This window comes from Dendropsophus ebraccatus, chromosome 4 (genome assembly GCF_027789765.1).
Source record: "Dendropsophus ebraccatus isolate aDenEbr1 chromosome 4, aDenEbr1.pat, whole genome shotgun sequence".
Lineage (NCBI taxonomy): Eukaryota > Metazoa > Chordata > Amphibia > Anura > Hylidae > Dendropsophus > Dendropsophus ebraccatus.
The window spans coordinates 20,339,650-20,411,738 of NC_091457.1; the positions used below are offsets into that span (position 1 = coordinate 20,339,650).

General features: G+C 43.8%; 2 protein-coding genes across 3 annotated transcripts; both read left to right on the forward strand.

Moving 5' to 3' along the window:
• Nucleotides 1-10,286: 10,286 nt before the first annotated feature.
• LOC138789493 (uncharacterized) lies at nucleotides 10,287-15,089 on the forward strand. Of its 2 annotated transcripts, none has more exons than XM_069968165.1 (7): nucleotides 10,287-10,357; nucleotides 11,738-11,816; nucleotides 12,544-12,564; nucleotides 12,681-12,740; nucleotides 12,839-13,015; nucleotides 13,370-13,524; nucleotides 14,369-15,089. In XM_069968165.1, the coding sequence occupies exons 2-7, from the start codon at nucleotides 11,771-11,773 to the stop codon at nucleotides 14,795-14,797; spliced, it is 888 nt and encodes a 295-aa protein (XP_069824266.1). In that variant the 5' UTR covers nucleotides 10,287-10,357; nucleotides 11,738-11,770; the 3' UTR covers nucleotides 14,798-15,089. The 2 variants fall into 2 exon arrangements, with proteins under 2 accessions (XP_069824266.1, XP_069824267.1); XM_069968166.1 differs by lacking the exon at nucleotides 10,287-10,357 and adding an exon at nucleotides 10,358-10,446.
• A 19,795-nt stretch (nucleotides 15,090-34,884) lies between these two features.
• Nucleotides 34,885-49,633, forward strand: LOC138789494 (transmembrane protein 272-like). The gene is made up of 5 exons (XM_069968167.1): nucleotides 34,885-34,936; nucleotides 35,173-35,206; nucleotides 38,856-38,915; nucleotides 47,062-47,244; nucleotides 48,401-49,633. Exons 1-5 carry the CDS (start codon nucleotides 34,928-34,930, stop codon nucleotides 48,583-48,585), a joined length of 471 nt encoding a protein of 156 aa, XP_069824268.1. The 5' UTR covers nucleotides 34,885-34,927; the 3' UTR covers nucleotides 48,586-49,633.
• Nucleotides 49,634-72,089: the final 22,456 nt, after the last annotated feature.

A 72,089-nucleotide genomic window follows, 5' to 3' on the forward strand; every position in this document is an offset into this window, starting at 1 on the left:
TTTAACTAACTTTATATTTAAAGGGAACCTGTCACCCCCCGTGCCGGGGTGACAGGCTCCCGACCCCCCGTTAGAGCCCCATATACTTACCTAATCCTGCCGGGTCCCGCTTCTGGAGGTGGTCGGGTGACGGAGATCTCAGCCGCTGCAGCCCGGCGCGCGCGCTGAGAGATGAGTCCAACGCTCATAGAGAATGACAGGAGAGTCCAGCGCTCCGTCACTCTCTATGAGCGTTGGACTCATCTCTCAGCGCGCGCGCCGGGCTGCAGCGGCTGAGATCTCCGTCACCCGACCACCTCCAGAAGCGGGACGCGGCGGGAATAGGTAAGTATATGGGGCTCTAACGGGGGGTCGGGAGCCTGTCACCCCGGGACGGGGGGTGACAGGTTCCCTTTAATACAATGGAAACTACAGATAGCATAACATCCTATGATAACACAATGGGGGGAGATTTACCAAACTGGTGTAAAGTAGAATTCTCTTAGTTGCCCCTAGCAACCAATCAGATTCCATTTTTCATTCCTCACAGACTCTTTGGAAAATAAAAGGTGGAATCTGATTGGTTGCTAGGGGCAACTAAGAATTCTACCTTATACCAGTTGGTAACAGACTAAGCTTCGCCACAACCTGTAGCCGTACAAACACTGATTTAGCTTCACGGGACATATAATATTACATCGTAGGACGTCAATCGCTGATTAAAAAAAAAAAAAAAAATGACATAATTATGGGGGGGGGGGGGGGGAAGACAAAATTATCTTGGACGTGACAAAGCAAGCAAGAGGATGAGCTGGGAACAAGAGGCAACCCTCTATATTATTCATGCCATGCAGGACTGGATCCTATGCTAATAGCTAATAGGAATGTTACAAAACCTGCAAAAGATGACGCGTGTGTTAGTCAGGGAAAGGTGTAGGGTAAAACTTTATAACACTGCTAACTGAATTATCAAGGTTTGTAATGGAACTAGTGTATGGGTTGTGTAGCGAGATCACTCAAACAGGGCTTTAAGTAGTTCTATGACCATATTATAATAAAGCAACATGGATTACGCGCTACATATCCTCTTCTTTATCAGAGAGATTTACTTCTATAGTAGTCACATTTCATGAAGGGGTTATGCAGGTAGTATATGGCGAATGTACCACTAGGTACCTCGCTTTGTGTTTTTTTTATATGAATAGACTGGCACAGGGATGCTGGTGCTGTGGCCCGGTTCGGAAGCACGGTGCTCTAGCGGGGGGTCAGGCGGCCTTCACCCCAGCACGGGGGTGACAGGTTCCCTTTAATTCAGGTTTCGGGCAATTAGTTTTGGAACTATTGTCCAGTCTGCCAGTTTTATCTTTATCAAAACTTTATGTCATAGAAACCCAATGGAAACTAAGAGAAATGGCATGTATGCATAGATCTAATGGTATCTGTTATGTTGGAGAAATGTTTAGGAAGTCACCATCAAACTGATACCTAAGCCCCATTTATCAGGAAAAAAAATGCCCAAAAATTCTAAATGTTTGATTAGCACATAGAAAAGTAGTAAAAAATATTCTTCTTATTAAAGGGTACCTATCATATTAACAAACTTCTGACATGTCACAGTGGTCGGAGTCCGAGGGCCCTATGGAACTTGCGACAATCACGTCTACCGGAAGTTCCATAGGGCTCCATTATAAATTCCGTCCACCGCTGCTTTAGCAGTGAGACAGAAATGAAGAGGCAGAGCCCCTTTGTTCTACATATCAGCGGGGTTCTCAGCACCCACACCCTGACCGATAAAAACCTATTACTTGTCGCTATGACGTGTCAGACGTTTGTTAAAATCATAGTTACCCTTTAAAGTCTAAAATTGAAGATTTTATCACACTTTAATTTTTGAACCCACACTAGGGAAAAACTTAAAGGGGTAATCTGAATTAAAATTACTTATACCCTATTGACCGTACCATGGGGGATCTACAGAATATGTACCCCTATCATATTCACAAGATACAGAAACATGTCAAATCCCGAGGAGGGGGGTCCATCCACTGAGCCCCCAGAACTCTGCCCGCCACAACTCCATTCATAGTCTAAGGAGTAACTAAAGATAGTCGAGTACAACGGCTTCCATAGAGAATGATGAGAGGGGCAACCATCTGCAACTGGCTATTGTATTTATAACAAAGACTCAGAGCGCCTTTCTGGACATCCAGAGTTCTGGGGGGTCTACTGGCCAGACCCCCTGCAGTCTAACACCTATCTCCTATCTTAAGGGATGGCAATACCCCTATAATACTAAATGGTAAGTACTCTTCTAAATCCATTGGTATCTAAGACATTAGTAAGTTATGTAGCATTTTTGTCAGGAATGTTAAGCAAGTTAAGATCGGACCGATACCTAAGCTTCATGGACAATGGAATTCAAATGTAAAAGTTGGTATTAGTTCACACCCATTTTTTCAGTCTTACTAACTCATATGCATGACAGAGGAAAAATGTAGTTGAGCTATATACAGCCTGGAGTTATTCTGAGGGTGGAGTTATGGTGATCCTTAGGAGGAGTCAATATGGGTCACTAGACGTATAAATGCAACTCTGGTAGAGTACTGGGTAATGGCTGTGTATTCACATATAAGATACATAGAAGAAAGATGTTAGCTATATCCCATGACCCTAGAAAGGAGTTAAAGGGATTATCCAGGTTTAGAAAAACATGGCTACTTTCTTTCATTGTTCTCAGTTTGTGTGTAGAACTCCCGTTTAGCTCCATTAAAGTGAATGGAGGTAAATTGTAATACCGCACACATCCTAAGGACAGGAGTGGAGCTGTTTTCGCAAGAAAGTAGCTGTGTTTTTTCTAATCCTAGATAATCCCTTTAAAACAGGATTTTATTGAGCACAAAACTACCTGTCTGCAGGGTGTGGAATGTTTAACTCTTTCATTTCCAGAATACGAATATACCAATATTAATGCATAGTGCCTAATAATACTGCCATACCATAGACTGCCCCCCCTTATACAATGCCAACTAGAGGGGGCCCCTATAAACACACTAGTATTTTCTTAGAGGAAATAACAAAGAACCTTTGGGCGCTGCTAAAACACATGATGACACATACAAGAAGTGAAGCTATCTTTATTGAGGCGACACGTTTTCACACTGTACTAGCGCCTTCGACAGATCGCAATAAAATGATGATTACAGACACATATAAATACACACATGAAGAGAAGGGAACAATGACATCACCGGGTCAAAAGGTGAGGAGTCAAAACCCAATGTAAAATATAATAAAGACAGGATAAATAAATAAGCAGCACAAAGTGATTGCAGCTATTACATAAAGGGTAAATAAATGTATAGGTAATAAATGGTAATATAAAGGTCAGAGGTGATGGGGTGGGAATGGGTTGATCTATTGTGAATGTAGATGAATGAGGGTCCTATTAGACGGGCTGATGACGGCCCGATCAATAATGTAAACGAGCATCAATCTAGCAGATCGGCGCTCGTTTACTGAGCCTATTACACGGCTCGATGATTGTTCGGACATCTTTACCTCATACATTACCTCTCCCCGCTTCTGCTCTTCTCCTGCTCTCTGCATGCTTCCTAGAGCCGCAGCTGCAGCTTCAGAGCATTCTCTAAGCTGACAGGCCGCTCAGCCAATTACTGTCCGGGACAGCTGCGGGCAGTGATTGGCTGAGCGGCCTGTCAGCTCAGAGGTAATGTATTAACAGTTTATTCAATCGCTAGCCGCCAGCCACGCTTCGCTATTACACGTAGAGATGCTTGGTCGGCGGCCGATGATTTTGGTGTCAGACCATTTGACAACATCAGCCAATGATCGTTGTCATCAGCTGATCGTTATCTCTATTACACAGAACGATAATCAAGTGAATTGGCCTGATTCGGCCGATTATTGCTCTCCGTGTAATAGAGACAACGATCAGCTGATGACAACGATCATTGGCTGATGTTGTCATATGGTCTGACACCAAAATTATCAGCCGCCGACCACGCATCTCTACGTGTAATAGGGCCCTAATCCTAACACAAAAAAAAAAAAAGATCAGCAAACAATAGTAAATTCCCCCATTATCTGCACAGAGCCTTTATGTTATCCTTGTGTATAGAGATGAGCAAATTTATAGTAGTAGCGAATAGAGATGAGCGAACCTCGAGCATGCTTGAGTCAATCCGAACCCGAACTTTCGGCATTCGATTAGCGGTGGCTGCTGAACTTGGATAAAGCCCTAAGGCTATGTGGAAAACATGGATATAGTCATTGGCTGTATCCATGTTTTCCAGACAACCTTAGAGCTTTATCCAAGTTCAGCAGCCCCCGCTAATCAAATACCGAACGCTCAGGTTCGGATCGACTCAAACCCGGTTCGCTCATCTCTAGTAGCGAAGCTCTGCGCTAGGCTTGGCGGTCGGCTTGTGAGCCAGCTGCCTTTGAACTTTGTGTCGCTCTGCTTTGGGTGCCTGGAAAAGCTGGAGACAGACCTGGTAAATTCCTTCCAGTTTCCCAGGATTGGATACAGCTTTTTCAGGCACCAGGAGCGGACCGGCATGGAGTTCACAGACAGCTGGCTGACAAGTCGTCTGCCGAGCTTAGCAAAGTGCTTTTGTTCTCTAGTACTGTATATTCGCTCATTTCTTCTTGTGTCCTGTCTCGTTCATTTAAAGAAGCAGTTCACTTTTTATTTTTTTCGCCCCCCCGGTTAGCCGCTGTCAAGTATACTTACAAAAGATGATCGGTGTCCCGTTCCCATTGGTCAGTTCCGTCCCGCGGTGCCGTTCACATCGGGCGCGCGCTCACTTCCGCCGGCGCTGTGACTCCTCTTCTCTCCCTTGTCATTTGAACGCCGGAAGTCACGCGCTTCCATAGAGAATGCATGGAAGCGAGTGACTTCCGGCGTATAATCACTGGGCAGAGAAGAGGACTCGCAGCAGCCGGCGGAAGTGAGAGCGCCCGATGTGAACGGCACCGCGGGACGGAACTGACCGACGGGAACGGGACACCGATCATCTTCTGTAAGTATACTTGACAGCGGCTAACCGGGGGGGGGCGAAAAAATTCTTTGAACCAGAGTGAAGACCCCCCCAATGTATCATAGTGTGTGGCAGTGTGTTCCACTCCCCTTCTGACTTGTTTGCTCCATAGACTATATGGAAGCAAACAAGTCCGATTTTATTGACAGCCGGAGAGAGATGCGCACTTCTCAGATGATGGAAGGTCTCACGAGTGAGACCTGGTGATATCAGTAACTTCCCACATGTCTGATTACCTGTGAAATGTTACTGCAGGAACACTTTAAGCCTCTAATTCTAAACAATTATTCGACTTCCACTTCTGCTCGCAATCCAGCGGCAATGGATCCATAGAATGAATTCAAAGAAAATGACTTGCTGGGCATCAGGAGGGCTGGCATGGAAAACTATCTCTTGGACTGGAAGGAGGAAGATTCTGGGAATGTAAAGAAATATCTATACTCTGGCCCTCCGCAAAAGGTTTCTGCCTCGTTTTTGGCCCAAGAAGAAAACTTAGAGGGTGCTTAGACTCTGCCCCCAGGCGTGGCCCAAAGTCAAATCAGTTTGTTAGCACAGCGGGTCCATGTCCGTTTCTCCTTACATTATAGTATATTACTGGCAGGCAGTGAGAACAAAAATGTCCAGACTGCTGCTTTACAACTGTTGGAATAACACATTACATCATGGGAACAATCCTTCCCGATATATTATGGAGCCAAAGAAAACAGTGAGCACTGATATAGTCCTGGTAACTATAGAAAATCCCTTTTTTTCACGTTTTTGTGTAAATAGAACCTTTAGATAAATTATGGTGATTTGTTATGGCTACAATATTATTAGGGCCATTGTAGGGCCATTGGGGTGAAAAAGGATAGAAGTCAGATTTTGGTCAGACATTAACCATAATAGGACTAACATAGTCTCTAATCACAATAAACTGAGTTTATCTTACAATAATTTCAGTACTCAATAAAAAAAATTTCCATTAGCCAATTGGGCATAAGTCCTACGCCAGACAGATCTTTGCTGGCCTCATGTATTTGCAGCTATGGGAACATAAATACACCTGGAGTGAGAGAGAGCATCCTCTAAGCAAAGTGTGCAAGCAGGTTTAACCAGTATAGGAAGCATAGGAGGGAGAGGAAAAGGAGATATACTCCAAGAATAGAATAACAATGTTACGTGGGACCAGTTGTTGGGTGGCAGCCTGGATAGGAGCAAGTACCTGGAGGTGGCGGAGCAGCTGTGTCTAGGAATTCTGTATAGGCTAAAGGCCCTATTACGCGTATTTGGCCGATTATCAGCCATTACGGGCGATAATGGCTTTGGGTAATAAAAGGCAACAATCAGCCGAAATGAACGATGTTAGCTAATCGTTGTCTTTCATCATGTTGAAAGACTAACAACGTGAAGAGAGCAACGATCTGCTGCCATTGCTCTGTGCAAGATAAGGGCGGCAGCAGACCGCCGCTATTTCCTATAGGGTTTCTTTAAATCATTCGAGGGAGCTACGCCCCCCCCCCCCCTTCCCGCACTTACCCAATTGCTGTTGCCACATGTAATAGCGCTGGAAGCAAGCGGGAAGCAAGGGAGCCCTGATGTAACAGGTTGGCGGTCGCTTGCTCCCGAAGATCGCCCCGTGTAATAGGGGTTCAAGACTTTTTAAGAGTTTTCAGACATGGGGATGATAATGTTCGGCCCCTTTGAAACCATCAAACAGAGTGACACAGATCTGGGACAATGACCGCTGAGAGACGAGATAATTAGACGGGTTTAGGGAATCAGAAAATCAGCAATGTCTCTGTTGCAGAACAATAGGACTAAGGTTTATAGAATCAGTAGTGGAGGAGAAAGGTGACAATCCTAATCGGCAAACTGACTGATGTGCCTGGACGCATCAAGTCCAGGTGAATCTTTTTTATATTTTCCCATGTAAAATAATATGAACCCTAAACCACCATGTTACACTGATGAGACACAGCTGTAGCCTATATTACTATTACATCCAGTATATCACCTCTTGTAAAGGAAGATTGGAGATGGTGTCTTCTCTTTTCTTCTGTATCGGAACCCACAAAAAAATGGCAACTTCTCCTGACACATGCGGACTTTCCCCAGACATCTTTGGCACCATCCCCATCTTCTATCATATCTTCCATCCTTTATTGCTGCCATCCTGCTGCTACCACCGATACTGTGCTTGAAGCTGTCCCATGTACCCCCACTTACCGAATCTACAGCACTGCCTATATCCTCCACATACTGAATGGGGATAAAGATCACAGCCAGGGCAATGTCCAATGACCCTATTATACGAAGAAATAATCGGCGAATTGGCCTAATTTGGACGATTATCGCTCCGCGTAATAGAGGCAACGATTAGCCGATGAAAAGATCATCGGCCGATTGTTCTTTTAGGCCTTAACCTTAAATCATCAGCCGCCGGGCATGCAGCGCTACGTATAATAGTTATGAGTGGATGACTATTCATCAAACAGTTTACATTACCTGTCCACGTTCCCAGTCTTTTCCTGCACTCTGCATACGTCCCGGCACCGCATCTCTGTCTGCTGGGGTCCGGGTCAGTGATTGGCTGAGCAGCCTGCCAGCTCAGATGGGACTCTCTGAAGCTGCAGTGCGCAGTGCCAGGGCGCATGCATTGCACAGGAGAAGACCGGGAACGTGGACAGGTAAAGTAAGCTGTTTGGGCAAGGGCTGCACAGACATCACTTACGATGTTTGTGCAGCCCTTGCTAAACTATTATTGGGTCGTTTAATAGGCCAAGTAAACAAGTGCCGATCTAGCAGATCGGTGCTTGTTTACAGTATTGATCGGCCCTTCATCGGCCTGTGTAATAGTACCTTTAGACCAAACAGCACTTAATTCAAACTTCAAATCAGACCAAAAGAACAGATTTCCCACCGTGAGCCTCCTATCTAACATATGCCATGGACTGTGCCCCCTTATTCCCCATATATAGACTGCTGCTCAAGTCCCCTCTCCATATGGATTGCTGCACATGATTTCCTTAAAGGTCCCATCTCTCCCATACATGTTACTGCTCAGACCTCCTCCCCTACATAGACTCCTGCTAAGACCCCATCCACATATACTGTAGATGACTGCTCAGGCCTCTTTTCTCTATATACACTTCTTTTCAGGCCCAACCCCCATATGTATACTGGCCTTCAGGACCCACTCTCGCACAAGTTTGCCTATGTGGCCCTCTATAAGCATAGATCCCATGCTGCCACCATTATCTCTGTAGTAGCTAGAGTTCCAGGACCTGATGACATCACCAGGCGTAAATCACAGCATCTAGGGGCTTGTGGCCTGTTCTATGGATATGTATCCTTTTGCTCATGATAAGACAGGAGGTAAGGTGGAATCAGTACGTAGCTAAGTGCGGCCCCTATAGACTTATGTCCCTGTGAAGTCCAGGAGCTGCAGGTTCAGTAGATGAATTGCTAACCTCGTCCTGGCCGTAACTTTAATTCATAAAACCAATCCATATATTGAAGAGGTTTTTAACCCTTGTTAGTGACCAGCATAGAGAGAGAAGCAGATAACAAAGCCTTTTGTTTTATTTCTTTACTCCTCTGACTTCTAACCTGTGTGACACCTATGCTCCTGTCAGTGCTAACGCACAGACCTCCATGTACTAGTGTGTATTGGAGCTGAGAGTTTTAGCAATTTAGTGAACCTTAAAAAGTTAAAGGGGTAGTCCAGCCTGGGGGTATTTTTAGTGGAGTCCCGCCTCGGCCGCTGAATGGCCGAGCTGCCTTGAGACATGACGTCTCATGCCGCAGCTCACACCAGGAAGCAGCCGTGGGACGGGTGTACGGGGTGGCGCGATCCGGGACCCGGCCATAGCTTAAAAATACCCCTGGGCCAGAGTACCCCTTTAAAGGGGTAGTGCGGCATTTAACTTTTATTCACTAAATAACACACATTACAAAGTTATACAACTTTGTAATGTGTGTTATTTAAGTGAATTGCCCCCTTCCCCGTGTTCCTCCCACCCCAGAAGTGTGGTGCATTATAGTTACGTGTTCGCTGTCGACCCCCGCCGCCATCTTGGGTCGATGACCTCATCTTCGGGAGGCTGGCCGGACCGCTCCAGCTGGCCAATCGCGGCTGAGCAACTGATGACGCGGCAGAGTGGGGGCCGGCATGAGGACTATGCTCAGCCAATAGCGGCTGAGCAACTGATGACGCGGCAGAGGGGGGCCGGCATGAGGGACGGCTGGAGCGGTCCAGGCGGCCTCCCGATGATGGCGTCGTCGACCCAAGATGGCGGCCGGGGTTGACAGCGAACACGTAAGTATAATACACCACACTTCCGGGGTTGGGGGAACATGGGGAAGGGGGCTATTCACTTAAATAACACACATTACAAAGTTGTATAATTTTGTAATGTGTGTTATTTAGTGAATAAAAGTTAAACGTCGCACTACCCCTTTAAAAGGGCCTCTGCCCTCCCCCCCCCTTATTTATGGACCCAGTCACAGCTGCCCCATAGCTATGCCAACATAAACACATAAGGCGGGGGGATTTAGCAAGATCGTCATACTCGTGCATCTGGCTTAAATTAGACCCCGCCCCTTATTCTCTGGCTGAATAAACTAAGGGGCGCACGCCTCTCTCTTAGTGAATTCAGCTGTGCACCTGACCCTGTAATATAAATGAGACGTGGGGGGAATGCCCCGCCCCCCCACCCGAGCCCCCCTGCCCGACCATCGGGCGAGTGGGGGATACAGCAGGTGTACGCCAGGGAGAAGGGGAGAATCTGCAAGTTTTATAAATGTCCCCTATAGAGGTTACAGGATATAGCTATGTTCCCACAATGTCTTTTTTAGGTGAAAAAACATATTTTCAATAATGACGGCCATTAATAATGATCATGTTTACCGTCCGTCATTATAAAAAATGGCCGTTTGTTTCTAGAAAAGATGCTGTGGGACATAACTGCTTATAGCCTTTTAATTATGGGAAAACCAGACTTACTAGTAAACTCACTATTGTTTCTGCTTCTCACATGCTCCGCGGCCCTAAACACACTTGAAATCCGTCTACGTCCATGTGCCGACGAGATCTCCTGGGTGACTTCGCACTGAAGTATTTGTTTTGTTTGAATATGGAATTCATTGGATCATCCGCTGAAAATGAGGTGAACAAGAATTAAGCGAATGAATTAATTGCTGATGGTTGTCATGCCAGAGAAATTAACACACCTCTGTAAATTGGAGGAGTTATAATTGACGGATTAATATAAATAGAGACGTCTCCATAGGAGTCACTGGTACACTCGCAGTTTGGACTTACACTGAGGATCTGAAAGGTACTGACTGAGCTTACAATCGTCTTTACTAGTGGATGAAGAAGAAGAAAAAGAAGAGGCCCTTTTGTATTACAATTGCATCTAACCTAGTATGGAACTCTTTGTGGATTGGTCTTAGAGCACTCGCCAAGGCTGGGCACCACTTGTATGATGTTCTCCGGATCATCTACCAGAACTAGTGGCATAGATTAGCTGTTTGTATACGGATCTAAAACCAGACTGCAATATAGGTGGTTGTATCCTGCTACTTATTGTTACTTTATTTCATATTTAGTATGGTGGATATTATGTTTATGTCTACCTTGGTATAGTGCTTGTTTGTCTGTATTATGTCTACCTTGGTATAGTGCTTGTTTGTCTGTATTATGTCTACCTTGGTATAGTGCTTGTTTGTCTGTATTATGTCTCCATTGGTATAGTGCTTGTTTGTCTGTATTATGTCTACCTTGGTATAGTTCTTGTTTGTCTGTATTATGTCTACCTTGGTATAGTGCTTGTTTGTCTGTATTATGTCTACCTCGGTATATTGCTTGTTTGTCGGCATTATGTCTACCTCGGTATATTGCTTGTTTGTCTGCATTATGTCTACCTTGGTATACTGCTTGGCAGAAGGCAGTAAACTTGTATGGTACTTGTTCTGCTTATATTTGGTTCTTTTCTTTGGAACCTTCATAGAATTCATAGAGTAACACTAGTTGGGGGTCTACTATATGAATGTTGCTTTATGGAGACATAGGATATTACAAAGGAAATATTCTTGTTCAAAAAGTTTCAAGAACAGCAATTAGAAAAAGTTTTTATTTACGGTTTACATTAGAATTTTGACATGTTCCATTGTTAAATATATTTATTTGTTTGTTGTCTATGGAATCATCTCGCCATAGCAGAACTTATATATTGTTATGTGTTTTACTCCGATTTGCGTTTTTATGGCTTTTATCGCTAGAAGAAGGTTTCATGGATGGAATGGAAAGTAGGCAAGATTAGCAGAGGAAATATGATCAGAATATTTGTCAGAATTAATTATAAGGATATAAGGCAATTTTAGGATGTGTTTATTACCATTTGGCATAAGCGTCCCGTAAAGACTTTATATGAGGCAGTGCCATATTGTGGTATGTAGAATCTTACACCAAGCTATATACATTGCTGGACTTAAAGTGTGTTTGTGAAGGTGGCCATAAAGGTGATGTTACTTTGGGTAAAAACATTGTAATCCTTAAAATGGCTTCAGCCTTGTAACTGCTTCTGGAAAAAGATATGCCAATGAGTAGGATTGTTTTAGGTGTATATTTGGCCTATAAAGTCCAGTTTTATAAACCAACAATGAAATGTTCTGTATTGTTCTAATATGTGACGCTTATTATCCATCTCATTTAGGAAAGGAAAAGCAAGTGAAACACAGCAGGTACCATGGCAGGAGGAGAAGAACTACCACCGTCAAGCCGGTGTAGATCATGTAAGTATTCCACCATAAAGATGGTTGCTTTCTATGGGCAATAAACCTGGAAATACAGGAGAGAGACTGCTGAATTATTTAATACATAGAGACCTTTTAAAAGTTATAATCAGTTGGGGTCTGGGTGTTCACACCTCCTGTATCGGACTGGGATGTGTGGGGCCCACCAGAGGAAATGATCCTGGAGGCCCACCAGTGAACAACCATTGAGAAACAACATGTCAGTCAGTGTTTGTACAGGTTTTAAAGCTGGGGGCCCACCGGAGGATTCTCCGATCCTCTGTTGGGCCAGTCCGACACTGCACACCTCCACCAATCGGGGTAAGCACTTCCTTCCCTCTATGGTAAATTCCATAGACTTCTATAGAATCTGTTTCCTGTAGCATGGAAAGACATGGAGGGAGCCAGACCCCGATCAGTGGAAACTTTTTTGAAATCATAGTAACCCTTTAATTCTGCCCTGTTTACACTACATATCAGCACGAATGTCATTGCAGCCTTGTAATCTATGTCAGGAATCTTATCAAGCACATCTGCATAGTTATGAAGTGATCCGGTAGTACCGATAATGCTTCACTAGGTTGATTTGCATAATTATTTATTCATTATTTGCATTACAATGAGGCATTTAGATACAGGTTCAGCATAGGTAAATGCAAATGTGGGCTTAGCCAGAAGAATGCAATGCGGACACTGATTTAATAGGATTTTTTTTATAATATTGCAGGTTGCTGCAATCTCAGAATGCGTAAGTATAATCCCCTCTCAACTTTCTAAAGAAACATACATATATATATTTATATATATATATATATATATATATATATATGGGCAACTTTTTAACATGTTCTTTTTGAATTGCAGTCATTCAGCTGGCCTTCTTTGGGATATGGAGTGCGATTAGCGTTGCGTTGATTGTTGTAGGTGAGTAGTTCAAGTCATTCGCATTCTGTTTACTGGTTTTATAGATATTTTGTGCTTTTTTTTTTTCTTTTCTTATGTTTCATTTCTGTTTTATTTAGGTGCAAAATACAGAGATCAGTGTTCGGAAGAACCATATATCCCAGTGTATATGATTGTCGCCGGGGCGTTCAGCTTTGCCTATTGGGTGTTATTACCTTTCGAATGCTGCCTTCCCACCATCAGAAGAATCACCAGCATTCTGGTGGCTATGTTCGTCTTTGCCTGGTTTATTTCAGGTAAGGACTTGACTAGTTCAGGATTGGGTAGCCATGAGGCATGTCGGGGCTTATATACTGGATTCATCTAACATCCAAGACTGTCTTTATTAATGAAACAGGAGTTTTAAATATGATGTACTCCACCCGTATCAGATCTGATCTGTTCCAACAAGATCATGGGTGCTTCATGTTGACTTAGCTTCCAATAATGTCTTGATGCCACATATAATAGGTCACCTACAGAGACCATGCTCTGATGAAACAGAACTGTCATGGCGGCCTACACACTAATAGACATCGGTATAGTTGTAGCGTTGGAGGTTTCCATCATTCAAATTTCGTGCGATTGCTAAACTATCTTTCCCTTTTTAGGCAGCGTCTGGGTCTTCAGAATTTATCACATCACAAACAGATCTTGCCACAACGGCATGTACCTCTTCATCTTCTCCATCCTGATTATTCAGTACATCTTTATTGGACTGGGAGTCATTGCTGCCCTGCTCGCCTGCCTCTGCTGTCAGAATTCTGTAAGTGATTGCTTTGCTCTTATTATTATTATTATTATTATTATTATTATTATTATTTATTCATTACATTATTTGGTTTTAGGATTACAGTATAGTATATATAGTAAGAACATAGTTTTAATTGAGCGAGCATTATATGATGCATTGATTCTGAATAGGATGCTCAATTAAAGGGATTATCCACCTAAGAGTGAAAAAATGGAAAAATGCTAGCTGGTCGTACTCAACAAGTCCCCCTGAGTATTTTGAGCCGTCTCCTGTCTTTCTAGCTGCTGCCATTCCTAAGTTACAAGTTTTTCTAAAAGCTGATCTATATCCAAGATGGCGCCAGCCAGGAAACTACATTTCCCATCATACATTTCCCTAATTGGTCCATTTGCGTACTCGCCCCCTTAGCTTTCTTTGCTGCCCACTGTTGTCATTACTATTGCCCAGTAAACACATATTACAGAAACAGGGACACATGTAAGTCTATGGAAGCAGCTTAATCACTTAAACTAACAGTGAACAGGTGCATGGAGATGATGATGGTTACCAAGTCAATAGACAGCTAACCCAGCCCCCAGAGAGGAGATCACATGTCCTGGGACTACAAAGGGAGGGGGAAGAGGGAGCTGAGTGTAGTCAGAGTGGACCCACGGTAAAGGATTTTAGACATCCAGAGTGGATATGAATGATTAAAAAACAGGGAAAGGGTGCAAGATAGGTTATACATGTATATTAGACATAGGGTGGTATTGGGAAGGGGGATTGTTTAGAATATTGTTTTTGTAACCTAGATAACCCCTTTAACACAAGATCATGCAAAGCTTCTAACATTTCTATTTTCTCTTCCCCCCCACAGTGCGTCGCCAGAATCTGCAAATACTTCGAGGCCCTCTTAGAATGCTGCCCCTGCTTGGAGTTCTTGAGATGCATACAGAACTGCAAATGTTTTGAGTGCTGCAAATGTTTTGAGTGCTGTAAATTACTCCAGTGCTGCAAATGCTGCAGCTGTTGTGAAAGATTGCTAGAGTGCTGCAAATGCCTCCAGTGTAAATGCTGCCAATGTTTAACGAACTGCAGCTGCCTGGACTCCTGTTGCAGCTGCCTAGATAACTGCAATTGCCTAGATTGCTTAAAATGCGGAGACTGTTGCAAGTGTTTGCAGTGCTGCGACTGTTTCAAGTCCCTGTGCTGCTGCTGTAAGAGCATCCAGTGCAGCAGCTGCTTGAACTGCAGCCTATGCGCTTCCTGTTGCAGGTGCTTAGAGTGTTGCGCTGCTAAAGTCTGAGGAACGATGGCACAGATCACCTTAAATTATTGCTCTATCGTTACTGTAACCCTCGGGACACTGAGGGTTTCCACGGCCTTATGATTATAATGTGGATTAGCTAAAGGTTTGTTTTTACAGCCAATGTGACAACTATATAATATTTATTAATAACATTAATGTATTCACTGGTATATTATCTGTGCAGGTACTTAGTCGGGGTGATACCAGCCTCCTGCCCTGTGCACTGGTATCAGTTCATAAGTGGTTTGGGTGGAGTATATACATAATAAATTAAGATGATTCAAAGCGTTTACAATTTGAATTTGAACCTGATTTGAAATTTGGTTGCGACTGTCCGTAAAAAAAAAAAAAAGTCCGAAATGTGAAGTGACAAAGCTGGAACCAGATGGGTAGCAACTTGTATCTAGATCTGTCATACAGAGTGAGTTACAAGTCAAAGGCAATAAAATATTTTATGTCCATTATAATATCCACCTAAACACCTGGTAGAAATTCCAGGGATCCCGACTTCTAACTCACACTGTATTATAATGTATACGTTCTAGGCTTATATTACTGGGTAGTACCCTGCACCAGTGTCGGACTGGGGTATCTGGGGCCCACCAGAGGAAATGATCCTGGGGGCCCACCAATGAAGAACCAGAGAAAAACAACATGTCAGTCAGTGTTTTTGCTCGTGGCCCACCGGAGGATTCTCCGGTCCTCCGGTGGGCCAGGCCGGCACTGCCCTGCACTATTCCTAAATAATATGATCAGTATTTGACACGTGAAGGGGGGGGGGAGGGCGGGGGGCTTTATGAACCTTTGTTGTTAAGCCCTTATTTTGGTTTTGACTCATGTATATATATATATATGTTTGTTTTGTCACTTGTACCTTTGGTAATTGTTCTTTGCCGTTTTCATGTATTTAAATAATAAACACATAAATGAATAAAATGATATGAAGAATTCATAGTTTTTTTTGGCTTTATTTTTTTGCTTATAAAGTGCAGAATAGGGTGTGTTCTAGCTAATGGGGCATGCACAGGTTGTCTGCCATCTTGATTCCCATTCCTCTCTGATATGATTTCCTACTGCTGCCTACATTTCCCATGATGCCTCTGGGTTTGCAGATGGTGAGGGTGGAGTCTCATCACTGCACTTGCTGAGTTACGTCTGAGTGACATAGATCTCCTTGGCCTTTATTTACACTATAGAGTATTGTATCTTATGTGGTGCAAAAGCATCTGTAGTACACCTAGTAGTGTCAGGCTCCATCTCACACTAATCACTCTGCACACACCTGGCTGACACAGTCAGTGGGATTACTTATATAACTGCAGTTGAACAGTCTATGAACACTGATCTCCTTATCTGTACCCATAGAAGGACATAGAGATGAAGGGGAGGGATCTGAGCAGCAAGGGGTGGTCTTGTAATGTCACTTCCTGTGACACGTTGAGTACTGTAATTTCTGGTTGTTAGATTGGTGGTCACATGACCCTGCTCCCGTGATAAAATATATGGATGCAGCAGAGCTGGGAGGATTAAGATGGCCCTACAGCCATATGGGGGATGAGTGCATTTTATGGGCCAAAAACCGAAGGCTTCTTTAGCTGCTCTTTTTCTAAGGTTGATGTATTCTATTGCTCCTCTAATGTCTTACCTGGATTCTTGTGGTAAAGAGACTGTTTACTATGATGCCCACATGTCATTTCATTCTTATGACTAATAGTTAGTAAAACGTGTACTTACTGTCCCCCTATTTGAAACTTTTAGCAAACAGAAGTATAGGCCTAGAATTTAGCCATGTGCATAAAGCATTAACCCCTTAAGGTCAAAGCCAATTTTCGTTTTTGCACTTTTGCTTTTTCCATTTTATGTTTAAAAGTCCATAGCGCTTGCATTTTTTCACCTAGAGACTTATTTGAGTGCTTATTTTTTGCGAAACCAATTTTACTTTGCAGTGACAGGCATTATTTTTCCATAAAATATGCTGCGAAACCGGAAAAAAATCATTTGCGCTGTCAAACAGATTGCAGCCGGGATCGGTGCCGTACAGAGCGGGGTCCCGGCGGGACCCTGCTCTGAACACCCCCCGCAGCACCATGACGTACCAGGTACGTCATGGGTCGCTAAGGGGTTAAAGGAGAAGTATGCCGAAAATTTTTTTGTATTGTATTTCCCCAAAAAAGTTATACAAATCACCAATATACACTTATTACGGGAAATGCTTATAAAGGGCTTTTTTCCCTGCACTTACTACTGCATCAAGGCTTCACTTCCTGGATAACATGATGTCGTCACTTCCTGGATAACATGGTGATGTCATTTCCTGTATAACATGGTGATGTCACTTCCTGTATAACATGGTGATTTCACGACCCGACTCCCAGAGCTGTGCGGGCTGTGGCTACTGGAGAGGATGATGCCATCATCCTCTCCAGCAGCCACAGCCCGCACAGCTTTGGGAGTCGGGTCGTGACATCACCATGTTATCCAGGAAGTGACATCACCATGTTATCCAGGAAGTGAAGCCTTGATGCAGTAGTAAGTGCAGGAAAAAAGCACTTTATGTGTATTTCCCATAATAAATGTATATTGGTGATTTGTATAACTTTTGGGGGGGCAATACAATACTTTAATTAAAAAACTTTTTTTTAAATAAAAATAGAAATCTACCTACTAAGGTCATCTACCTAATGGGAAGAAACTATCTACCTTATGGAGGCATCTAGCCAATGGAGGGAAATTACCTACCTATTGGGGGATTCAAGGGGGAAATTAGTAACGTACTGGGAGCATCTACCTAGTGGGGAGAAATTACTTACTTAATAGAGGTATCTAGCTAATAGAGGGAAATTACCTCGCTATTTGGGGGCATCAACCAAGTGGAGGCAAAATGACCTTACCTACTAGGGGAATTCAAAAGGGAAATTAGTTACCTACAAGGGGCATCTACCTACTGGGGAGAAAATACTTACCTAATAGAGGTATCTAGCTAAAGGAGGGGAAATTATCTACCTAGTGGTTAAAAAATTACATATGTACTGGGGTATCCAAGCGGGGAAATTACTTACCTTTTGGGGACACCTACCTAGTGTAGAGAAAATTACCCTACATACAAGGGGCATCTACTTAATGGGGAGAAATACCTACCTAATGGAGGCATCTAGCTAATGGAGGAAAGATGGTCATCTACCTAATGGGGTGAGATTACCAGTCAGTGATTGGGGTGGGACGCTGCTCCAGTCCTTGATTGGCTGTAGGGCCAGTCCATTAGCCGGAACATGCCTTTTCCCCTGGGTCGTGACATCATCACAACTGGGAGGAAAATGCCTTCAAACTACGTTTAGGGACTTGTTAGGAATTAACGTGTATATGATGGAAATTGTTTCTACTACCTTCATGTTGCTCTATCCAGAGTGGAGCCTCCTGGGAACTGTTGGGAAACTTGTTTATGCCACCATAGCATATCAGTCATCATCTCCTGATAGATTGCACTCCACACCTAGTAAGCCTGTGAACAGATAAGAATTTATGGGTCAGCTACTATTCTAGGGCCATCCACAGGAATATCGAGCACCTGACATGACCTGCTATATAATATATGCAGAAGTTGGGCAGAGGAGCTCTAGTTTTATGTATGGGGCTTAGCAAGGTGATCATTGGCAGTTTTAGCACTTTTAAAGGGGTACTCCGACGGAAAAAAAATTCTTTCAAATCAACTGGTTTCAGAAAGTTCTATAGATTTGTAATTTGGTAAAATGTAAAAATCTCCAGTCTTCCAGTACTTATCAGCTACTGTATGTCCTGCAGGAAGTTGTGTATTATTTCCAGTCTGACAGTGCTCTCTGCTGCCACCTCTGTCCATGTCAGGAGAGATTTTCTATGGGGATTTACTACTGCTCTGGACAGTTCCTGATATGGACAGAGATGGCAGCAGAGAGCACAGTGTCAGACTGGAGAGAATACACCACTTCCTGCAGGACATACAGCAGCTGATCCTGGAAGACTGGAGATTTTTAAGTAGAAGTAAATGACAAAGCTATATAACTTTCTGACACAAGTTGATTTAAAAGGAAAAAAAAAAACATGTCGCTGGAGTACCCCTTTAAAATCCTACTCTTAAATTTATTAAAATTTTTGGACATGGAAGTTATGTAGTGTTCTGCTGTGTGCAACACAACCATTTCCATTAAACTGATAGTAGAATGGAACCCTGGATTTAGTAGGTGTATATATGTCTCTAAGACCCGGGTGTATATGGACTGCCACACCCCACAAGGATTGCCACCATTACGTGGCATCATCGTTGGTTTAATAAATATATGGGTCACCTCCTGATGAGTCCACACTCACCTTATCTCTCTAATTTGGTTAATGACTCCAAGGTCTTATGAAACAAATTCAGCACAGTCTTACAACATACTATCAGACAGAACACCCAAAAGGCCTCACACATACGGGTCCACACATACACATTTCATGACAAAGTGACACTGAATCCTATTGCTGTGAAAAGCTAGTGATCTCACATCATAGACCTTAGGATATGTTACATTTAGAGATTTGTTTAAGGGACTCTGTCAGTAGGGTTATGGTGTCCTATCTCAGGGTAGCATAAACTAGTGACAGAGAAGCTGAACAGAATGATGTATCACTTACATTGTTCTGTGCAGCTTAAATCAGAGATATCCTACTGAATAACATGGACAATAAGTAGACCTCTCCATTATGTGCATGTGCTCAGTAGTCCTGGATATTCATGAGAAGCAGAAAACTCCACTCACCAGCTGCTGATTGGCAGTTATTTATCCATGTTGTGTATAGGCAGTCACCTGTCAATCAGCAGCTAGTGGGCGGGGGAGGGCAAGAATCCTATTCTGTTACCTATGAATGATAATACTATCCTATAATAACAAATAATGACATGGCATTGGCTATTATTTAGTGGTAACAGGTGTTTTACCATTTCTAGCACCATTGGTTGTAAATAATCGAGCCTGTGGGCCCAGTGGAATGTATTATTATAACTATTTATACACTAATTTAGGGGGAGAGTTATCAAACATGGTGTAAAGTGAAACTGGCTCAGTTGCCCCTAGCAACCAATCAGATTCCACCTTTCATTTTCCAAAGAGTCTGTGAGGAGTGAAAGGTGGAATCTGATTGGTTGCTAGGGGAAACTGAGCCAGTTTCACTTTACATCATGTTTGATAAATCTCCCCCTATGTGGGTAGAAAGTTTTGGGATACCTACACATGAATGAGCTATATCGAATATCTGATTCTGATAAAGCCGCGTCATAGATGGAGTTTCTTCCCTTTGGAATGGGCTGGCCCGTGCAGGCGCCATTTTATCTATGTGCAAAACTTAAAGCAAACGTACTGCTGTTACATTTGCTTCAATTCTTCTAGTACTTATCAGTTGCTGTATGTCCTGCAGGACGTGGTGTATTCTTTCCAGTCTGGAGAGCCGTAGAGGTTTTCTATGGGGATTTGCTGTTGCTCTGGACAGTTCCTGACATGGACAGAGATGGCAGCAGAGAGCACTGTGTCAGACTGGAGAAAATACACCACTTCCTGCAGAGCATACAGCAGCTGATAAGTACTGGAAGAATGGAGATTTACAAATAAATTACAAATATCTAGCTGGGGCCATACATACATATATATATATATATATATATATATATATATATATATATATATATATATTATTTTTTTATGAACTTCCCCTTTAAACTGCTAATAGCACAGAAACAGTGTGGAGGATAAAGCACCCTGTGCACTACAGGGAGACATCAGCAGGTTAGATTCTTCTACTGATAGTTTCCCTTTAAGCCCTTTAAGTGAGTGAGTCATGTCCCAACACTGGGTGTGTTCTGCAACCAAAAGAAGGTGGGAGTCCAGACCATTCTCTGGGGGAGAGGGCAATAGGTGTATTGGTAATTGTATTGTGATAGGTGTATTGTAATAGGTGGGAATTAACTATTTGTGGGGCATTACTGGGGGAATTAACTATTTGTGGGGCACTACTGGGGGAATTAACTCTTTGCGGGGCACTACTTGGGGAAATAATGTTTTGTGGGGTATTATTCATCTATAAGGGGAATAAACTAATATATGGAACACTATTGGTGGGGGCTGACAACTATATGGGGCACTTTTGGAGGGCTAACTAGCATATGGGGCACTGTTGGGGGGCTTACTACTATATAGGGCACTATTATGGGATTACCTATTGCGTGGGGGAAATAATGGGGTAACTACTGTGTGGGGCAACTACTTTATGGGGCAGCATTAGGGGGTGCTATTAGGGGAACTAATATCACATGGGCTACAGAAGGGGGCATTATGACTATTTTGGGCACTATGAATGGGGAGCCTGTATATAGGTGAGTAAGGGGAAAAGCAGAGCCCACAATCTCCATTCTAGCTCATCCCATAGGTGGTGGGTGGGGGTTGAGGTCAGAGTTCTGTGCAGTCCCCAGACTCCTCCTCCATGTCTTCATGGACCTCGCTGTGGGCACTGGGACACAGTCATGCTGGAGGAATGGAAGAATTATTCCTACACGTTGGAAGCAGCAATTGTCCAAGATTTGTTTAAGCATTAAGATTTCCTACCACTGGGACTACAGGGCCTAAGTTGACCACAGAAAACACCCCTATAGCATGTCCCCTCCTCCACCGAACTTTACATCTGGTACAATGCAGTCAGGCAGGTAACTTTGTCCTGGCACTCACCAAACCCAGACTCATCCATTAGCTGCCAAACAGAGAAGTATGATCACAGTCACTCCACCGAACATGCTTTTCCTGCTCCAGTGTCGGCAGCTTTACATTACTCAATCCGATGCTTGGTAATGTGAGGCTTGCATACAGCTGCTCAGCCAAGGAGACCAATGTTAATAAGCTTCTGGTCATGTAATAAAAGTTGCTTCATTGTTTTATAGCTTTGTGGGCTGTCAAAACATATGACTTGGGGCTTGTGTCTCTGATCTTTATAGATCCTAGCAATGCCTCAGGGTATCAACTGAGGACATGGGTGGCGCTGTTTCTGGGGGAAAAAAGCAGCTATATTTTTCCCATCTTGGAAAATAACGCCTTTAAATGAGTGCTGAACTACAAGATCAGCCTGCAATTACAGCATGTTGGCCTACACATTTGGGCTCTTACCTGTCTGACCAATCACAGCATAGCACCGACTCCTCTCTGCTATGCTATGACACACACTCATGAGAAAAAGAAATTACACAAATTCTATGGTTTTATGTATAAGGACATAACTAACATAGCAGTTCAGAAGTATAAGTTAAAGGCATGACTTCTAATTTATATTTTTCAAGTGTCCAGGAGGCGGGGCATGGCCAAGATCCATAAAGGGGTACTCTGGCAAAAAAAACCCTCTTTCAAATAAACTAATGTCAGAAAGTTATACAGATTTGTAATTTACGTCCATAACCTCCAGTCTTCTCATACTTATCAGCTGCTGTATGTCCAGCAGGAAGTGGTGTATTCTTTCCAGTCTGACACAGTGCTCTCTGCTGCCACCTCTGTCCATGTCAGGAACTGTTCAGAGCAATAGCAAATCCTCATAGAAAACCTCTCCTGCTCTGGACAGTTTCGGTCACATATAAGTAGTGGCAGCAGAGAGCACTGTGTCAGACTGGAAAGAATACACCACTTCCTGCAGGACATACAGCAGTTGATAAGTACTGGAAGACTGGAGAGGTTTACATAGAAGTGTTTTCCAAATCTGTATGGTTTTCTAAAGCCAGTTGATTTGAAATATTTTTTTTCTATATTCTATAAGAGCCCAGATAAAGAGATCTGTGCACGTTTGCCATTAATACTGCATCATATGCACTGTGTCAGACTGAAAAGAAAACAACACTTCCTGCAGGACATACAGCAGCTGATAAGTATGGGAAGACTTGAGAATTTTAAATAGAAGTAAATTTCAAATCCTTTTAACTTTCTGACACCAGCTGATTTGAAAGAAAAAGATTTTCACCGGAGTACCCCTTTAATGTAGATATATTTATCATACCTGACTCCATAGAATGAATCTGGGAGAGATAAACTTTCATGTGCTCTGAAATAACTAGTGACTGTTTATTTACTAGGAACGACTTTTCTGTGACACGTTTATATTGTACCATATTGAGGCAGATTTCTGGCATCATTAAATCCACAATTATAGTGCTCGGGACGAGATCCGTATTGATGAGGCTCTTGTGTCACATGTTCCCACACATATGGACCTTTTGGGAAATTGCCACTTCTCTGCTTAGGCCCAAACTGGCATCATTCTCAGTCTATGACAGATTCGTCAATAGGTTGCGCACCCTGTTCATGAATCTGGTACACAATGCATTTGGGTAGAGTTTGGCCTACTATTAATACAGTGCTCCGGCACTAATAAAGCCGCCACAATGATTCCTAATGGCTGTGATATATACTGCTGGAAAACATTTAAATTTTTTGGGATATTGTAATCACTTACATTATGCAGTGTCCTACAGCGCTGTTGTCTGGCTGGGCATAAAATGGTTGTTGTCCACTTTCATATTTCATGTATTTCTCTGTACCAGTCTACCTGACAGGCAGAGAATGAGTTACCAGTTACCACACTTCCCCGCCCGTGTCTGTCACGAGCTGGGGGAATGAAAGTAATTTATCCCCGGTATAAAGCTCCTGCAGCAGCCGCGGCCGGTACATGCCGCAGCTGCTGCAGGAGCTTTATACATTGCTCCACGGAATCATATCAGCCCAATTGGGCTGATTGGTTCCCTTTAAAACCTAGTCCCATACCTGAGAAGAAGGCTTAAAGGAGAAGTCCGGCAAAAAAAGTTTATTAAAGTATTGCCACCCAAAAGTTATACAAATCAGCAATACAAATCACCCACTATACAAATCACCCACTTCCTGGATAACATGGTGATGTCACTTTCTGGACAAAATGGTGATGTCACTTCCTGGATAAAATGGGGATGTCACTTCCTGGATAAAATGGGGATGTCGCTGTGTGGGCTGTGGCTGCTGGAGAGGATGATGGCAGATGCTCAGTGTCCCTCCAGTGCCCTGTGTCCCTCAGTGTACCCTGCCATTATCTTCTCTAGCAGCCACAGCCCGCACAGCTCTGGGAGTCGGGTCGTGACATCACCATTTTATCCAGGAAGTGACATCACCATGTTATCCAGGAAGTGACATCACCATTTTTATCCAGGAAGTGACATCACCATGTTATCCAGGAAGTGACATCACCATTTTATCCAGGAAGTGACATCACCATTTTATCCAGGAAGTGAAGTCTTCATGCAGTAGTAAGTGCAGGGAAGAAAAGCTCTTTATAAGCATTTCCCGTAATAAGTGTAAATTTGGGATTTGTATAACTGTATAACTTTTGGGGGGCAAAACAATACTTTAATAAAAAATTTCGCCGGACTTCTCCTTTAAGTTGTTCTTTTCTAACAGACAAAATAATTTTGCCTCATTGCTGAGCTTTTGTTCATGTCTAAGGAGATATTTGCTGCCAGTGCTCCCTAGCATTATTCCGGGACTGTGTAGGCTTCTGGCCAGGCCTATAGACATTCAGCTCCCCCAGTTGACATTTAGAGATTGACCCAAAAGATGAGTGAGAAAGAATAATTGAGGACAATCCACCAGGCAGAGGTGTACTGTACCACCACAGGTGGTTCCCTAAGTCTTTATACCACCCATGTAAAGTAACTTTCTCAGGTGTCACATCAAGGGCTGGTAGCTGCTGATTTCCACAGCAGCCCCTAGGTGTCTCACTCCACCGTTCACAGCTACAAAAGGTTTAGCCTAACTGTGTTTACACTCTGTACACGACACTCTCTCTCACCTTCACTTCCTGTCACACCGCCCTATATAAGATAGGCGTTTCCTGTCAGGAGGGAGTTAGTTCGAGTCAGGAGTTGGAGAGTTAGTTCTAGTTCAAATGAGATTCTAACAGCCAGTATGCCGTGCTGAACCCTAGAGGTGGAGTAACCAGACACTAGGACCAACCCTTGTCTACTCTGAGGATTCTTCAGTCAGGACAGTCACCCCCAAAGGAAAGGAAGAGTGACTGATCCCAAATAGAGCAAAGGTGCACTAAGCCAAAGTAATTTACTGACACTAGTTGGAGTAATCTTCACTTGTCAGCTCCACCCAGAGACAGAGACCTGGGATTCGTACTACCTCACTTGGTGGTCTCCGATCTAGTGTAGAAGGCAGTCAGATGTTCTACTGTTCTAAGCCTACCTCAAGTATACCTGCAAAAGTCTTTTATTATTGTATTGGTGCACTAGCCCCTGTGAGCAGTGTTTTTGTTATATTGTGTATTGCACTAAAGCTTTCTCAAGTAAAGTTAAACCACTGTTTAAGTTGGGACTCACTTGCGTCGGACCTTGCTCCTCAACTTACACCAGTTCTACCAAGGTCCAGTGCCTGTGTTTCCGGGGGTCGATATTACCACTCCTGGCCACTGTGACAAGTTGCCCCTAAAACACCAGAGCCCACCAGCTGCAGATAACACCTGTAACCAGCACCCCGGCCCGTGGCACAGGTAGCAACAGGACGTGGCCCGGAGGAAACGTCCACACCAGTTGCATAGTTGCATAGAGAGTCAATGATTCCTAACACAGCTCTGCCTGAACCAACATCTTATTATCAGAGAAAACTACACCTGTATAAGCCACCTGTCAGCTTGTCTCCTGTCACCTGTCACCTGTCTCCTTTACATATAACAACATAAATAGGATAAGCCTCTGAGTCTTAAAGAGTTAAACACTTAAAGGAAAATGACAGTGAATTTTTTATTAGCCAAATGGAGAGAATGGGTACATGGCAGGAGAAGATAGCTGGGAGCGAGAGTATATATGTGGTTAAGTGGATTGACCATTTGCCGTCAGTTCCGAGGGAGGAACAGATCTCTGTCTAGTATGTGAGAAATAGACTTGTTGCTCCTGGCTGCTTCATTGTGTGTCTGAGAGGCTGCTGGGAGGTGTGAGAGCGAGATGTATAGGTCCCTCCCGCCGGTGTGTGTGACTCATACTATAGCAGTAGCTTGGCACTTGTAAATTCATCCCCAGTGTGATTGTGCCACCATACGTGTGGGCAGGCTTTGTCTAAGGAAATTTTCTGTAGTATGTAAGTTGCTCCTGACGCCTTTTTTTTTCTCTCCCCCCCGACACATGCTGCAATATTTTCTTTGCCATCTGCGCTTGTTTGTGTCTTGCACTGCCTCAGATTATAGAATATAGAGGGATTTTTTTTGCAAGGAAACATGAATTTTTTTTTTTGCAGCAAAACTACAGAGGTTGATGTAAGAGACCAAAAATGTGTGAATGATTATTTCCTCGAAGAGTGAGTCACTGCTGCGTCACCACAGCTCCAGCGCCTTCCCGAGTGGGCCAAAGCTTATTATTATGGAAGCGGATAGACGTTATTGTCTGGGGGCTACAGACAATATAGGCTGAGGGATCTATTGTATATATAAGAGAAAGATAGGATTAGTGCTACAGTATGTACTAACAGGGTAATAACAGTGAATAGGGAAAAAGAACAAAAAACAATGGTTTAGATCATTCATTTTGGGCACAAAAAGCAGTCCCCCTCTGTGCTTCCCCATATAGTATATGGGCCCCCTCTGTGCATCCCCCATATAGGATATGGGCCCCCTCTGAGCATCCCAAATATAGTGTAGGGGCCCTCTCTGTGCATCTCACATATAGAAGATGCCCAAATATGCATCCCAAATATAGTAAATCAGGACCATCTAAATATTGAACCTTTTTCATGGCCCGAGTACTGATCTCCTGATCTTCTGAGGCTATTACATGGCTATTACACTGGGGGTGCTTGGGGGGTTGCACTTGGGGGTTGCACTATAGGTGATGGTCTTGATTCCCCTATGACGACTGATGGAAGTTGGGATGTACAATCACATCGGACACTGAGTATTAACAAAAGGAGGCAGCCGCTCTCTTTCAGTTTAGTAAAGGACATCTCACAGTTTAATTGGAAAAGAGCCACAAATATGGCAGTAAATGATAAGTGCAAAGGGAGAGATGTGAGATAGGAGTCTCTGTCGTCGTTCTTCTCCGTTCTTTGGCAAGGCTAAGTAATTTAGAGAGGTTGCTTCACACCGGTTGGCTCCCAGCAGGATTTCTTACCTCCGGAGGGTCTCCTTAATTCTCTGCAATGCCCAATCCAGCAGGGTGCAGGCAACGGAATTATGGCTGTATTTACTAGGCCCGGCCTGAGATGTGGCTTGGGGCATTAGGAATCCTCTGCGAGAGGGGGTTTTCTGACTGGGAGTGTTTGTGATGTGTTAGGACTGTTCTCAGGATTGTATTGAGGCCCCCATTAGTACAGTACATATTTTCTAATTTTTGTTAAGTGGGATGAAATAGAGGTATTCAATGTACTGGGTAAATAATATGTTAGTTTTGTAGTTACCTAGTTTTTATGTTTTTCCTTTTTTTTTTTTTGCCTCCTATCTGCAATGGTAAATCTGTCAGCCCTCTGCAATCACATTGCATTCACCCGATGTGATGACAGAGGGGTCCCTACCTGACCACTTTGACTCCAGCACGGGGGAAGATTAAATCTACCCTGGGCACAGGCTGTCAACCCAACCTCCTCTTCCTCCACAGCGGGACCTTAGAGCGACAAACTTGCTTGCATCAGTGTGCCTGTGCTGCCTCACTAGCAATAGCGCATGTGCAAGATTCGTACAGCGAAAGGGGACAGAATCCAGCCCTGGGGTGTTACTGAAATGCAAAGAGTCAGGGAGGAAGCACAGAGAGGTAATACTATATGGTATATGGACCCCCTCTGTGCATCTCACATATAGAAGATAACCACCTATGTGCATCTCGCATTTAAAAGCAGTCCCCCTCTGTGCATCCTTCATATAGTAAATGGGACCTCTCTGTGCAAACCCCATATAGTAAATGCCCCCCCCCTTGTGCATCCTGCATACAGTAGATGCCACCTCTGTGCTTCCCCTGTATAGTAAATCTCCCCCTTTGTGCAGTCGGCATATAGTGGATGGGCCCCTGTGCAGCCCCCTATAGTAGATGTCCCCCTGTGCTGCTGCCCCCTATAGTAGATGGCCCCCTGTGCTGCTGCCCCCTATAGTAGATGGCCCCCTTTGCGGCTGCCCCCTGTGTGTTGCCCCCATATAGTAGTGACCGGCCCCTATAATGACTAGTAGAGATGAGCGAATACGATTCGATTGAGATGGTATTCGATCGAATATTGCGATATTCTAAAGATTCGAATTCAATCGAATAGTGTGACGAATATGCGGGAAACATTCGAAAGCCCTCCCATCGCACTTGGCGCTTTTTTTTAATCCAATCACCATGCAGGGAGGCCGTGAGGGACCCTGGGAGTATGCACGCAGGGCGTCTACACTCATTGGATGGCTGAACCACATGACCTCGAATATTTAATAATTGACTTCCGCCTCTCGACCGCAGATGCGCTTTTAACCTAGCCAGGGAGAGATCTTCGAGCAGGAAGAGATAGGTTTTATTAGCATTTTGGCTAGGCAGGATTACTACAGAACCCAAAAGTCCTTTTCAGGGCTAAGATCCAGCGAAAAAGTCATCTCTGGAGTCTGCATCCAAAGCACTTCTCAGTGCTAAGAAATAGATGATATAACAGCAGCAGCAGCAGCAGCAGCTGTATTCATTCCAGTACCCTGTGTGTACAAGTGACTTATAGTGTCCCTGGTTTAGCCCACTAAGGGCGCGTAAACGTTATACATATTGTGCCAGTTGCCCAGTAAAAGGCACGTGATACCTTATTGTGCCAGTTGCCCAGTAAAAGGCAAGTGATACCTATTGTGCCAGTTGCCCAGTAAAAGGCACGTGATACCTTATTGTGCCAGTTGCCCAGTAAAAGGCAAGTGATACCTATTGTGCCAGTTGCCCAGTAAAAGGCACGTGATACCTATTGTGCCAGTTGCCCAGTAAAAGGCACGTAATACCTATAGTGCCAGTTGCCCAGTAAAAGGCAAGTGATACCTATTGTGCCAGTTGCCCAGTAAAAGGCACGTAATACCTATAGTGCCAGTTGCCCAGTAAAAGGCAAGTGATACCTATTGTGCCAGTTGCCCAGTAAAAGGCACGTGATACCTATTGTGCCAGTTGCCCAGTAAAAGGCACGTAATACCTATAGTGCCAGTTGCCTAATCTCTGCTCTGCTGCGGCCTAGTGTTCGTACAGCGTAATGCATGATACGGGCGAATAACGTGACGCTCTACGGACGCACATTGGAATCATGTATGTAACGCTGCGCAAAATACGAAGGCAATGTGTGAACATTGCCGTAAACATTCGGAAAGCGTTCGCAAATATTTTTCCTTAGCAACTGCGGAGAGTGGCATTATACTGCGATTTTGGGGTGTTGGGTGCACCCAGGCATGCTCCCCCAGATGTCACAGTGTCATTCCGGAGGTGTTGGCATCAATTAGGGAGGTTTTATGGGGAACTTGGTGACCTCCAAGTGGTCGAATTTGAATTTCCAAATGCCGAGAATTTTTTTCCTATGGACTATAATGGGATTGAATATTCGTTCGAAAAGTCGAATATCGGTGCCTATTCGATTCGAATTCTCGAAAGTTGAATATTTCACTACTCGCTCATCTCTAATAACTAGATAAAAATAAAATAGCAAAAACAGACTCTGCTCTTACATGCTCCCCCATTGCTGCTCCTCTCCTGGTGAGTGCTCTCCTCTTCTGTCTTCTGGCACAGGCAGAGAGTGGTACAGATGCTGCCTGTGTCAGACGTTGCAGCCACCTTGGTGTAGAGCAGGGGTGGGGAACCTTTTCCATGTCAAGGGCCGGTCGGGCATTAATAAAATCATTCGAGGGCCGCATACCGTGCGCGGCAGTTAGTAGCGGGGGTTTGCAGCACCCAGGACAAGGCATAGTATTGTTCCCCTAGTGCCCCTGCTATTGTAGTTAACCCCCAGTGATGCCCCTTGTAGTCTAGTTAACCCCCAAGTCATGTCCCTGGTAGCCTAGTTATTCCCCCCCCATCAGGCATGTCCCTGGTAGCCTAGTTATTCCCCCCCCATCAGTCATGTCTCTGGTAGCCTAGTTGTCCCCCCCATCAGTCATGTCCCTGGTAGCCTAGTTGTCCCCCCCCCCATCAGTCATGTCCCTGGTAGCCTAGTTGTCCCCCCCCCCATCAGTCATGTCCCTGGTAGCCTAGTTATTCCCCCCCATCAGTCATGTCCCTGGTAGCCTAGTTATTCCCCCCCCCCATCAGTCATGTCTCTGGTAGCCTAGTTGTCTCGCCCATCAGTCATGTCCCTGGTGGCCTAGTTATCCCCCCATCAGTCATGTCCCTGGTAGCCTAGTTGTCCCCCCCATCAGTCATGTCCCTGGTAGCCTAGTTGTCCCCCCCATCAGTCATGTCCCTGGTAGCCTAGTTGTCCCCCCCCCATCAGTCATGTCCCTGGTTGCCTAGTTGTCCCCCCCCATCAGTCATGTCCCTGGTAGCCTAGTTGTCCCCCCCCCCATCAGTCATGTCCCTGGTAGCCTAGTTGCCCCCCCCCCCATCAGTCATGTCCCTGGTAGCCTAGTTGTCCCCCCATCAGTCATGTCCCTGGTAGCCTAGTTGTCCCCCCATCAGTCATGTCCCTGGTAGCCTAGTTGTCCCCCCATCAGTCATGTCCCTGGTAGCCTAGTTGTCCCCCCCCATCAGTCATGTCCCTGGTAGCCTAGTTGTCCCCCCCCCCATCAGTCATGTCCCTGGTAGCCTAGTTGTCCCCCCCATCAGTCATGTCTCTGGTAGCCTAGTTGTCCCCCCCATCAGTCATGTCCCTGGTAGCCTAGTTGCCCCCCCCCCATCAGTCATGTCCCTGGTAGCCTAGTTGTCCCCCCCCATCAGTCATGTCCCTGGTAGCCTAGTTGCCCCCCCCCCATCAGTCATGTCCCTGGTAGCCTAGTTGTCCCCCCATCAGTCATGTCCCTGGTAGCCTAGTTGTCCCCCCATCAGTCATGTCCCTGCTAGCCTAGTTGTCCCCCCATCAGTCATGTCCCTGGTAGCCTAGTTGTCCCCCCCCCCCCATCAGTCATGTCCCTGGTAGCCTAGTTGTCCCCCCCCATCAGTCATGTCCCTGGTAGCCTAGTTGTCCCCCCCCATCAGTCATGTCCCTGGTAGCCTAGTTGTCCCCCCCATCAGTCATGTCCCTGGTAGCCTAGTTGCCCCCCCCCCCATCAGTCATGTCCCTGGTAGCCTAGTTGTCCCCCCCCCCCCATCAGTCATGTCCCTGGTAGCCTAGTTGTCCCCCCCCCATCAGTCATGTCCCTGGTAGCCTAGTTGCCCCCCCCCCCCCCCATCAGTCATGTCCCTGGTAGCCTAGTTGTCCCCCCATCAGTCATGTCCCTGGTAGCCTAGTTGTCCCCCCATCAGTCATGTCCCTGGTAGCCTAGTTGTCCCCCCCATCAGTCATGTCCCTGGTAGCCTAGTTATCCCCCCCCATCAGTCATGTCCCTGGGATCCTAGTTAACCCCCAAATAAAAAAATAAACATTCCTCTCACCTTACCTCCGCTCCCACGCTGTCCAGGACCTCTTCTCTCCCAGGTCCTCTGTGCCGGTCTTCTCCTGCAGGCAGCGCGCGATGAAATGACGTCATCGCGCGCGGCCCGCAAGAGACTAAAGACACGCGCCGCTCTGCTGGGGAAGAAGCCGGCACAGACAGCATCCTCCGGTGTCCGCCAGCTGTCACAGACACCGGAGGATGCGGTGTATGCCGGCTTCTTCCCCAGCAGAGCGGCGAGCATCACAGGGGAGCTGCGGGCCGCGGGCCGCATCGGGAGGTCTCAGGGGCCGGATGCGGCCCGCGGGCCGGAGGTTCCCCACCCCTGGTGTAGAGCTTGTCTGTTAGTCACCATTTGTCTTTTGTAGAGTATATCATCTTAAATGGTCACTGTTTCAAACAGCTTTCCTCGATTTCATAGTTTGCATGATCCCTAACATTCTTGTAAATCACTCAATTCACTACAATGACTTCTTACCCCTCAAAAAATGCTCTAAGGTCTTGGCCACTAGGTTTCTCGCTTTTCAGCAATATGCTACTCACTTCCCGTTTTTAGGGGAATTCTGTCTTTAGTAACAGACACAGCAAGACAAAACATGGGAAATGGGTGTGGGGCAAAGTATGTGCTCTGTGCAGAAGAGGGACTGAGAGAGAAAGACTGTGTACCTGCAAGCTGTGTCTTTTCTCCAGAGGATTCTTTCTGTCTCTTTAAGATAAATCAAGACTTTCTTTCCCAACTTAGCAGCATTCGCTGGAGTGCTTAGTATAACCATTCCCTGCTCTGCTGTTGCTTATTTAATTTCTGCTCACCTAGTACCTTGCAAATCCAGTGCATAACCCCCTTTCCCCGATATGCCATCTATAAGCATGTACTGTGTAAGTAATTAGCGCAGCGCAGTTTCAATCAGTTCACTGCACTTTTTCCAGCACTATATTATGTCATAGCAGAGTGAAGTATGTGCTGTGTTGTGATTGGATAGACAACTGTGTGTATACTATTGGCAAATAATCCAGCTCTAGCCGAGAGCAATATGTAATGTGCTGTGAAGGACTAGAGAAGTAGGGTAAGAAATCCTGAGTGTGTACTACTGGCAAACAGCTCAGCAGTAGCAGATAGGAATATGCATTGTGCTGTGATTGGCTGGGGAAGTAACGGAACAGGTCCTGTGTGTGAACTACTGGCAAAAAACCTAGCAGAAAGTATTTACTGTGCTATAATTGGCTAGAAAAGTAAGGGAGGAAGTCCTGTGTATTTACTACTGCTAAAGAGCCCAGCTCTAGCAGACAGGAGTATGTATTGTGCTGTGATTGGTTAGAAAAGTAAGGGAGAAAATACTGTGTGTATACTACAGGCCAACAGCCCAGCTCTAGCAGACAGGAGTATGTATTGTGCTGTGATTGGTTAGAAAATTAAGGGAGGAAGTACTGTGTGTGTACTACTGGCCAACAGCCCAGCTGTAGCAGAGAGGAGTATGTATTGTGCTGTGATTGGCTAGGGAAGTAACGGAACAGGTCCTGTGTGTGTACTACTGGCAAACAACCTAGCAGAAAGTATTTACTGTGCTATAATTGGCTAGAAAAGTAAGGGAGGAAGTCCTGTGTGTATACTACTGGCCAAAAGCCCAGCTGTAGCAGAGGGGAGTATGTGATGTGCTGTGATTGGCTATAGTACAGGAGGAAGTCCTGTGTGTATACTATTACCAAACAGCTCAGTGGTAGAAGAGAAGAGTATGTATTGGCTAGAGAAGTAACGGAACAAGTGCTGTGTGTACTACTGGCAATCAACCAAGCAGAAAGTAGCAGAATGTATTGTGCTGTGATTGTCTAGAAAAGTAAGGGAAGAATATCTCTGTGTGTACTACTGGCAAACAGCCCAGCTCTAGCAGAGAGGATTATGTATTGTGCTGTGATTGGCTAAAGAAGTACAGGAGGAAGTCCTCTGTGTGTATACTACTGCTAAACAGCCCAGCTGTAGCAGAGAGGAGTATGTAATGTGCTGTGATTGGCTAAAGAAGTACAGGAGGAAGTCCTCTGTGTGTATACTACTGCTAAACATCCCAGCTGTAGCAGAGAGGAGTATGTAATGTGCTGTGATTGGGTAAAGAAGTACAGGAGGAAGTCCTCTGTGTGTATACTACTGCTACACATCCCAGCTCTAGCAGAGAGGAGTATGTGATGTGCTGTGATAGGGTAGAAAAGTGAGGGAAGAAGTCCTCTGCATGTACTACTGGCAAACAGTGCAGCTCCATCTAAGAGGAGTATGTACTGTGCTGTGATTGGCTAGAGTAGTACAGTAAGAAGTCCTGTGTGTGTTCTACTGGCATCTCAGCAATGGCCCCGCTCCCTGAAACGCTGAGAATGAGAAAGACACATACATGATATGAGGTGCAGTACATAAATGGGATTTTATGGCTAAAGTAAAAAAAAGACGTAGGAACATCCTTGCAATACAAAAAGGTCACTCAAAGGGACATGCAGTACCAGAGGTCTAGGAATAAACCGATCCATTCCCTGCTTGTCTAGTCTAATAGTGGGATCTCACCTATCATATGCTATTTATATTGTGTCAGTCCATCTTAGTTCTTTGCAGTATCAGATATACAGAATTTTACAGGAGACCACATAAGGGGTTAAATCTATAAATTTCAGCAGGAAACGTGGCTGGGAAATTGTGTAACTCTGATCTCTGTACTTACACAAGATAGGCAGAAAAACAACAATCCCCGTGTTACTACACCGGCTGACATCTCCATTGCTTTGCCTTACAAGTGAGTATTTTATATTGTTTTTTTTTTTTTTTCTTGTAGTATGCTGTTTGAATAAGATTTGTAAAGGGGGTCGTCATAGAAACGGTCAACATGCAGGAAATAAGAGAAATGATGCATGTGTGTGTATGGCTGCAGCGAGCACGCACAAGGACGGACGGGCTGAGGACGGCCGATAGTAAAACCTCATCATTGGAATAGATGGTTTCATAGATAGGAGAGAAAGGTTCTTATACAGAGGGAGGGCGATTCATTGAGAAGGAGGGAGGTGTTCCTCCACCGTTCAGCTCAGATTCTCTGCTGTTGCTATGGGAAGAAGACATTTCAACGCACTCAAAGATACACTACTTCGACTCCAGGGGTGGGAAAGGGAAGGGGGAGTGCTACTTGTGAGGGCAAGCAACAGGGCAGGACTGACCCCTTATGGAATAGCACTAGAAATCCCAGCTGCGGAATCTTTTTTTTTTTTTTTTTTTTCAGCAAAGGGTTAAGGTTGGCGGAACATAACATTGAGAGGAAAAGGGGGATTCTCAGAGGATAAGATGTAAAACAAAAGAGACAAGATAATGCTGTGTTATATGACTGCGGAGTGGAGGGATTGTCCTTCTGTCCTTATATACTCCCGCTCAGTATGACTCCAAAGAATACTTCCTCTTATCCGTTATACTTGCCGCTCCTTCCTATAGAAGATATAGCTCTTTCCATTGTGTTACTCTACTGAATAACTTGTTCTGTCTTGTTTTGTTTTTGTTTTTTTCTCAGATCGCTCAGGAGCCTGGGGGGGGGGACACCAGCTTAACCAGCAATGGCAGGGGTAAGGATCTGCATGGAAAAAGAGATTGGATTTAGTCTAACCTTGTTCTTCCAGTGTCTGGGGAGAAGCTGACAGTGCTGGAATGCCGTCGCCTCTCGCTGGACCGTCGTTGCTCTTCTTCACTGCTCCGCACCTGTTGCTTGCCTTAGAACGGAGAAAGTTGCAGCTAGAGAAATAGAGAAATGCAGGATTTTTTTTAATGGGTTTGATCTGATGTCTTGTATTATGTCTTCCAGAATAAAGTATGCTGCAAGCCTGACCTCTACACTGGTAAGTGACCGGCTTATACCCTGCAATATACCCTGTAGGCCCTGGCAGATGTGCAATGGTAATGGTGTGTGCACTGCAACAGGCCTGCTCATTCCCCGGTGTATGGCAGCTGCTATACAAGCACAGACTGAATGTAAGAACTGCTGTTATATATATAAATATCTATATATATATATATATATATATATATATATATATATATATATATACATAATCATTGACCTTCATGTGCTTTATGATAAGATTGTGTGAAAGGGTTAAATGTAGCAGGCACTGGAAGGCAGTGGTGAAATAGTTTGGTGCATGATGCAGCAATGTCTAGAAAAGGAGGAAATCAGCCCCCCCTCTTTATTCTGTTACATTACCAAAGCCCCCTTTACTCGCATGGTAGGTGGTCCCACAGTTGATGCGCAGCAAGGACAGACTTCACATTTATTAGGCTTTAAAGGGGTAGTTTACCTTAATTTTTTTTTTTCAAATTTTAGTCAGAGATTTGTAATTTACTTCTATAAAAAAAAAATGTTAATTCTTCCAGTACTTATCAGCTGCTGTATGTCCTGCGGGAAGTGGTTAGTGATGAGCGGACCGTCGGTCCGAGGGCATCTGCGCTCTATCAGCATGCCAGTGATCCCGGCCGCATAGTTGCGCTCCCGGGAATATGCAGCCTGGATATTCCAGGGAGTTCCAGATCGATTCCCTGGAATATCCTGGCCGCACATTCCCGGGAGCGCAACTATGCGGCCGGGATCACAGGCATGCTGATAGAGGGAACTGCTTTCGGACCAAAAGTCCGAAAGATTCGCTCATCTCTAGAAGTGGTGTATTCTCTCCAGTCTGACACAGTGCTCTCTGCTGCCACCTCAGTCCATGTCAGGAACTGTCCAGAGCAGTAGCAAATCCCCAAAGCAAACCTCTCCTGCTCTGGACAGTTCCTGACATAGACAGAGATGGCAGCAGAGAGCACTGTGTCACACTGGAGAGAATACATCACTTCCTGTAGGACTTACAGCAGCTGATAAGTACTAGAAGACTAGAGAGAATACACCACTTCCTGTAGGACATACAGCAGCTGATAAGTACTGGAAGACTGGAGATTTTTAACAACCCCTTTAAAGGGAATCTAGGCATGGGTCTAGCTTGGTGATGAATTCTAATGGGGCAGCCATTTATCTCTATTTTGAAAGTCTTCTGCTGCATGAATGATAAATGTTACTTCTTCTAAATAGGTAAATTAGAGAGTTTGGTACACTGGGGGCGATCCTAAAGCCGATCCTGTAGCCCCCAGTGCACCAATCCACCCATAATGGGGCTGTGCGGTGAGTGGTGGCAGAGAGTGATGTCACTGCAGAGCTAGCTAAAGGTTACGTCGAACCTGCAGCCAGATTCCCTTTAAAGGGGTCGGCCACTTTATAGTAACATTGCTCAGTGTACAGTATTAGTAGGTGTACTCACTGTATATACTGACAGCAGCTTCCTGTGTACCTCATAGAGCTAATATCAGACTCCCCTCCTCCAAGCTGTGCTGGGGATTTGCTATTGTTCTGGACAGTTCATGTCATGGACAGAGGTGGCAGCAGAGAGACTGAAAGCAAACAACATTTCCCGCAGCACATACAGCAGCTGATAAGTACTGGAAGACTTGATATTTTTAAATAGAAGTAGATTATAAATCTATATGACTTTCTGAAACCAGTTGATTTGATAGGAAAAGATTTTCGAGGGATAACCCCTTTAATCAGAACAGTGATATCAATGGAAAATACAGAAACGCATTTCAGCCACTGCTTAGGATATTGAACCATTTTTCATGATACTTCATACTAACTACTGTACATAATACTGTAGCGAAATAATATGTCTGCACAGCTGCAGTTTCTATCCCGTGGGGCTTATGTGTAAACATATATTAGTTGCCTAATTAGATGCCTCTTCTCCGGGCTGTGCTGTCCTGCTCTGTAGTGAGTATGTCCTTAAGATGGCCAACATGGAGGAGCATGGGACCATGCCCCACCCCACTGTCCATTGCTGAGCCTGTATATGCCTATGAAGGAAATGTTGTTTGCTTTCAATCTGAGACAGTGCTGCCACCTCTGTCCATGACATGAACTGTCCTGAGTAGGAGCAAATCCCCACAGAAAACCTCTCCGGCTCTGGAAAGTTCCTGTCATAGACAAAGGTGGCAGCAGAGAGCACTGTGTCAGACTAGAAAGAAAGCAACATTTCCTGCAGGACATACAGCAGCTGATAAGTATGGGAAGACTTGAGATTTTTATATATAAGTGAATTACAAATCTATATAACTTTCTGAAACCAGTTGATTTGAAAGAGAAATACTTTTAAAGGCTAACCCCCTTTAAAGCTGGTGACTGTATAACCAAGGTTACCAGTACAGCACCTTATTAGAAAATCTAATAACATTTAGCTGTATTGATAAGAGCCTATAGGCACAACTTTTTGACACCAACCCACCCACCCCCAAACCCATATCACAATCGCTATTCATCACGACACATCTAGGGAGTAAGTGGGTTTTCCAATGACGGCGAAACCTATTTTCAACTGTCTTAAAGATGAACATATATAGATAGATAACGTTATTTTACGACCTTTCTGGGGTCTTTCATGCTTTCCTTCTGATTATGTTTGCGTGATGTCTGCTTTGTTGTCTTCATTAGCCCAATTTCCTGTCTGGTGTACGTCCCATAATGAACTTCCTGTTCCTGTCAAACACTCTAGCCAGGAATTTACTTAACTGTATGTTCCTCCCACTACACCTTCCTTATGGGATAGAGATAGAGTTGGCTGAATCTCCAGCCACAGAGTACAGCAGGAACAGGAAGTTCATTACATAACATAAAACAGACAGGAAGTTAGGCTAATAAAGACAACAGAGCAGATTGTTTGCATCACAACAGACGGTAGTAAAATATATTCAACAATATATGTCAGTTTATTAGTTGAAAAACAGTTTCCTCATCCAATCAAACCGGGATCAAACTGATTAACTTTACTATTTTTTTTTAAATTTGTGTAACTCTCCACAGTATTCTCCATGTATCCATACTGTTTTAAAGGGGTTATCCAGAATTAGAAAAAAAGCTGTTCTCTTGATCTTGAAAAACAGCGCCACCCCCCATGCTCAGGTTGTGTGTGGTAATAAAATTCAGCTCCATTCCCTTCAAAATAACTATGCTGCAATACCACACCCAAACTGAGGTCAAGAGTGGCGCTGTTTCGGGAAGAAAGCAGCCAAGTTTTTTTTCGAATCTCATTAATCCTCTTTGAAAATTTGCCCACCAAAACACAGAAAAATTAATGAAAAAAAAATAGCCTTTTATTGTATCAGCAAGACAACACTATTCCTAGCGCATTAAATTACTCTTGCCTTTTCTTACATAATTTAGACAATTAGTCAGTATAGAAATTAGCAAGTAGTGCCCTTTCTGTTTAGTGGTGCGTAGGTTTCTGCCATCCGTGCGGCACATAAGCTCAAACAGCAGCAGCCCACACTATATTCTGAGCTGTGTAAACAGGTAGTCAGTAAACCAGCCATCCTCTATTGTTACAGCAGGATTCTGTGTATCTTCTGCTGCAGGAGGTGAAAGAGTTAACAATAATTTCAGATTTTAACATCATTTTTTTGTTACAGTCGGTGTGTGTCTCGTGATTACTGTGCTGTGCATAGCCGGGATTTCCTTCATAATCATTGGTGAGTTCTTAATCTGGATATTGTGGTTGTAACTACTGTGTGAAGTCTATTACAATCTGTTTGAATAGAGAGATGTGCTGTGACCGTAGAGATGATAAATTATAGATAAAACGGCAAGGATAGAAAATGCCTAAAAGTGATAGGGTGGTAAATTCACACACACTTAATTTCACGCTGAAGACTGGATGCTGAGGAGTTCGGAATCTGTCACTAGGTTTATTCCACCTTAAATGAGGGCGGCATAAGCTAGTGACAGATCGGTGTATTGCTTTCATAATTTTGTTCAGCCGTTCTCCTAATATGCAGGAGAATAGGATTCTTGCCGCACCACTTTTGCTGAGTGGTGTGGCAATAGTAATTTTCTGTCATCCAGCTGCTGATTGACAGGTGACTGCCTATACACAACATAGATAGATAACTGTAAATCAGTAGATGGTGGGCGGAGTTTTCTGCTCCTCATGAATATCCAGGATTACTGAGCCCATGCACATAATGGAGAGGACTACTTATTGTCCATGTTATTCAGGAGGATATCTCTGGATCAGCTGCACTGAACAATCTAAGTGATACATCATTCTGTTCAGCTTCTCTGTCACTAGTTTATGCTACCCTGTCTCAGTCTCTTTAATTCTGCACCAGTGACAATCGTAAAATCTGGGTACCCTATACATGTGCAGACTACCCTATTAACAAGTCTCTAAATAAGGGCCCTATTCCACCGGACGATTATCGTTCAGATTATCGTTAAATCGTTCGAATCTAAACGATAAACGCTCGGTTGAAATGCAGTTAACGATTGACGACCGAGCGAGAAATCGTTGATCGCTTTATAAGACCTGGACTTATTTTTATCGTTGCTCGTTCGCAAAACGTTTGCAAATCGTTCGCATTGAATAAGACGTCGTTCGCAATATATACGAACGCAATAGCGAATAAATAGCGAAGGAAAAACGATCGCAATTACGATCATAAGTAACGATTATCGTTCCATGGAAATGAGTGAACGTTTTCAGGTCTTTCGCAATAGCGGTCGTTTGAGATCGTTAATCGTTAACGATTATGCAAACGATAATCGTCCAGGTGGAATAGGGCCCTTAATCTCTAAACCTTATATAATACTTGAATAATCCCTTTCATATGGACGTAATTGCTGCACATCATGATGCCTTGGGACCTCCTGCAGTTCCTCATGGTCAGGGCATCTGGGTGTTTTGTCTGCACCTTCTTTTTGCCCCTCCGCAGGCTTCCAGTTAGTGATTTGTATGTACCATTTCAGTCCCCAGTCTCGGAGACAACATGTTTGTGTGCTAAAAGACTATGAGTGTGCTTTGGCAAATAGAATTTCTCAGCATACTTTGCCAGATCTCATCATGCTCAGGGTTTGGGAAGTAACAAGCGTCTGTTTCTTCTGTGCTAGTTTGCCCTCTAGATTTCTAATCATCTGTCCAAAAACCTGTCGGTATCTTAGGATTGACTCTTAGTGACTGCCTTTCCCTGTATAATAACTAATGCCTATGTGATACGGCCTTTAGGGTATGTTCACATGTGCAGTTTTGCTGCAGATTTTCTGCAATTGATTGTATAGACTCAGAAGTGCACATTTTCTGCAGCTGACCTGGAGCACATCTGCAGGTGCAAACATACCCTAAAGGTCGTATTACATGGGCCGATCCATGCTGTAAACCGGTGCTGATCTACTAGATCATAGAACCTATTTCACAGCTAAGTGATCATGTGGCCAGGGCTTCACCAACAATCACTAGATCACAGAACCTATTTCACAGCTGAATGCTCATGTGGCCAGGGCTTCACCAACAATCACTAGATTGTTTGTGCAGCCCTGATTTTATTTACCCATTAGCCACACATCTCCTACTATTCACATACATGTGTGGCCGATGGTGGATTCCACTCTCCCCCGGTGTCCTCCATCATCTTTGGTTTTCATCTCGGCTGAATGATCCCACCTCCACTTACAAGATGGACTCGTCTCAGCAGGCACAGCCCGCTCAGCCAATCACTGGCCTTGACGCTGTTCCATCTCAGTCAGTGATTGGCTGAGCAGGCTGTCACTGCTGAGATCACCCGAAGATGACGTAGGAGGGCACCAGGGAAGGGCGGAAAAGTAAGAATAGGCTCTTTGTTATGGTCTCCTCAAGGGAAGCAACATATTAAAAGTTTAGAATGTGCAGAATATCCCTTTAAGAAGCACTCAACTTTTTTTGTGGTCCAAGCTTTTCCATATACTCACCCAGACTGATCAAGTTCTCACAGCACAGTGTTGTTCCAGTGCTCCAATGCCATTCAGTCTCTGCTGGCATCCGCAGCGGATTTTACAGTGTGGATTTAATGCTGTGTTCATTTAGTCAAATCTGCTACTGATCCGCAGCAGAAATTCAGCTGCAATACGGTACATGTGAAGCTACCCTAAGGGTGCGTTCGCATGTACAGGATCTGCAGCAGATTTGATGGTGCAGATTTGAAGCTGCAGATTCAAAGCAAATCAATTCTGGGCCATCAAATCTGCTGCAGATCCTGTACGTGTGAACGCACCCTAAGGCTATGTTCACACTACGTAAAACAACAGCCGTTGTTTTCACCGGCCAGAAGTTTGCGGTCAAAACAACAGCCGTAGAATTACGAGCATACGGCCTGGTCGTGAAACAGCGGCCGTTGTTTAATATTGCTTCCTAGCTTTAATCGGGCTGAAACATGTCATTTCATTGAAACACTGCAACTAGCCAAATAAACCACTCAGTAAATTTTTGACATTAAATCAAGTTGAATTTGGCCGAAGTAAATTTTAAGTGTCCAGCCGCATTGAAATTCACGGCCGTAGTTGTAACATTACTGGGTCTGTACGAACTACGGCCGTAGTCTTATGCGCTGTGTGCATTGTATGACCGAATTGCTATATCGTAGCATCCTCAAAACAACAGCCGTAGTTTTGCAGTGAAAACTATGGCCGTTGTTTTACGTAGTGTGAACATAGCCTAAATGTGATCAGCCTGGGCGGGTATATGGGCAAACTTGCTGCCGGGCCGCAACAGAAAAAGAAAACAGAAGTCCGGTGAAAATTTTTATTAAAGTATTATATTGCCCCCCAAAAGTTATACAAATTCCCAATATACACTTATTACAGGAAATGCTTAGAAAGTGCTTTTTTCCCTGCACTTACTACTGCATCAAGGATTCACTTCCTGGATAACATGGTGATGTCACTTCCTGGATAACATGGTGATGTCACTTCCTGGATAACATGGTGATGTCACTTCCTGGATAACATGGTGATGTCACTTCCTGGATAACATGGTGATGTCACGACCCGACTCCCAGAGCTGTGCGGGCTGTGACTGCTGGAGAGGATGATGGCAGGGGGACACTGAGGGACACAGGGCACTGGAGGGGCACTGAGCATCCCCCTGCCATCATCCTCTCCAGCAGCCACACAGCTCTGGGAGTCGGGTCGTGACATCACCATTTTATCCAGGAAGTGAAGCCTTGATGCAGTAGTAACTGCAGGGAAAAAAGCACTTTATGTGCATTTCCCGTAATAAGTGTATATTGGGGATTTGTATAACTTTAGGGGAACAATACAATACTTTAATAAAAATATTTACCGGATTTCTCCTTTAACCCATAGCTGCACCAGGACATTACGACCCCCCCCCTCTGAACTGCCCCGATCACGGGTGCCGCATGTAGCCCAGGATCGCGGCTATTAGCGATCGCCGCGCCCGCTAATTAAGTACTTAGAAGCAGCTGTCAAAGCTGCTTCTAAATACTTGCTCATCTCCATACCTGGTGGTCTAGTGGGGGGATCACCCCCCCCCCCGCGGCGCGATTGCGTGGGGGGGGCGATCCCCGCATCCATCCCGGGCCGGGGTCTGCGCCGTAATCTTGGTAAAAAAAGCTATGCACCAAAGTCCATATCGGATCCTACCCCTCTGGTGTGGGAGACCAGAGGGCCAGGTAAGGCTCCTGTCCCCCCTCGGTTTAGACTGAATCCACATTGGCTCAATTTGTTGGACGATGATGTAATGATTATGAAAGAGATGGAGGATTTTATGGAGCGTAATGTGGGTTCGGCAAGAATACAAGTAGTGTGGGATACTCTGAAAGCTTATATGAGAGGGATACTGTTTAAGGGTATTTGTGGAAAAAAAGAAATTATTTAGGAAAAGAGAGACAGCCCTGGTTGATAACATTCGTAAAGCTCAGGAAAAGTACTCCTTTAATGGGGGACAGGAATATTTGAGCTGCTTGAAAACAGCACAGGAGGAATATGCTAGCTATGTTAGGGAGAAATCGCAAAACATAATGCTATTCTCAGATAGGAAAATCTATTGGGAGGGAAATAGACCTGGGAAGCTTTTGGCTAACCTGGTACGTAATCAGACAGAAGTGACAGAGATTAAAACTGTGCGAACTGAAACAGGAGCACTGACAAATGATCCAGATAAAATGACTGCAGAATTTGTTATTTTTTTTTCCAATCTTTATTCCTCTATTAACCCAAAGCTTGATGATACAGAACAAAATTTATTTGAACAAGAGATGGAATCCTATCGCCCCATTTCACTCTTAAATACAGATTATAAGCTGCTCTCTAAACTGTTATCTAGGAGGATGAATGGGGCGATGGAGGTAGTTATTGCTAAGGATCAGAGTGGCTTTAGACCAGGCCGCACGGTCTTCACCAATATAAAACGTACGTTTCTCAATATGCAGCTAAGGGAAAAAGAAGATCGGGCATTGGCGGCACTAGATGCCACAAAGGCATTCGATCGAGTCGAATGGGGTTATCTGTAAAGAGCTTTACGGAGTTTCGGTTTTGGTGATGGCCTGATTGGCATGATACAGCTGCTATATAAAAATCCACAAGCAAGGATTAATATCAATGGAGTCTTGTCTGCACCCTTTAGAATCAGTAGAGGCACCAGACAAGGATGCCCCCTCTCCCCTATTTTATTTTGTCTTTATATAGAACCCTTGGCAGAATGGGTACGTAAATGTTGTCCGTTTCGCGGTTTTGGTGTTAGAGGTGAGGAGGAAAAAATATTATTATATGCCGATGACCTGCTCCTCTTTGTCTCCAACCCCAGGAAAAGTATTCCAATAATAGTGGAAGGTTTTAGGAATATAGGGGGACCAATGGGGTTGGAGATAAATTGGACCAAGTCATCGGTCCTTTCGCTGGATGGCGAAGTGAATACATCTATTGAGGGACTCAAGATTCTTGCCTGGGAAGATGAGTTGGAATATTTAGGGATGGCTATAACAGCAGATCCCAACCGATTCATAGAAAGGAATCTTTAAAAAGTCGTTACCAAAATTCAAGGAAAAGTGAAGGTCTTGGAAAAATTGCCCTTATCCATGTCCTCAAGAATAGCCTTAATAAAGATGGTGGTACTCCCCCAGATTAATTTTTTTCTTTCAGCCTCACCAATATGAATTAAGGGTGCCTTCACACCTACTGGATCCACAGCGGATCTCAATTCTGCGGATTCAAAGCGAGAACCGCTGCGGATCCGGTATCATTGACCCCCTATGATAGCACATACTCGCAGCGGGATTGACATCCCGCTGTCAGTATGTGCTTTAACCCCTCGCTGTCCGCAGCCCCGCCGCCCGAATCTACCATCCCCGGCCGCATCAGTCTATCCCCGGCCGCATCAGTCTATCCCCGGCGCATCCCCCCATCCCCGGCCACATCCTTCAGCCTGCCGCCGCCTGCATCTCCGATCCCCGGCGCATCCCCCCATCCGCGGCCACATCCTTCAGCCCGCCGCCGCCCGCATCTCCGATCCCCGGCGCATCCCCCCATCCCCGGCCACATCCTTCAGCCCGCCGATGCCCACATCTCCGATCCCCGGCGCATCCCCCATCCCCGGCTGCATCCCCCCATCCCCAGCCACATCAGTCTATCCCCGGCGCATCCCGCCGCCGCCCGCATCTCCGATCCCCGGCGCATCCTCCCATCCCCGGCCGATTCCCGCAGCCCGCCGCCGAGAGCATACAGTACCTGCTCCAGTCCCGCTCAGATCAGCATGCAATGTGAATCAGGAGGTGTGCATATAGACAGTCAGGGAAGGGATTGGTTTGGAGAGCACTTGTGTAAAATATGGAAGACGATAAAAGAAATTTGTAAGGTTAAAAGCAGTTTGGAATTTACAGCTATATGGAATAACACGATGTTTGGTGAATTCGGGAAAATCCCCACTCAAGGGTATTGGAAAAAAGTACATATGGTAAAAATTATAGATTTTTTTAGGGATGGGAAACTTAGAGAAGAGAGTGAATTAGAGGATGGGAGGGACTGGGGGCACAGATTTAGATACTTACAAATAAAACATGCTTTTGAGAATACTCTGGATAAAGAGATATTTAAAGTAGTTTACAGTGATAGTATAGAACAATTGAGGTGTATTGATAAAGGGAAACACTTAATTTCTAAGTTGGGTTTTAGAAGACAATGGGAGGGAGAAATAGGGGCACTGTCGGTTGAGACATGGGAGAGGGTTACTGGGAGTTTTAGCAAAGTATCATCTAATCCGCAATATAGATTATCACAATTTAAAATTATTCACCGCGCTTACTATACCCCAAAGTTCATGAAACGTATAGGGCTAAGGGAGAATTCTCTATGTCCACGATGCAAAATGGAAGAGGCAGGTTTGGGTCATATGCTCTGGTCCTGTCACATAATAGAGAAATATTGGTCAGAAATATTTAAAGAATTACAAAAAAGAGAGCTATTAAGGTATCCATTAGATTTTGTAGAGGCGGTACTGGGAGATAGCGGAGAGAGGATTAGCCAGGGAGGTCTTATGGATAAAATTCTTTTTCAGGCAAGACTAATAATTTTGAGACACTGGTTGGGTACCTCAGCTCCTACTAAACAGGAGTGGATCAACCAGGTTAATAGAATTAAAACATTGGAGTGTCTATGGGGGGGAGGGAGGATGAGAGAGGATAAGTTAAGTAGGATGTGGAGAGCTTGGTGTGCGGAGGAGGATGGATGACAGGTTTAAGAGAGGAGGAAATTTGGGTATAATTTAATTTTGGTTTGTTTGGGTCTTTTTTTTTTCCAGGCTGACCAAGGGGGGTGGGAGGATATAAAAGGTGTTCTTTTTTCCTTTTTTTGTAATACTAACTGTACAAAGTTGGCGGGAATGAAGATATTCTATTAGGGCTCGTTCACACAGAGCAAAAGCAGCTGAATTTATGCGCGTTAAAATAGGTACAGAGCTAATTTCCATTGTGTTGAATGGAAATTCTGCTCTGCAGTTCACACGGTGGAATTTCCGCACTGAACTAATCCGCTTTCCGCCAGAAGAATGAACATGTTCATTCTTCCGCTAGCGGAAGCCTATGCAAATCAATGGGGCTCTGATTTTCTGTTTCAGCGCGGAATATGCGCGTATTCAGCGCGGAATACAAGCGTAATACAAGCGGAAATTACTCGCTGAATCAGCGCGGAAATGGGGAAAAAAGGGGGGGAGGAGGATTCTAGTATATATTCTGGTATAGTCTAGTTTACTCGCCAACTACTTGCTGAATTTCAGCGCTGAATGCATGCGGATTCAGCGCGGATTCCTCGAGTATTCCGCGCTGAATTTGGCAAGAGCTGATTACGAGCTGAACACTTTCCTAGCGGAATACGCAGGGATTCTGCTTACATTCTGCTTATATTCTGCTCAGAACTCAGCGTCAGTTGATTTCAGGCGGAAATATTTCCTCGCGTAATCCGCCCCTTTTGCTCTGTGTGAACGTAGCCTAATTCTATTGTTCTGTATATGTTATATGTGACTATGATAACTTTGGTTATATGTATGAAAAATTTGAAAAGAAATAAAGAAGTTAAAAAAAAAAGTAAATCTTTGTCCTGAAAAAAGCCCACCACTCTATTGATAGAAAAGTAAACATTTTTGGGGTCTTAGAAGGTGTGAAGGGAAAAAAAAAACAATGGAAATTTTTGAAATTCATGTGTTGGGAAAGGGTCAAAATTAGGTCAATACTCAAAATTTTGACGTGTAGTCGTCCTTTTTTTCTGAGCACTGTGTGATAAGGGACCATGTAATTCTCACTGAGTCTTCAGGATATTTTGTACGTGAAGTGGGATTAATGGCTTGTTTTCACACAGGGGCAGTCTACCTGGATCAATGTGCGCTAGAGAGACACATCCCTATCTATGTGCTGGTACAAGGAGTCATCTTCCTTCTTATTGGCTGCACACTTGTGATGCTACCTTCAAATGACAAGTTCTTCTTGTTTTTCTTGTTGTTCTCTACGCTATGCATCTTCTGGTTCTGTTGGCTGATAACGGGTAAGAACTTACAGACTGGAGCTCAGTGATATGACAGGACACCTTAGAGAGACAGTGGGAGTCCGGCTTACCTGCTTGGCAGCCTTTTCACACAGTTATAGGGGAAGGTGTCAATCATTGTGTGTGGGTGTGGTAAGCAGGACCTCTACCCCATTATATTATATCGCCTGTATGTGGCAACTTCGCGGTGGACACTTTTGTTCGTCATGGAAGAAGTAGCCTCAAATAGAACTATTAGGGAAATTTAAACATCTGTAAAACACTGTCCGGACAGTATTCTGCGGAGTGGACCATGGGTCTCTCTGCATCAGCATTCATTAAGATGCCCAGAGTTCTGAAACTGTTTAAATATTTGCACTGCTGTACTGACACACTGCCATGACAACAGAAAACCGCCTCAAGAGAGAGAGGGAGGAGTCAGGGAGCTGGAGACAATACACATTTTGTAGTTCTTACATTTTCAACTTCCTGTAAGGGGTAAATCAAACAAAAACACACTGAAGTAATATTATTGATAAGATATATAACTTACTAATATAGTGTTAAGGTCAAAGTTTTAGTTCAAATAAATTATCACAGTACCTTTTTAATACAGAGGCTGCTCAACTAGACAACATCGAAAGCTGCATTATAGTAATCTTGTTTGTCCTTAAAGAAGTTCAACGAAAAGTCTTGTATTGCCCCCCAAAAGTTATACAAATCCCCAATATACACTTATTATGGGAAATGCTTATAAAGTGCTTTTTTCCCTGCACTTACTACTGCATCAAGGCTGCACGTCCTGGATAACATGGGGATGTCACTTCCTGGATAACATGGTGATGTCACTTCCTGGATAACATGGTGATGTCACGACCCGACTCCCAAAGCTGTGCTGGCTGTGGCTGCTGGAGAGGATGATGGCAGAGGGATGCTCAGTGTCCCTCCAGTACCCTGTGTCCCTTAGTGTCCCTCTGCCATCTTTCTCTCCAGCAGCCACAGCCCGCACAGCTCTGGGAGTCAGGTCGTGACATCACCATTTTATCCAGGAAGTGACATCACCATGTTATCCAGGAAGTGAGGCCTTGATGCAGTAGTAAGTGCAGGGAAAAAAGAACTTTTGCTGGACTTCTCCTTTAAAGTGTTGCATGTATCTAACTCTGAATTCTTCTTCTAGGTAGTATTTGGGTTTTCCATCACTACCTCTCGTACCATGGACAGTGCAATGACGTTTTGTACCTCTTTGCTTTTTGGACCCTTATTATACAGTACATTGGGCTAGGTATCGCTTTTTTGGCATCAGTCATTTACTGCTGCCTCTTTTGTATCATGCTGTTGGCTTGTTTGGCTGTCAATGGCTAAAAACAGAGAAAAGAAGAACTCGGACTTTGCGTTAAACTTGTCGCGTTTTGGTACTGAGTTCTGGAACAGAACTTTACCAGAGGATTGAGGACAGGTCAACGTTAGAAGATATGGGATTAATGTCATCAATCTGGAAGGGCTGCAATGTCTCATCACGATGCAGCAATCCCGCTAATGGTTTCATGTGGCTTCAACAAAAGTGTAATCGACTTCACATGCCTGATCATCAAAATGATCCAAAACAAAAACAGCAATATAGTGACCAAAAGAAGCTCTATGGTAATGCTGCTGCTGACTGGGAGCACTTGACACTCATCTTTGTACTTACTACAAGCCTAAAGACTATCACGAGGTACCCAGAGCCTCAATATCTCAACACTGTGCATGAATGCTACTAATTTTGTTTGCACTTTAATGGCTTCTCATGGAAAGCAGACAATGTCTGCTCGCTGCATTTCAGTTCATATGTTTATCACTGTCTTAAAAAAAAAATAATAATTATTATTTTAAATCCACGTAGATTTTTTTTTGTAACTGTTAACTGTGGCATAAAAAAGGTAAAAATAGGAACAGTGAAAAACATTACAAAAACCCTTAAAAAGGTCAATAATCTAAAAAGACCAACTGCACTAATCTAACGAATATTATTTGGTTGGCAATTGACCTTCGAAGCAGTCATTCCTTTGAAATAAGACACAAGAGTAATGCAAACTATTATTCTAACACTATGCGTGCAAAAAATCTTTACCCTTTTTAGAATATTTTCACCTCTCTGGTCTCTTCACTTTCTAGTGTGATCATGTGACCAGGAAGCTGCTGTGTTTCCCAGGAGCTCTTCGTAACACTGTTTTCCTGTTTCCCCCCACTGACCTTTATAGAAAGTAGTCCCTCACACACAGCCCTGGCAATCTCACTAATAAATAGTGTTTTTTCTATACTTTATACTCCCTAACATTTTATCTTTCTTACTTATTATTTGTGCTCTATATATGTCTTTCATGCACTTTTATAAGTAAAGTAGGAATGGGGAACCTTCATCCCTCCAGCTGTTGCAAAACTACAATTCTCCTCATGTCCAGACAGCCAAAATATTGGCTTTGCAGGCATGATGGGAATTGTAATTTTACAACAGCTGGAGGGCTACAGGTTCCCCATCACTGATCAAAAGAAAAAAAAACACTTAACACATAGATCAGTTCTCTCTGAAAAAAAGAGATTTCTATGAAATCCCATGTAGTGCTCTTTTACATATACAAGCTACTGGCAGTGCATAAAGGAAGTATATACATAGGTATCGATGTACCTGGTGAGAAGGCCAGCAGTAAAACATGTGTGTCCACCAGTGGAGGCTGCAGAGGGTGGACACAAAAATCAGCAGAACATGGGACAGCAGAGGGCGCTACCACAAAAAATAATTTCAGATATCTCATAAAGGGAAGAGATAATTTAATCAATTGGTATGGATGAACTATTTTTTTTTTTCATACCTACTGTTAAAATTCATACAATATTTTTAATGGGATAGCCCTTTTAATGTAATATTTATGCTTTTTCTAATGCATAGCCTCATTGAACAGTTACCATTTGATCAGTCCACATGTTACTGCATCCTATGTGATACATATCGCATACTTCTACACTGGAAGTCTGTATGAAGTCCATTTCTAATCATTTTAAAGCAGCTAAATTCAAGCTATTCCTTTAGTTGAAAGGTGTTCATACACATTGGAGGGATTTTTCATTTAAGGTGTCTATGATGTCTGGTCTATCTGTAAAAAGCTTTTAAGTTGTTTTTTTTTAGATCTTGCACCTAAAATGCCAAAAATCTGGTATGATTTCTGAAGGCTGATAGCAGACTTGCTATGTAAGTTTGCTCCGGACTGGAGTCAATTTTTTTGTAAATGTATGTAATTTAAATTGTCACCATTAAGGGTATGTTTACATTGAGTAAAACAGGCAGAATTCCGTGGCGGAGACTGCCGCTGCGGAATCCCGCCTGCCTCGGTGTCTCTATTGACATGTGAATCCCTTGAGCGGAGAGCGGCAGCAGCAAAAAAGCACGAGCTCTCAGGCTATGACACACTGAGGCAGATGGGAACTCTTTGCCGCAGAATTCCGCCTGATTTACTCAGTGTGAACATACCCTAAGGTTGACTGCTTATGCCTGACCTGTTAAAACTCAGCTCTAATGGTCCTTAGTATATGGAGCTCTGTGTAGAAACACTGACAGGAACAAAGGTGTCACATTGGTTAGAGGGGGGAGGAGTAAAGTCATAAAACAAGAGACTGCACTGACAGGAGCAGAGGTGTCACATTGGTTAGAGGGGGGAGGAGTAAAGTCATAAAACAAGAGACTGCACTGACAGGAGCAGAGGTGTCACATTGGTTAGAGGGGGAGGAATAAAGTCATAAAACAAGAGACTGCACTGACAGGAGCAGAGGTCACACACAGGTTAGAGGCCAGAGGAATAAAGTCATAACACAAGAGACTGCACTGACAGGAGCAGAGGTGTCACATTGGTTAGAGGGGGGGAGTAAAGTCATAAAACAAGAGACTGCACTGACAGGAGCAGAGCTGTCACATTGGTTAGAGGGGGAGGAGTAAAGTCATAAAACAAGAGACTGCACTGACAGGAGCAGAGGTGTCACATTGGTTAGAGGGGTAGGAGTAAAGTCATAAAACAAGAGACTGCACTGACAGGAGCAGAGGTGTCACATTGGTTAGAGGGGGAGGAGTAAAGTCATAAAACAAGAGACTGCACTGACAGGAGCAGAGGTGTCACATTGGTTAGAGGCCAGAGAAATAAAGTCATAACACAAGAGACTGCACTGACAGGAGCAGAGGTGTCACATTGGTTGGAGGGGGAGGAGTAAAGTCATAAAACAAGAGACTGCACTGACAGGAGCAGAGGTCACACACAGTTTAGAGGGGGAGGAGTAAAGTCATAACACAAGAGACTGCACTGACAGGAGCAGAGGTGTCACATTGGTTAGAGGGGGAGGAGTAAAGTCATAAACAAGAGACTGCACTGACAGGAGCAGAGGTCACACACAGGCTAGAGGGAGGAGGAGTAAAGTCATAAAACAAGAGACTGCACTGACAGGAGCAGAGAAGATCTGTGAAAGTTTTAACCCTTTTTTCCCCCCATTTGTCAGGGCACTGTATATGGATACCAACTATGGTATCTGCCTGTATGTATTTTGTAGAAAACATATCTGTAAGATGGGGGGGACACGTGAGCTTTTGCACATAAATCTTTAGCTACGCCAATAATCAACTGCACTGCACACGTGGACTTGCCATTGTTTAGAGATGGAAGTCCAGGTGCAATGCGGCAATTAGCAGTAATGGGCAGTACTAGCTGTGTCCGTGAATGCAAAGTGTACAAGCACCTGGAAGAAATGACTAAATGACCAGTGATTCGGAGTTTGCATGCATAGCCATGATGACTAATGTGAACGATGTTAATGTGGACAACATGTAACAAGAATGTAACAATATATAAATGAGCCATAAAGTTTATCTCATCTTTGATTTCAGCCTTTATGTTGTTTTTCTCCGTAGTTTAGATGGTTGGCTTGTAATGGGCGACGGATTTGGACCCGCTGGGCTACTGAACCAGTTAGGCTTTGGGTCACACCACGGAGCGGGGTCTAAGGGTACTATTACATGGGCCGACTACAGCCCAATCATTTTAGTAAAGGCTAGATCGGCATTTACTGGACCTATTAGACGGCCCGATAATTGGGCAGCATGGACATTGTTAACGATGTCCATGCAGCTGATTGTTTTTTTTTATTACACAGAGCGATAATTGGTCGATTTTATTGCCCTGTGTAATAGGGTGCTAAGTGTCCTATAGGCCTTCACCCTTTATACTACTCCAGGATACAAAGCTGGACAGCAGCATGGCCGTGGTGTGTGTAGAGGCTGGTCCTAAAAACCAGACAGTGCCGATGCAGTGCACTGGAGAACAGTCTAGTGTGCATAGTCAGCAGGTCGGGTCTTCAGAGGGAGAATCAACATAATCGCAGGTAAAAGGGCAGCGCACAAATCAGGGTAGCAGACTCAAGGATAACACCTGCACTAAGACACACAAGGAACCAACAACACTCAGGCAAGGAGGAGCACGCGGATCAGCTTTAAATAGTTATAGGATAGGATAGGATAGGTTAAAAAAAGACTAATTAGCAGCACACTGGCCCTTTAAATCTATGGTTGGCCAAACCGCTTCGACCGTCCCTAGTGCCGGCCGACCTCTGCCACGTCATCTGCTGCTCATCCGCGATTGGCTGAGCACAGTTATGCTCAGCCAATCGCGGCTGAGCAGCTGATGACGCGAGAGGGGGCGGCCGGCACTAGGGACGGTCGAAGCGGTTCGGCCGGCCGCCCGAGGATGACATCATTATCACAAGATGAAGGACAGGGGTCGACACGAATCAGGTGAGTATAGAGCACTACACTTCCGGGGGTGGCGTGGGTGGGAGGAAACACGGGGAAGGGGGCCATTCACTAACATAACATACATTACAAAGTTGTATAACTTTGTAATGTGTGTTATTTAGTGAATAATTGCTTACTGCGGCACTACCCTTTTAAAGTGGTTGTCTACTCAAAACTAATGTGTCTCCTATCCACAGGATAGGGGACAAGTAAGAGTTTGCATGGGTTCAGACCTCCGCACCCCCTGCCAATCTCCAGATTGGCCCTCGGCTCCTTCATTATAAATACAGCCGCGGGTATGACATATGACCCGCTCTATTCATTCCTGAAGCCGCTGAAAAGAGCTGAGCGTTGTACTTGTCTCTTTCTGGTGGCTCCATATTTATAACAAAGGAGTCGGAGGTTGAACTGGAGATCGCCAGGGGTATGGAGGTCTTGAACTCTTAGGGTCCTATTCCACGGGCCGAGGAGGGCCCGATCAACGATGTAAACGAGCGGTTATCTGCTAGATCGCCGCTCGTTTACTGGGCCTATTCCATGGCCCGATGATCGTTGAGCGAGGGCTGCAAGGACATCGTTACCGATGTCCTTGCAGCCCTTGCAGCATCATACATTACCTGCAGGGCTTCTTCTCTGCGATGTCTTCATCCCCGGGTCCCGCGCGCTCTATCTTCAGAATGGTCAGCTGACCGGCCAAACTCAGCCAATCACAGGCCGCGGCGGTCCCAGCCTGTGATTGGCTGAGCGCTCCGTCAGCTGACCGGCCATTCTGAAGATAGAGCGCGCGGGACCCGGGGATGAAGACAGCGCGGAGAAGACCTGACAGGTAATGTATGATGCTGCAGCCTGTCAAATCGTCGGTCGCCCGCCGCGCACTGCTATTCAACCGCGATGCGCGGTGGGGGAACGATGATTTTAGGTCTGGCCCTAAATGAACGATCAGCCAATGACACGATCATCGGCTGATCGTTCTCTCTATTTCACCAAAGGATAATCGGCCAAATCGGGCCAAATGGGGCCGATCCAGCTGATTATCGTTACTGTGGAATAGGGCCCTTACTTGTCCCATATCTTGTGGATAAGGGACAAGTTAGTTTTGGGTGGACAACCGCTCTAAATATTTTAATTAATTGTAACAAACTTTGTTGGCACGGCTATATCAACATGCTACTGTAATATAGTATATCTGGGTTATAAGCAGTCATTTGATTGCTTATACAGCTGAGGCATGCTGTGTTAAAAGAGTTAACATGGCAGGCACAGAGGCCTTCGAAAGACCTCCGACTGCAATATCTGACCGCATATTGGCACCTAGAGATTGCATTGTAGGACTGCTGTATAGAGGTCAGAGGCTTGGGTGCCCACCTGTCAGATAGCCCCCTAAATGCTGCAATCACTATTGATTGTGGCATTTAAGGATTTAAAGGAGTACTCCAGTGATTTTATTTTCTTTCAAATCAACTGGTGTCAGAAAGTTCTACAGATTTGTAATTTATTTCTATTTAAATATCTAAAGTCTTCCAGTACTTATCAGCTGCTGCATGTCCTGCAGGAAGTGATGTATTCTTTCCAGTCTGACACAGTGCTCTCTGCTGCCACCTCTGTCCATGCCAGGAACTGTCCAAAGGGAAGTTTTCTATGGGGGATTTGCTACTGCTCTGGATAGTTCCTGTCATAGACAGAGGTGGCAGAGATGTCAGACTACAGAGAATACACCACTTCCTGCAGGACATACAGCAGTTGATAAGACTGGAAGAAAATTACAAATCTATATAACTTTCTAATATCAGTTGATTTGAAAGAAAAAAAAATGTTGGTGAACCCCTTTAAATAATTGGCATCAGCATGACTACTGATATCAGTCATTAGTGGTGTCAGTTACAGATAGTAACCTGTACCTGCCATGCATGTAGTGGGCCCAACTTCTTTGCCATACAGGAGGCTGCTGGAAAGTGATCTGTACCGCATTACAATGAAAGCTGGAGAATAATAGCATCAGTACAAGACAATAGCAGCTTCCTGTGGAAACAAGAGCGCCCCCTGGCATCTTTCCCATTCATGTCAATGGGACAGCTCATATTGCAACAATAGGCAGCCTATATACTCAGGGCTTGCTGTTAAGCATATCTCTAAATTCTGTTTAAACACTCAGGCAATATGGCTGTCCCCATAGTCATGTGTGAAAAATTAAATAAAAAAATACAAACAGAAAAAGGAGCATGTTTCAGTATCTGGCTCTTAATAGTAAAAAAAATAATAATAGACGACACATTCCCTTTAAGTGTCTCCCAGATCTTTTAAGATATAGTTTACAATGTACCGAATTAAACAGATAAATGGATCCTCGTAGTCTATAGCCCAGAACAGAAGCTCAGAGAGCTGGTAAATCTTGTATGGCGTCTCCTGTTATACTCAACGCTCTGCAGCCGGCCACTACATGTATATCATCCTCCTCTCCCAGGAGTCCTCTACTCTCTTCTTACTAAGGACGGTTTTACACACAGCATCCTTGAAGCATGGCCTGCCTTCAGCAATGTTTGTTATACTGTAACTACTGCTCTATTTATTCCTGTTACAATAGCACCATCTAGTGGCCGTTTGCATAAACAGCATACAATTCCTGGTAAAAGTTCTTTATAGTTAGTTACCCATAGCTATTACCTTTGACCCAATGACTTTAGTAAGTCAGCTCATAGCGATCGTTTTCTGTGACGTTCCACGCTCCACCAGGCGTATGTAAGGTCAATTACTGTTATGATGTCTTGGTTCCAAACACATGGGAGGTGCATGCTGTTAGAGGTGTCAGGAACTCTCCATTGATGAAGAGCCCCCACCCCTTGCCAAGTCACCAGTACATATACCCAGCAAACCAGCGCTCCGCCATCAGGAACATAAACTCCAGAGCGAACTTGAGAAGTTCTCCAGCATGGCAGCGCAACTTATGGAGAAGACTCGCTCTGACTCGCTTTCAGAAAGTTATATAGATTTGAAATTTATTTCTATTTAAAAATCTCAAGTCTTCCAGTACTTATCAGCGACTGTATGGCTTACAGGAAGTGCTTTATTCTTTTTAGTCTGACACAGTGCTCTCTGCTGCCACCTCTGTCTGAGACAGGAACTGTCCAGAGCAGGAGAGGTTTTCTACGGGAATTTACTACTGCTGTTCCTGACATGGGCAAAGGTGGCAGCAGAAAGCACTGTGTCAGACTGAAAATAAAGCAACACTTCCTGCAGAGCATACAGCAGCTGATAAGTATGGGAAAACTTGAGATTTTGTAAAAAGAAGTAAATTACAAATCTATATAACTTTTTGACACCAGTTGAGATGAAAGAAAAAGTTTTTTTGTTTTTTTTGCCAGAGTACCCCTTTAAGTGTTTTCAGCTTACTGATTATCTATGTATGTTTACTTTTCAGCTGACTTTTATGTGTAACCACAGGGGCCCTTTGGTGTTTATGCTTTATGATTTTGTATTAGGTACAAGTACCTAAGGGTCCATTTACACAGAAAGATTATCTGCCAAAGATTTGAAGCCAAAGCCAGAAAAAGACTATAAACAGAGATCAGGTCATAAAGGAAAGACTGAGATTTCTCCTCTTGTCAAATCCATTCCTGGCTTTGGCTTCAAATCTTTGGCAGATAATCTGTCAGATAATCTTACCTATACAAATCACAGAGGGACCACAATATTTCTAGATGGATATGTGATTATAGGAATCAGCATTAATTACTCTATAAACTGAGAAACATTATACAACTTAGGACTAATGCACAAGTCCGCAGAATTCCGTCCGTGCACAGATGACGTTCTGCAGACTGGACCTGGGAGTGCCCAGCATCATGATTAATTATAATGTCAGAAGCTCCGATACTGTTTGAAAGTTTGCGCTGGTGTACTGACACAGTAGCGCCGCTGTGTTAGAACAAAAGCGCAAAGGTTTAAACAGTTTAGGAGTTCTCAACATCATAATTAAAGGGGTTGGCCACTTTATAGTAAAATAGGTCAGTGTACAGTATTAGTAAGTGTACTCCCTGTATATACTGACAGCAGCTCCCTGTGTACTCACTGTATATACTGACAGCAGCTCCCTGTGTACCTTATAGAGCTAATATCAGACTCCCCTCCTCCAGGCTGGGCTGTCCTTCTCTGTGGTGATTCTGTCCAAAAGATGGCCGACATGGAGGAGCATGTGACCATGCCCCGCCCCCTGTGTCCTCCATAGGCACATACAGGCTATACTGCAACTAATCCTTCTCGATAGATGTTACACAAATATATTACCTACAAAAAAAAACCAAAAACATAAATCAGTCTCATCATATTTTCTTTCAAATAAAACAATTTTATTAGAGACACAAATTAATATAAAACCATACACGCATCAGACGTATTAAAGAGGAGCCAGGGTCACCCCCAAACATAAGGAACAAAGCCAATCACATAAGACATCAGAGTTGCATCCACACTAGACAAGGGGCTATATATGCAACTGGCGATAACCACATCAATGTGTATGTTACAGAAATCCTCTCAGGGAGTAGTAATAGCAGCAAAATCTATAGGCAGTATATATATATATATATATATATATATATATATATATATAATCAACAAATATTGGATGACCAACTTACTCCTATGTAGACCCAGTGGCCATGGACCCCGCTCCTCCACAGCCCGACGTGTTTCACTGCGGCTTTCTCTAGGAGCGATGGAGTAGTGGAGTGGGGAGAGTCTTATATACCAACATAGCACCTGATGACTAATAGTGACCAATGGGTAACTGGCAGCATTATTCACAACTGATGGCTGGTAGATTAGTCTGCCCAATGCTCCTGTATCAGTGCGCCCATCTGCACCACATCCCCGCTTCCCTGCCATGATGTGCGCAGTCCCCACTTCTGGATCGGGTGATCAGGTGACATCGTTGTCACCGGAAGCAGAGAGTGACGTGGATTGGTGGAGCACAGGTACTAGACTTTATTGGTATCCAGGCAACAACAGGTACTAGACTTTATTGGTATCCAGGCAACCATAGGTACTAGGCATAACTGGTATCCAGGCAACCATAGGTACTAGGCATAACTGGTATCCAGGCAACCACAGGTACTAGGCATAACTGGTATCCAGGCAACCACAGGTACTAGGCATTACTGGTATCTAGGCAACAGCAGCTACTAAGCATCACTAGTATCTAGGCAACCACAGGTACTAGGCATTATTTGTTTCCAGGCAACCACAGGCACTACTGTTTTTTTTCCCCAATAGGCTTTTTTTTATTTAGAAAAAACTGAGATAAAAAATGTCTATACTTATTTACACTAAAGTTAGAAAACACTGAAGGATCTGCCAGAAATACCGCCACAAGGAGGAAAGACCTTTTAGCTCAGTGTAAGGGTGCATTTACAAAGAAAGATTTATCTGAGATTTTGGAAGCCAAAGCCAGGAATGGATTTAAAAGAGCATAGATCCCAGTCTTTCCTTTATGACCTGATCTCTGTTTATGGTTTTGGCTTCACAGATCTGTCAGATAAATCTGTCTGTGTACACCATTAGTTAAGGCTCTTTAGGCAGTTGGTTTAGTCCTAGGACGTTCTCCCCCGTTTTCTCTCTACAGATGGTTTGGCTCTTCTGGAAGTTTCTGTCTCTGGGCAGCATATGGCAGCTGTCTCCCCTGAATGGCGGCTGTCAGCCAGCGGGAAAAGCAGCAGTTACTATAAGTGGGGGTGCGGAGAGTCCGGGGTCAGTCGGTGACGGTCACTACAAGAAAGAAGAGCCCGGCCGCCATTATTATGATGACGTCCTCCATGTGGCAGCGTATAATAGTGGCGGCTAGTCTCCCAGCTCTGGCAATGGCTCATGGGATTTTATGGTTTTTTTAAATGAATTTATTAAATATTTATTTGCCATTTGCTCTGTTATTTTATTGTCCTTTATTAAACGAACCGCGGACGTTCATGTATTTATTTATTTATTGGGGGGATTGCAGCTCCGCACAGAATATTACGTCCTGACAGGCCCGGCCATGTGTGACTGACATCATGTAATGCCATGTACAGTACCACGGCTGACAGGGGCGGCCGCCATATTGTCACCTGGGGAACAAGCGCACAGCGATGGCCGGGAGTAGCCGCCAATCCTCAGGGAGCCGTCACATGGACTTAATCCGCTCCGGGTTTCATGTTGCAGATTTGAGGTATTTATATAAATTGATGGAATCGGCAGCATCAGATCCGCAATGGACTAAGTATGTGTGAACGTGCCCTTAAAGAGAAGCAGTGAGGTCCATACCAGGTGCGGAGCTGCAGATCCCAGCAGACAGGTGCTGGGGAGATAGAAGTGACAGGACCTTTAGCCCCGCTGATCACCGCTTGTAATGTGTTATATTTGTCCTTTTCGTTACCAGCTGAAGTGTCACAGAGGCGGAGCCAAGCCACAGCCCCACCTCCTCCCGCCCCTTCCTACACTGAGTGACATACAGGGCGGTGCTGCTGCTGCTGCTGTCGCTCTGACACTTCAGCTGCTTATGAAAAGGACGACTTCAAAGGTTTACAAATGGCGACTAAAGATCCAGTCACTTCTATCTCCCTAACACCTGTCTGCCGGGATCTGCAGCTCTGTACCTGGTATGGAGCCGACATATTCCCGATATATCGGGGTTATCCAGGAATAAATAACACACCGCTGCTTCTTTTCTAACAACAGCGCCACTCTTTTCCTTTTCCTTTGTGTGTGGTATTGCAGCTCAGTTCTATTTAGGTGAATGGAACCAAGTTGTAATACCAATCCCAACCTGAGGCCAGGTATGGCGCTGTATTTGAAAGAAATCAGCACCAGGGGGCAGAAGGCTTCAGCCATGTCATGTCTGGAGACTGATAACAGCGAGGCAATAGCTGCACATGTGCATATTGTGATAGTGAAGCATTTACCTAACAGGGAGATACCCCCTCAGGCAGTCTGTGTATTATACACATATCCAGCTATTGCCTCTGTTATCAGCCACCATACATGCCATTACACACCCTAATATCCCATTGTGACAGGTTCTCGTCTCCTCCGTATCCGGCAGCTGTGATGTCACATAAATGTTTGTGGACACATTCTGACACCAACTATGAATTGCACAGAAGCTGCTGGGCCACGGTATATGTTGGCATCCCCTACTGACAGTTTTGTGATGTCATCTTCTCCCTTATAGGAAGAAATGGCCTCCATGTCACCTTCATTATACTAAACAATGGAGAAGCTTCATTTCCAGAAGCAATAAGGGACCTCCGGATAGTCTCCATATTACAGAACAACGGCCGCGGTGATGCTGATGCTGCGGGACGTGTGCCGGTTATTGGGATGGACAGGATTGTCTCTCTGTGCCCTATTCCTGCTGTTCATTACCCGAGCACAGCTCCTATATGATCCCCTATGTATATATATATATATATATATATATATATATATCCTGCACAGCTCCTATATGATCCCCTATGTGTATATATATCCTGCAGAGCTCCTATATGATCCCCTATGTATATATATATCCTGCACAGCTCCTATATGATCCCCTATGTGTATATATATATATCCTGCACAGCTCCTATATGAACCCCTATGTATATATATATATCCTGCACAGCTCCTGTATGATCCCCTATGTGTATATATATATATCCTGCACAGCTCCTATATGATCCCCTTTGTATATATATATATATATATATATATATATATATATCCTGCACAGCTCCTATATGACCCCCTATGTATATATATATATATATCCTGTACAGCTCCTATATGATCCCCTATGTGTGTGTGTATATATATATATATATATATATATATATATCCTGCACAGCTCCTATATGACCCCCTATGTGTATATATATATCCTGCACAGCTCCTATATGATCCCCTTTGTGTATATATATATATATATATATATATATCTCCTGCACAGCTCCTATATGATCCCCAATGTGTGTGTATATATATATATATATATATATATATATATATATCCGGCACAGCTCCTATATGATCCCCTATGTATATATATATCCTGCAGCCTCTAGGTAAGGCTATTCAGGAGTAACATTGATGTCATGAAGCAATAAGAAGCCCAGTGACATAATGTTTTCTCCTCCGGCCATCAGCCTCCTCCATGCTGTACACTGCAGCACATCTCACCCACCTACTGACCCCTTTATTAGAGAGTTATCAGCTCCGCTCAGGGCCCTTCCCTGGACCATGTGACCTGCGCTCAGAAATACTATAGGGGGTCTGTAAGGCAGAACCCCAACCCCTTCCTCAGATCAGCAGGAGTCACAGATTCAGGCTGAGGGGTTATAGCTGCCAACAACATGGCCCCCACTATATCTAATCCATAGGACTTGTACCCTGAACTTGCTGGATGCTATAAAGTTTCCTTGGCAACCGACCACCCCGACCTCTGCTCTACACATAATCCGCTGTATGATATAGCTGTACTGAGCGCAGGTCACATGGTCCAGGGATGGAGCGGAGCCCATAACTCACTAATAATGGCAGGACAATGAGATGTGCTGCAGTGTACAGCATGGAGGGGGCTAATGGCCACAGGGAGAACAGTATGTGCCAGTGCTGCTCTATGGGGGCAACTCACACAGGATATATGATACAGCAAACTGCAATAGACATCTCCATAACAGGGACCACCATAGACCCCTACAGTAGTGTCAGCTGTAAATGCCCCCATAAGAGTGACAGACATAAACCCTCTCATACCAGTGGCCGCCATAGACCCCCATAATAATGGCAGCTATAGTATAGAGCACTTCCCAATAACAGTGACCGCCATAGACCTCCCTCATAGCAGAGACCCTGACCCCCTCCCCTATAATGACAGCCATTGCTTCTCTATAGCTTGTCTCCTATAGGACCCCGTACAGGGAGAGTGACAGGACCCCCAGTAGTAGTAGAAGGGCCCCCATAACACAGAACAAGGAGCAACATACAGCAACATCTTACAGGATCCACTCCTAACCCAGGAAGATGGAGGCCGCATCAGTAACATGGAGCAGGTGTGTGTGTGGGTTATACTGCCACCTGCTGGCTGCACCTGTCATACCTCCAGCAGCCTGGATGTAGGGGCAGCATCAGTAACATGGAGCAGGTGTGTGTGTGGGTTATACTGCCACCTGCTGGCTGCACCTGTCATACCTCCAGCAGCCTGGATGTAGGGGCAGCATCAGTAACATGGAGCAGGTGTCTGTGTGTGGGTTATACTGCCACCTGCTGGCTGCACCTGTCATACCTCCAGCAGCCTGGATGTAGGGGCAGCATCAGTAACATGGAGCAGGTGTGTGTGTGGGTTATACTGCCACCTGCTGGCTGCACCTGTCATACCTCCAGCAGCCTGGATGTAGGGGCAGCATCAGTAACATGGAGCAGGTGTGTGTGTGGGTTATACTGCCACCTGCTGGCTGCACCTGTCATACCTCCAGCAGCATGGATGTAGGGGCAGCATCAGTAACATGGAGCAGGTGTGTATGTGGGTTATACTGCCACCTGCTGGCTGCACCTGTCATACCTCCAGCAGCCTGGATGTAGGGGCAGCATCAGTAACATGGAGCAGGTGTGTGTGTGGGTTATACTGCCACCTGCTGGCCGCCATACATAACATGACATGTCTTACTATCACATTGTGACATATTCCATCTCTTTTCCACATAAATGTCTATGGACACATTCAGAAAGCAGCACTTCCCATAATGTCTGTGATGTCATCACTAGAGATCAGCACTGCCATGAGATCTTGCATATTGTGAGGTCATCAAGGAATTTCCACCAATCAGAAAACAGCAATGCCTATAATATATGCGATGTTATGGCTTGGATTTTCCACCAATCAGAGAGCAGCACTCCTATGAGGTCATACATATTGTGAGGTCATCAGCTAATTTCCACCAATCAGAAAGCAGCCCTGCCCATAATGTATGCAATGTTATGGTTTGGAATTTCCACCAATCAGAGCGCAGCTCACTGGGTATAAATAGCTGCACACAGCTGCTTGTGGTCATTCTTCACAGCAGCAGCAGCCAGAGAGGACCAGGAGAGGAAGCAGCTCCAAAGCCAGAAGCAGCATCCAGGATGGATCAGCATGAGGAACTGCGGCATTCAGGAGTAGCATCCAGATGGATCAGCATGAGGAACAGTCACAGATAGCAATATCCATGATGGACCAGCAGGGGGAAAAGCTACAGGTGTCCTGCCGCTGAGTGGCTGAGTGGGCCTGGAATGTCACATGTAATGTATAAATGTAATGGATGGTTTATGTCCTGTATATATAGTTTGGAGATGTTGTCAATAATGTGTGTACTGTTTAAGTAAGAGATGCATTATGTAGTATATGTCCTGTATATAGTGTGAAGATCTAATTTAATAGTGTATGTACTATACATGTAGTGTGGAGATTTAATGTATAATGTATGTACTGTATATATAATGTAAAGATGTAATGTATAGTGTATGTGCTGTATATGTGCTGTATATGTATTGTAACAATTTCATTTATAATTTATGTCCTGTATATGTAATGTAGAGCTGTAATGTATAATGTATGTACTGTATATGTAGTATAGAGCTGTAATGTATAATGTGTGTACTGTATATGTAGTACAGAGCTGTAATGTATAATGTATGTCCTGTATATGTAATGTAGAGCTGTAATGTATAATGTGTGTACTGTATATGTAATGTAGAGCTGTAATGTATAATGTATATACTATATATGTAGTGTAGAGCTGTAATGTATAATGTATGTACTGTATATATAATGTAAACATGTAATGTATAGTGTATGTACTGTATATGTAGTGTAGAGATGTAATGTATAGTGTATGTACTGTATATGTAATGCAGAGCTGTAATGTATAATGTATGTACTTTATATGTAGTACAGAGCTGTAATGTATAATGTGTGTACTGTATATGTAGTATAGAGCTGTAATGTATAGTGTATGTACTGTATATATAATGTAAAGATGTGATGTATAGTGTATGTACTGTATATGTAATGTAGAGATCTAATATATAATGTATGTACTGTATATGTAGTATAGAGCTGTAATGTATAATGTATGTACTGTATATGTAGTATAGAGCTGTAATGTATAGTGTATGTACTGTATATATAATGTAAAGATGTGATGTATAGTGTATGTACTGTATATGTAGTGTGGAGATGTAATGTATAGTATATGTACTGTATATATAGAGACGGGGAGGTAAGTGCATGTTATTCTTTTTACCCATCATGTAGAGCTGTAATGTATAGTGTATGTACTGTATATGTAGTGTGGAGATGTAATATATAATGTATGTACTGTATATATAATGTAAAGATGTAATGTATAGTATATGTCCTGTATATGTAGTGTGGAGATGTTATGTATAGTGTACGTACTGTATATGTGTTTTGGAGATAAACTGTAATTTATATACTGTATATTATATGTAAATATGTAATGTATAATTTATGTTATATATGTATTGTAGAGATGTATTCTATAATGTATGTACTGTATATGTAATAATAAATAATAATAATTATATTTATTTGTATTATTTTATATTTATATAGTAATATTTTAAATTTTTTTATATTTTATGTTTATATTGTAATATAAAGATGTAATGTATAGTGTATGTACTGTATAGTAATGTAGGGATGTAATGTATAGTGTATGTACTGTATATGTAATGTGGAGTTTAAACCTATAATGTATGTACTGTGTGTGTGTATATATATATATATATATATATATATATATATATATATATATTATGCAATGATGTAATGTATAGTGTATGTACTGTATATGTAGTGTAAGAATTTTATTGATAATGTATGTCCTGTATATGTAATGTAGAGATGTAAGGATGTCGAGGAGGTAAGTGCATGTTATTTTTTCACCCACCCCATATTGAATGTCCTGTATATGTAGTGTGAAGATGTAATGTATCGTGTACGTACTGTATACGTATTTTGGAAATAAACTGTAATTTATATACTGTATATCTAATGTAGATCTATAATGTATAATTTATGTTGTATATGTATTGTAGAGATGTATTCTATAATGTATGTACTGTATATGTAATGTAGAGCTATAATGTATGTCCTGTATATGTAAAGTGAAGAATTAACGTATAATGTATGTCCTGTATACAGTATGTAGTATATGGATGTAGATATTCTGTACACACTGTATATGTATTGTAGAGATGTAATGTATAGTGTATGTACTGTATATGTATTGTAGAGATGTAATGTATAGTGTATGTTCTGTATATGTAGTGTGGAGATGTAATTTGTAATGTATATACTATGTATATAACGTAGATGTGTAATGTATAGTATATGTGCTGTATATATTGTAGAGATGTATTCTATAATGTGTGTACTGTATATGTAATATTAAGATCTAATGTATAGTGTATGTACTGTGTATGTAATGTGGAGATGTAATGTATATTATATGTCTTGTATATGTAGTGTGGAGATGTAATGTATATTCTATGTCCTGTATATGTAGAGCCGGGAGGTAAGTCCATGTTATTTTTTTTCCCCTACCCCATAGTATATGTCCCACATGGGCTTTTCCCACATGTATCATGATCCTAAATTGTCTATTATATCTGGTTTTGGAGAGTAATAAAGTTCCCCCCTAGAGTCCATGTCCTTCTAGAGATATTGTCACCAATTCTAACGTCATCGGAGCGAGCGGATCCCGTGAGCACCTGGCGGAAGAGGATCCACAGACCAAAGACCATGAAGAGCGGACCTCCAAGTACCATCAGATGTCTTCAGCATCACCAAGGACACCGACACCTGCAGGAAGGAAGGAAACAGGAAGAACAACATGGACGGAGCCCTGCACAACAAGCCAGTAGGCTGGCACCACCACAGGTAGGTGGAGGCGCTATAAGATCTGCGCTGTATGAGGCATGTAGGAGATTTGTTACACCGGTGACCAGATTTCCTCCCATCCATGACCGCACCAGCTCCTAGTGCTGTGCTGGATGAGAGAGAAATAAACTGATTTCGTGTTTTTTATTCCATGCCTCTAATAATTCCATCCTTCTGGTACTATATACAGACTTATACTCTGTGTATAGTACAGGAATATATACCGGTGATTGGATTTCCCTGGGTCACTGACAATGCTGTCATGGGTCTGGGGAAAGAGGTGAGAGATGGCCGGCTATTAAGGGGTGGAGGAGGCCGGATTTTTTTTTTTTTTAAACCCTCATTATCTGTTTTCTACCTTCTATGAGTCCGTATCAGTGTGATATCCCTGTTCATGGACCCCGCAGCTATGGCCAGCATCTTCATATCTTCTAAATTTCCAATTTCGGCTCCCATGATGGGGCATTAGGGGGGGCTGGCCAGGCTCCTTTCAATAAATTATTTAACGATATTGACACAAAATGGCGCTGGCTGAAGAACCCGTGGTCAACGGTGATCAGGTAAGTATAGATGTACAATACTTCTGCCGGGGGGGGGGGGGGGACAAGGGGGAGATAGGGAAGGGGGGGCAAAAGGTATCTGAAACACATTACAAAGTTATATAAATCTGTAATATGTTTTAATTACTAAATAATTTTCGCTGGAGTAGTACTTTAACCCCTTAAGGTCCTGGCTCATTTTGTTTTTGCACTTATGTTTTTTTCTCCTCGTGTATAAAAGGCCATAGCACTTGTATTTATTCACCTACAGACCCAAATGGCGTCTTATATTTGGGAAACCAATTATACTTTGCAGGGACACACTTTCCATAAAATATAACTGCAACTCTCCATGTAGAGGCCCCTGGCTTCGCAGATACTCTGAGGTGAGCTGGGAGCAGATATCTGGGTTCCCCGACTGTACCCCTACTGAATCTTCTTTTCTTTCCGTTTCTTCCCTTTCCTATCTATATGTAGATATGACTTATTGCTTTACACTTGTATGACTTATTGCTTTACGCTTGTTCAGAGAAAGACCAGCAGACTATGTGACGTAGTAGTGTATTACATGTCATAATAACCAAAGGGTTTTGTTCCTCTTTCTCATGCCTTATTGTTTGAAATGCAATGCCATTAGCCTTATTCTGTACAGGCTTTATGTTGTTTTGTATGTATATTATGCCTTTCTTAAAAAAATTTCAGGATGTGATTGAAAATCCGTGCCTCTACATAGTAGTAAGGTCTATAAATAGTATCAGGCCCCTCTGTGCAGTCCCCATATAGCATCAGGCCCCTCTGTGCAGTCCCCATATAGTATCAGTGCAATGTCACACAGTAAGGAGAAAACGTATTACTTACAAATGCTTCTATATAGAGATAATAAAGTTCGGCCTGCACCCCCAAAGCCCCATAACTAAAATATATTTCCCTATAGTGAATACAAACAATTGATTCTTAATAATTTCCCGCAGTATTGTTAGTAAATTATATGGGCGCAGTTTATTATATCCAGTTTCCATCTATTTTATGATCCCACCGGCAGCACTTCTGCCCTCAGGTGGTCCCTACACTAACACTGTATATGTAGCCCAGGATCCATGTGGTGTAAAAGCTTTATCACCTGCAATGTATAGTCAGTCCCTGTAGAGAAGCCCCTAGCAGACAGGTTAGAGGAATTGGAGGATAATAAGAATAGTGTTAGTGTAGGGACCCATCTGAATGAGGTCGCCGTGACGTGGCAGATGGGCTCGCACAATGTGATCAATTGTGCGCTAAGAACCTCACTCCTAGGAACGCTCATTCCTGATAATCGGCAAAAGGACCAGTGATCAGCTGATCAATCACCAACTGTAAATGTGCGGCCAATAACCATGAACTGTTGGGCCGTCTATAAGGGTTCGGCCAATGCAGGAATCAGGAATTGATGATCACTGCACATACGCAGGGGCGGACGCAGACTGTATATTGTGTGTAGGGCCGCCAGACAAAAAAGACGTTAGTGAATATTGTCAGGAAGATTTAGTAGGAATAGAATGGCAGCTTCTATAGAATAATAAGCTATTTCTGTCAGTAGGTTTTGTAAATTTTGGGGTGTAGCAGTCACAATTATAGGACCAGTCACCGACACCCCCTTACTGGTAATCAGCAATCCAAGGAATTCAGATTTTTCTATGTCCTTTTCCTCTTGGCTCCTCTGACACCTGATGGAAGCAGAACTGGCAGTATGGAAGCATTTTATTCTCTTCCTGAATAGAATGGAATTCTAGTGATCTGGGATGGAAGCGGGATCCTTGGTGACACAGACAGGACTCATTGGCCTCCAGTCCATGACACCTCTTTCTCTCTCTCTCTCTCTCTCTCTCTCTCTTTCTCTCTCTCTCTTTCTCTCTCTCTCTCTCAGTGGTTGGTGTGTATTAGAGGTCACTCTGTTTAAACTACTCCCTACCTCTACGCACAACAGAGATGGTTTACTTAAAGGGGGTTTCCATGCTTAAAAAATCCTAGCTGCTTTAGAAGACGGCATCAAGGCCCCATAATAATCAAAGCTCTATTTGCTGGGTGGTGATCGGCCACAGCTTTTATTTCTTGGGAACCAATCTAACTGTAACCACCTGGCAGGCAACGTCCACCTCACATCTCTGTAGCACACGGTGTGGTGATGATGGACTCCCACCGTGCACGTCCGACCTGCTCCCCCCATCAGATATTCTCCGCCAGCTGTGACTGACCTGATACAGCAAATTATATCACATACATTTATATTCTCTCTCTCTCTCTCTTTATATATATATATATATATATATATATAGGAGGGGGCAAACTGCTCCAGCGCTTCCTGTGAACTGAAGCAAGAGGTGACCGCTCTACCATACCACACACAGCGCTCTCTGTTACACTACCAGGGAGGATTAGATGGACGGACTAGATTTGTTGTTAGTGAATAGGTCCAGATACTGGAACATGATTTTTTCTTCACATTGTTGGTTTGTTTTCATTTCATGTTATTGTGGGGGCGGCCATCTTGCCTGAGCTCTTTCTTACAGACATGCTTTACGGACATGCTTCATGGACATCCCCGGCCCCTATTCTCTATACATAACTTCTATTAAAAAATCTCAAGTCTTTTAGTATATATCAGCTGCTGTATGTCCTGCAGCATGTGCCGTATTCTTTCCACTCTTAACACTATATATATATATATATATATATATATATATATATATATATATATATATATATTATTATTATTTATAAAAACAAACTATTAAAGAAAATATGATTTTATTTTTTTGTATTTTATTTCCAGTGACTGGCAGCAGTAAGAGGAAAGTCAGTGGTTACTGTGGCATCTAGATGGTAAAAGCCGTGTGCCAGTTACTTCCAGTGTCCAAACAGCCTCAGTGACAGAACTGGGTAGAGACTTGCTGTAATGTCATCCATGGGGCCATCTGCGGCCTCTGAGGCTACAATGAGGCTACACTGGTATATTCTGCCATAGACAAACTGTAAGAGGGAATCAGCAATGTACAGTACACGGCTATACACATAGTATTACAGCATACTGACCAATGCATAGTCCAGGCCTCTAAGGCCGTGTTCCCCAACTCCAGTCCTCAAGGACCAATAACAGGACGGCTTTTATTATATCAGAGCTCATCAGTATTTGTAAGCTGAGCTGTGATTGGTTACTATGGACAATAAGGAGAATCTTACTATAAGACGGCTGATAAATCTCCCCAATGGTTTTCTATCACCTATACATGTAGAGTCAGTCCTAGTGGGAACCAAAGTGAAGCCGCCATTATACTACTTGTAATCCATATCCCTATAGCCCATAGAGGTGAATGGGATCACTCACTGATCACATGACCATTGCCATGCATGCGGCCAGGGCAGCTGAGATGTTATCAGTGACTGTTGCTAGGAGACAGAGAGAGTTGTTTACTGGACCAAGGCAGAGCGCCAACATGGAGGACCAGGAGGAGATTGTGAAGAGAAAGGCAGCGAGGAAGAGGAGAAGACTCATCTTGGACTCATCGGATGGTGAGAAGACTTCAGTGACGAGCCAAGGGAGGAAGAGGAGACGGGAAACCTTGGGCTCTGAGAAGACACCAAGATGCACCGTGGACTCATCGGACGATGAGAAGACTTCATTGAAGAGCCAGCGGAGGAGGAAGAGGAGCTCTGAGAAGTCCAACCATGGAGACGCCAGACAGGAGAGGAAGGAAGACATGGCGGGGAAGAGACAGGCCAAGAAGAGGCACATCCTGGATTCTGCAGTGGAAGAGAAGAAGCCACCAATGAAGATCCAGAAGAAAGAAGAAAAGCAGGAAGACCAGGCCGGCTCAGGTACACCCCTATATGTACACGTATATATGTATATGCCTGGGACATATGGGGGTTATCATGTACTCACCACATTATGGCTATGTTACCAGTACAGGATCATAGTGGGGACTGGCGGCTTTTTCGTAACAGTGATCATGATGTTACGAGACGGCCGCCATTCCTATCTATGGTCCTGTAGTGGGCACATGGCCTATATGACTCAGCTACAATATGGGGGGGGGGGGGGTTACTATGCTGAATGTTTCTCAACTATTGCTCCAATTTCTCCAATACATCGGCCACACTGCCACCAGATTACTTATGTATTTTACAAAAAGATGAGGCCTAAGGTAAAGAGGTGTGGCCTAAGGTAAAGAGGTGTGGCCTAAAGTAAAGAGGTGTGGCCTATGGTAAAGAGGTGTGGCCTAAGGTAAAGAGGTGTGGCCTACGGTAAAGAGGTGTGGCCTGGAATGTACCATAGAGTCCCCACATTGTGACAGTAAGTTATTATGTGATGTATAGATGGTACACAGCGGTTCCTGCAGTATAACTTTTGTTATTTGTTGATATAAATCATTGGCTCAATCATTTTTTGCTTTTCTATATGTTACAATGTGTGACCCTGAAATGCCGTCCTTTCTGCTAGCAGCCCACTGGATGGCTAAACAGAGAAGGAGCAGGGATGTAGATTTTAATAAATTATAATAAATAAGTTATACTAAATCTTTTGAAACTATCTATCCTCCGGCTCCGGCTCCTTGTGCAAATTCAAAGTGTCACTCTGGTGAAATGCTTTTTCTTTTAGATCAACTGATATAAGAAAGTTTAAAAGATTTGTAATTTACATTTATATGAAAATCTCCATTCTTCCAGTACTTATCAGCTGCTGTATGTCCTGCAGAAAGTGGTGTATTCTTTTCAGTGTGACACAGTGCTCTCTGCTGCCACCTCTGTCCATGTCAGAAACTGTCCAGAGCAGGAGCAAATCCCACATAGAAATCCTTTCCTGCTCTGGACAGTTCCTGACATGGACAGAGGTGGCAGCAGAGAGCACTGTGTCAGACTGGAAAGAATTAACCACTTCCTGCAGGACATACAGCAGCTGATAAGTACTGGAAGACTGAAGATTTTTAAATAGAAGTAAATTACAAATCTGTAGAATTTTCTGACATCAGTTGATTTGAAAACGTTTTTTTTTAGCCAGAGTTCCCCTTTAATGTTACAGGTTCCCATCAAAACAGAAGAGGACAGGGGAGCATCAGGATAATAGGGGCAAAGTCTAGCGGCTGACACCGCACTACTGATACCGGGCAGATGTAACACATAAGATAGGAGGTTACTGATGGATAGATGAGACGCTCCCGTCCTGCTGCTCCCCCTCATGACTGTCAGAATCCTACAGCGGCTGCTGTGTGACCAGGAATCCCCTTCTCTATGCATCTCACTGAGACTCCCATCCAGTATCTCATAGAGAAGCCATGGAGAAGGAGACCTGGGATCACACAGCCGTCACTCCGGGAATCACACAGACACAACAAGGCTTAAAAGTTGCATCAAAATTGGGAAAAGGGCAAAAATGACAATTTCTTTATTGTAGATTTTAAATCTTTGTCTTCAGTAAATCTTGTTGGCGCCTCCCGCTCCCATGTGTTACGTCTGTTTTACCCCTCAGTGACAGAACAAATTGTAGCTTTGAAAAAGGATAAAAAATGTTTCCATCATTCAGTAGTTTTTTTCACTTTTCTTA

Coding starts and splice junctions, on each gene's coding strand:
- LOC138789493 (XM_069968165.1), top strand. CDS start 11,771: ATGGCAGGAGGAGAAGAACTACCACCGTCAAGCCGGTGTAGATCAT. Junction 12,565..12,680: donor TTGCTGCAATCTCAGAATGC/GTAAGTATAATC, acceptor TTTGAATTGCAG/TCATTCAGCTGGCCTTCTTT. Junction 13,016..13,369: donor CTTTGCCTGGTTTATTTCAG/GTAAGGACTTGA, acceptor TTCCCTTTTTAG/GCAGCGTCTGGGTCTTCAGA.
- LOC138789494 (XM_069968167.1), top strand. Junction 38,916..47,061: donor GATTTCCTTCATAATCATTG/GTGAGTTCTTAA, acceptor GTTTTCACACAG/GGGCAGTCTACCTGGATCAA. Junction 47,245..48,400: donor GTTCTGTTGGCTGATAACGG/GTAAGAACTTAC, acceptor TTCTTCTTCTAG/GTAGTATTTGGGTTTTCCAT.